The following is a 72,089-nucleotide window of genomic DNA, read 5'->3' as shown; positions in this document are numbered from 1 at the left end:
CCCTGTTTGTAGTCGTTTTAAAAGAAGGGATTTGGAAATCATTTTGCAAACTCCTCAGATATTTTTTTTAACAAATTCTGTATGGTACATAAAACTAGATATCACTAGAATATATCCACCATTAACAAATCCAATATGGTACATAAAACTACATTGGTAGATATGACTAGAATATATCCACCACGACTCTTTAAAACCAGATGCATACCCCAATTAAAACTGACAACATAAAATCCCTGAATGAAATGAGTTCTTTAGTTTCCAAAAGGCATGCATTCTTTATTTGTGACTAAATTTTAGCCACAAAATGGAAATCCCCGTTTTTGTTGTTTTTTTTTTTTTTTTTTTTTTTTGCAATAAGGGAATACAATTGGAATTTTTATCATACAAAGCAGAGGGGAACAATTTTTAAGTTTTAAGAAATTGTGTAATTGTATGTTTTGAGAAATCATGTCATTTCCTGACTTTTCTGTTTTAAGTGTTATTTTACTATTTTTAAAAAATGGGGTCATAATTCCAAAGTGGGGAAGATAAAATGGTTACTTTCTATATAGCTTTTGACTGTTTAAGGATTTCTAACTACTTTATGCTGAAATCTAATAACATATCTCCAGTTCTATCTGAAATATTATTAGCATAATATTCTCTTAGCAGAGCTCTACCAGCTTTTAACCTACCTGACACTTTTCCTGTATTTGTGCTCTGTTTAACACAAGCAAGCCCGCAGCTTCCTGTGTGATGGTGATAACATATGCCTGACTTTGTTGTTGGTTGCTGGAGTGAAAGGGAAGACAATGCCCTTTAACCTGTGTCAAGTAGAATAAAGCTTATCAGATCCTCCCCAGATATCATTAAAGGAAATGGGCTGAGAAGGCTGCCTCTGGTAGGAAACATATATTTTAGAAAACTGTCACTGCTAATCTTTTTTGTTATGGCACTAGAAAATCACCTCTAGAAATTTCAGCCCTTCTAGACAATGAAATCCTACCAAGGTAAACTGAAGAAAGTAACAAGAAAAATGTAACAGGCAATAAATTATCTTCTTGCAACCACTATGACAAATGCCCTTCACCAAAAGAATTACCTCACTATGATTATTGGAAATTGAATCTGAAATCCATTAAGTGTTCAAAAGATAAGAAGTAATACAGAATTTTATTAAGCTTGCTTATAAAATACAAATGTATAAAATATTACTTACATTTAAGTTGCAAAACGTTTATTACCAACTAAGTTTATTCAGTCTCTTGGGAAATTCTATCAGGCATAATACCGATAGTCGCACACTCAAATCTCCTTGCCCCCTCCCCGTCTCCACTTTCACATACACAAGAAAACTGTTAGACCTAATAAACAAATGCAGTAAAGTTTCAGGATACAAAACCAAAAGACAAAAATCATTATTTTCTACACACTAACAATAAGCAATCTGAAAGAAAATTAAGAAAACAATTCTGTTTATAATAGTATCAAAAGGAATAAAATGTTTAGGAATAAACTTAACCAAGGAGGTAAAAGACTTGTATACTGAAAACTACAAAACATTGCTGAAAGAAATTAAAGGAAACATAAATAAATAGAGATCCATGTTCATGGATGGAAAACATAACATTGTTAAAATTACTATACTACCCAAAGCAATCTACAGAATCAGTGCAATTCCTTTCAAAACTCCAATGGCATTTTAACAGAAATAGAAAACACAATCCTAAAATCATATGGAACCACAAAGAACTGTGAAAAACAAGAATCTTGAGAAAGAATAAAGCTGGAGACCTCATACTTCCTGATTTCAAAACATAAATACTACAAAGCTACAATAATCAAAAGAGCATGGTACTGATATAGAGACCAATGGAACAACAACAAAAAAGCCTAGAAATCAATTCATGCATCAACTGATCTTCAACAAGGGTGAGAAGAGTACACAATGGGAAAAAGATAGAGTCTTCAACAAATGGTGCTGGGAAAACTGGGTATCCACATACAAAAGAATGAAACTGAACTCTTTATCGTATTCCATCCACAAAAATCAACTCCAAATGGATTAAAGACTTAAACAACTTAAACATGAGACATGAAATGGTAAAACCCAGAAAACAGAAAGTAACAGATGTTGATAAGGATGTGGAGAGTGAATCCCTTGTGTACCTGTGGTGGGAATGTAAAATGGTGCAGCCATTATGCAGGGCAATATGGAAGTCCCTCAAAAAGTTAAAAATGGAATTACCATATGATTCAGATATCCTACTTCTGTGTATTTATCCAAAAAATTGAAATCAATATCAGAAAGATGCATCTGTACTTCCATTGTTCATTACAGCTATGTTCACAATAGCTAAGAGGTAGAAGCAATCTAAGTGCCTGTCAACAGATGAATGGATAAATAAAATATGGTTTATACACAATATGGAATATTATTCACCCATAAAAAATTCTATGACATGCTACAACATGGATGAACCTTGAGGAAACTATGCTAAGTGAAATAAACCAATCATTGAAGAAAAAATACTGTATCATTCCACTTATATGAAGTATCAAAAATAGTCAAACTCGGGGTGCCTGGGTGGCTCAGTAGGTTAAGTGACTGACTCTTGATTTCAGCTCAGGTCATGATCTCATGGTTCGTGAGTTTGAACCCCACATTGGGCTCTGCACAGTGCAGAGCCTGCTTGGGATTCTCTCTTTGCCCCTCACCTGCTCATGCTCATTCTCGCTCTCTCACTCTCTCTCAAATAAATAAACTTTTAAAAATAGTAAAAAATAAAATAAAATAGTCAAAATCATCAAAGCAGGAAGCAGGATGATGGTTGTCAGGAGCTGAGGGAAAGGAGAAATGTGGAGTTGTTATTTAATGGGTATAAAGTTACAATCACTCAAGATAAAAGAGTTCTAGAGACCTTTTGTTATAACATTGTGCTTATACTTAGCAATACTATACTGTATACTTAAAATTTTTTTAAAGTACAAAAAGTATTATACTTGCACAACACACAAATCACTTCACTTGATATGGTTGCAATCTAAAGATGTAATTCAAAGAATAATCATTATAGTATTTACCAATATGTCCATTTTTTCTTAAGAATTATCCAGGTTTTGACCACCTTACATGTGTCAAATACTAGTGCAGCTCTTACTAAAAATCCCATACAATGGACACATCAGTCCACTCCCATCTCTTAGATTGCAAAACAGTTTAAATTGTGAGCCCAAATCTATCCCACATCCATTCTAAGAAATTCTACATTTTCAACATTATCAGGTTATTTATGGATCCTCATTCTTCCTATCGTGGCACTGTTTCTGTAATCTATACCTCTTACCTCCAGGTAGAGATGGCTTTGCTAAGATACTACCTTGTCTGCTATTTTGCATGCTGTGTAAATAGCTCCAGTACCCTGTTGGTAAACTTCTCTGCAGTCTCTACTCACAGCTCCTAATTTCCCAACAACTAGTAAAACCTTGTTATTTTGTTTAACGAGCAAATAGCTTATGTAAAAAGGTGGAGAAGGAGGTATAAAATGAATATCACAGAATCACAAAGCACAAAGAAAAGCAGACCTAGAAACCAGAAAGTTGTTAATATCAGGTTGCTCTCCATATCTCTGCTTCTCTCACTGCTTGGGACTGTGGGCCCTGAGTCAGACTGCCTAAGTCTAAAATCTTGTTCCACCATTTGCTAGCTGTATCACTCTGATTAAACCATTTACTATGTCTAAGCCTCATTTTCTCCATCTGAAAAATTGTTACAAAAAAAGTACCTTTCTAATAAAGATATGGTGACATTAGAGAGTAAAGTTCTTATGCAGTATGTAGTAAGTGCTCCATACATGTAAGCTGTCAAATTATTCTCTTTACTTCTTCGTCTACACTGAATCACTCAGACTCAACATGGCTGCTGCCCAAACTCTGGGCATCATCCTATCTGAGAATGCAACACAGTGATATGGCTAATATTGGGTCAACTGTCCTCTGTGGTTTAAATAATTGTTGCCCACAGCCAGGATTTTGAGACATGAAGGGTAGCACTGTCTAAGAGACCTGAACATGCTAAATTTACACAAGCAATAGAATCTATCTTGGACATTGTATCCTGAATCTATAAATTATATACTCTTGGTTAAGTTACTATTTATAGGTACAGTCATTTTTCTGCTGCTGTTTCCAAAAAAATTGGTGGCACATATAGGGCTAGGTCCAAAGAGGACAAATTCCTGCTGAAGAACTTTTCGCTCTTATGCCTCCAAATAGCTATTTTATGCTAAGCAATTTATTTCACCTCTCTGATCACTCAGTTGAGATCACAGTTGTCTCAACTGTAATAATGTAAGTTATATTTGTCAACTGTAATAATGTAAATTATATAGAACAGTGTTTCTCAAAATCTATCCACATGCAGCTCACAAGCTAACACTCTCCTATGGACTACCACAAATGAGATGGATAGTAGAGTATATGAGAAATTCCTAGAACTTTCTCTGTAACTTCACCTCTTTTCCTCCAAATCAAAAAACATATGTATGTATCAGTGACTAAATCAGGGTACTTGAAACAGCCTAAATAGATGATCTCTAAAACCTCTTAAGTTCTAAGACTTACAATTCTAAGACAATCTTAAAACTAATTCAAAGAAGATCCTTTAGATAATCTAAAGTAACACAAATTTGCTACATTTCTCCAGTAATTCTGTAGCCTTATTATATGAGATGAACAAAGATTTCAGTATGTTATTCTCAAGAATGAGTGTTTCATATGCATTGGAAAAAAAGCAAAAATGGTTGTCCCGTAGACTAGTTGAAGAGCTTATAAAATTACAAAATCGTTCTTTATCTATTAACATTTGCAGAATGATTTATGAAATATTGATGAAGGCATATGGAGTTTATTATTCAGTTACAAACATAGCCTACTTTCTTATTCTTAGCAATAATTCATGAAATATATAAAAAGAATACTTCATTTCTAACATCTTTCACATTTATTTTGGGTGTGCAGTTAAATATGGGCATTTCCTTCAGTCAAAAATTTTGGCCATATTTGCAAAAGTGTTTGGCATAAAATAGGCTTAAATCTAAAATTATCTTCTAAATTACTAGGATAAAAATATTTTATTAACAACAATATTTCCAAGTTTTACATTATCTTATACCAATATTTCTGCAGGGCCTATTGCCCTCTCAGGTTATTCCCAGTGGTACTTCTCTTCATTAATGGCAGAGAGAACAATTCTTTCAGGATAGGATTTCCCATTCAGTGGCTATAAAATTACAAGGATGTTAGTTTGGAATAACTTTGATCTAAGTACTTAATAGTAAGTAATAACAGCATATATTTGACAGACCCCAAATGAAGATGTGGGCCTACCTACAGAAATAATTTTCGTTCACATTCTATTTTGTTTTAAAGACATCAACTTGTGTTCCATTAATTCCCTAAAGTAAATTATGTATTCTATTTTTTGAAGATTAACCTAATATAATAATGTTTACCATTTGAGCAACTCCCTATCAACTATTATGAGACTACAATAATGGGTAGCATTCCTATCAAAACTCATTAAATTTTCTGGTTAATTCTCTCCTCTTTTTTAGAGAATAATCTGAAAATCATGCTTACATTTTACTCTAGAAGAGTATTGTAATATCGTAATCAATGAACAATATAATTTTCATAATTCTGCAACCATCCAGAAAATATTGGAGCAAGGCTAGTAGTAAGTGGATTCTAAGGTAAATTATAATGGTGTAGAATTGTAATTGTTTAAGTGAATTGATAGGTTGGACTTCTCCAGGAAAATGTTTAGGTGCCAATCTAATTCATGTACAATAGGGAGTTACTATAGAAAGTAGTAGTGGAGATTTACTAACCATAATAGTTAGAATTCTAAAACTGTGAGCCCCAATTCCAACCTGTACCAGCTTCCAGATTGGATGACAGTTTCACAGCAAGGAATGTTATTGACTGGAAACAACATAATAAGATGGCTTAAATAACAAACACATTCAGTCATTATGCGTACTAAGAAATCTGAAGGTGGGCAGTTTAAAGGTTTGTTGGCAAGCTAAAAATGACAGGGTTCTGGGATTTTCTCTTTACAGTTCTTTTGGCCTTTCCTTCATGTTTGCAAAATGGGTTCCACAGTTCTAGACATCATTTGTCTAAAGGCAAGGATCAGGAAGGGGGAAAGCTGTGGGACTAGAGTATGATAAATTTGTGTTCCTTCCTCTTTTTTATAAGTAAGGGTTAAATCTTTCCCAAATGTTCTCTGACAGAGTTCTGACAGTTCTGTCAGATAACCATTCCTGGGTGCACAGGATTATGGGAAAGAGACCACTTGGCCAAGGAAAATGTGATTGCCAGACTACAAATGATTGGTTCAGATCACTTTTGAGTCTGCACAAATAGATTTGTGATTCCATTAGCATTAAAAGGAGACCAATCTCAGAAAAAAAAAAAAAAAAGGAATAAACTACTCATACATGCAATAACATGGAAGAATCTCAAAAATGTTATGCTAAGTGAAAGCATTATGCCAGACTCAAAAGGCTCCATACTGTATGACTCAATTTATGACATTCTAAAAAAAAAAGGCAAACTATAGGGACAGAAAGCAGATCAGTGGTTTCCCAAAGTGGGAAAGGGATTGATTACAAAGAAGCATGAAGGAGATTTTTAGATAATGGAAATCTTTTCTGGCTTGATTGTGGTGTTAAACTACTCTATAAATTTGTCAAAATTCATAGAACTGTACACTTAAAAAAGCATTGCTTTTTATTAAATATTAATTATATGTAAATAAACAAAAAAGTTAGAGATTTCTCTGGCAAAAGGCATTTAGTAGTATATATTACCACTCCCTCTATTACTGTTTCTCTCTGAGACCTTTAGCATATTCTGAAACTCCTCATGGAGATCTAGAATTAAATCAATTCATTTTAAAACTGTAGCCCAAAAGTAGACTAGACCTGGAAAAATCATTTCAGTAGAGACTAGTTAATTAAGAAAAAAACTCCAGGTGTGCCAGAAAGTTCCTGGAATAATCTTAGCATCTGTTTTGGCAAAAATCTGTTTCCCATGGTCAGCAACAACTTGTGGAGCTGGACTTTGCCAGAAAATATTCCTCTGGCTGCTCTCTATTTGCACAGCATTCAGAACTTTGTGTGCCTGCAGAGGATGGCTAATTAACATAAAAGTGTGATCAATTACACAGAACAGCAGTTACATTTCAGTGTTAAAACTTTTAGGAAATGCTAATCTTATAAAAATTTCTTTACATAGAAATTTCTTACATAGAAAACTTTATTTTATCCTCTTTCTACATCTTCACCAATAATCTATTCAAGAGAGTAAAGTACAAAACACTAAATATCTTCTACAATAGTTGAGCCCCAGTTCTTAGTGTTGTTAAAAGGGACACTTTAACTTCTCATTTTTAGTGTAGATAATGCCTCTGAATTAACCAAAATTTTATTGGATGAAATTCTAAACATATTTCTAAATGCATATTAGCCATTGGTCTAATGCTTAAATAAAAACAGTATTGGCACTATGAGAATTGAACAGAACAATCACTAAAACTAGGCAACAGGCCTAAAAAGCTTATTAATGACTTTCCCTACAACATTACCCACATATATGTGGCCTGGTCCACATGGCAGTGTTTTTTTTTTTTTTACATAGTTACTAACATGCTAAGTATACACAATAGCAAGTTTGAATAAAATGTGAGAAATTCAATCATTTCTATGATTTAAAAAATCCAGATGTTTAAAATCACGTAGATCAAACATTCGAACATTTGAATATTCCTTCTTAATTTTATCCAAATGTTTTGACATTTTAGAGGAGGAAAATTAGGAGTAAGAAATAATGGGACTAAAATGAACCAAGCAGAATTTTTATTTTGAGTAGATCTTGAGGAACAGTTGATAAGCATTTGAGTGAATATTTGTGCTTTTGGAAACAATGGACATTCTCCAGTATCTACTCTAAAATTTGAATAGTGATTTCCTACTACCTTGCCTCCAGTCTTCTAATGTGGTTAATCTTGGGAGGTCATTTAGAGATCAAGAGTACTCTGTTAGTTTAGCTGTAAAATGTATCACAACTCCCACCAAATTTCCCAAGCTTGACTTCAGTGGGATATGTGTTTCCTAGTTGCAGAATCAAACATAATACCCTTATAAACACAGCAGTTCTGCTGAGTAACCAAACTTAACCTCTCAAAACAAAGCATTTCTATTAAAATAACTTGTTTGGCACATCATTAGGGTTGTACTATTATTAGTTCCAGGCAAACAGATGTCTTCCTGGATGAAATCCAAGCCAGGCATCTTTTTTTCTTTTTTTTTTTTTTTTTTGGCAAGTGGGTGATAGGCTAAATTATATTTTTTTCCAGCTCAGTAAGCTTTTAGCATTAGAAAGAGATACAATCTTGCAATTCCATTTGACTTCAATTTTTAATTTATTCTTTTACAGTACATTTTACAACAATTTGATTCATTACAAAAGCAAGATAGTAAATTCCATGTTTTCTGAAAATGTAAATATACTAGCCAATGACATAGAAAAGTTCAAGATGAAATTCATAATTTTAGAGCATCATCTCTTAAAAGTAAAAAAATGTGTTAATATTATTTCTAAAATATGCATTGTAATATCAAACATTAAACCATCCTTCAATAGTACTTCCATTTGTAAAGGGCTTCTTTTTTTTTTTTTTTTTTTTTTTTGCATGGAGCCCAACATGGGGCTTGAACTTATGACCCTGAAACCAAGACCTGAGCTGAGATCGAGTCAGATGCTTAACCAACTAAGCCACCCAGGCACCCCCATTTGTAAAGGACTTTAAAATGTACCAAACACTTATCCTGCAACTTTTTCTTTTATTATGAAAGTGAAAATTCTCTTTTCCCTTATGTTTTCCATAGTAAAAGTAGTTTTTAATTTTTCCCCAATATAAGTTTGTACATCTCAAGGTTAAAAGAAGTAACTGTTGCAGAGACAACTACTTTTCCATTTATACATATTCACCTTCTTCTTTTTAGTAATAGAATCCCTGAACACACTGTTACCCAGAAAGATGCCATATTTACTAGATTCCTTTGCCACCACAAATGGTCATTTGACTATGTTTTGGCCAATGGGATATGAGCTGAAGTGATAGGTGCCACTTCTGGATCATTTCCTTAAACAGAAGTTGCTTCCTCTTTTTTTAATTCTTCTATGTCCCCTTTATCCCTTCCTGGGGACTGCTGCCAATGAGCTTGCTTTAGCAATGGGAAACAAAACACAGCAAAATAGAAGGAACTGGAAATTGTAACTGACCTTAAAAGCCACTTTATATTTAATTCTTCCTTACGGATATTTAGCCTATTTGATGCCTCCATTTTTATGATGTGGTTAATTGATACAATATATATGCAAAAAGATTTTAGATGTCATATTATCTTGTCTGGTAACAGTCTGTGGGGATTTTCACTCCATGCAGTTCAGGTAGGGAATACCTCAACACCAATCGTTTCTTTTTATTTATGTTTTTAATTTTTTAATGTTTAATTTTGAGAGAGACAGAGCACGAGTCAGGGAGGGGCAGAAAGAGAGAGAGACGCAGAATCCTAAGCAGGCTCCAGGCTCTGAGCTGTCAGCACAGAGCCTGATGTGGGGCTTGAACTCACCAACCGTGAGATCATAACCTGAGCCGAAGTTGGACACAACCAACTGAGCCACCCAGGTGCCCCATCACCAGTCTTTTCTACAGGGATACAAAGAATCCAGATCTGATCACTCAGAGTATTACATTGTGCTGACCATCATGAATGCTCCATGGCTGGATTCATGACCTATACCAGGCCCATAAAACCTCTCCCAGCTTTCTTTGCTAAAACTGTCAGCAAAAAGACCCATCTTCTCCTTCAGAACTCAAAAGCACTAAGTGCTAAACAAATTTGGATTATTGATGCTCTCTTGGCCACCCAAGTAGGGAAAATCTGCCTAGAAATAAATGCAACACAAAGAAAACAAAGCCAAGGGAGGAAGAAAGAGGGGGATCTTGATTATATTATTTAAGCTCCTGCATCCAGCTGTGCTAAAGCTATATACATTCTGGGCTTCCCACTTTTCTGGGCCAGTAAATTCCCACTTACTGTTGAAACTAATTAAAGTTGGATTTTTATAATTTGCAATTATATAACTCTAGTTATAGCAATTAATTATAGTCATTTTAATTGACAGAAAATATCAAGACTTTTAATCTAAAAATATTCTTAACTTCAAAGTCATCCCCGTGTTCCTAAGAATATCAGTTGGAGATGTTGCTAGTCTTCTTATTTTACACAATCATTCTGGCTTATTAAAAGCTAAATCTGTGACATTTTCAACTCCATAATACCAAGTCTGATATGAAGTTTTAGCCTATTCTCTGCTGTCAGCCAAACATACAAATACTCTTTAACACACGTTGCCATATATGAATAACTTAATTATGGTATATGTAATGTAATTTAATAATATTACCATTTGAATTATACTTTTTTTAGTGATATGTAGCACCTGTATCCCTCATTTTAGGTAATGAAAGAGATATGAGATTTATTTGGAAGAGAATTTTCAAACTGAATCATATAAACACAAATATATAATTGGTACCTATTTTTGTTCCAATCCAAATGGAGTGAACAAATAATATATAAATTAAAATAGGCTCTATTAGAAATTGGTAAATCAAATTAATTCCACTAAGTTAAGACTTGGGAGTCTTGGCTACCTCCAACCACTGACAATTCATTCTACAGAAAATATTTTAGTACCCTATGCCAGGCAGTGTTCTAAGCATTCAGAATATTGTGAAAAAAATAGTCAAGGGGTGCCATTCAGTTAGGCGTCCAACTCTTGATCTTGGCTCAGGTCATGATCTTACAGTTCATGAGTTCCAGCCCTGCCTCAAGTTCCATGTAGAGCCCCCTGTAGGGCTCCACGCTGACAATGCAGATCCTATTTGGGATTCTCTCTCTCCCTGTCTCTCTGCCACTCTCCTGCTCATGCACACACACACACACACACACACACACACACACACTCCCAAAAATAAATAAATAAACTTTAAAAAAAAATAGTCAAGTTCTTATTCCATAAGTGGTGAATTGATTTTTCTTCGGTATATTGAGTCCCCTCATACCATCTGATGGGAGGGTTCTCTTCAGGATCCATCCAATAACAGTCAATGTTGTCTTGAATTTCTAAATCATGAATCCTGAGGAAGAACTAGTGCTTGCTTTGGCAACACATACACTAAAATTGGAACAATACTGAGGAGGAACTAGAGTTAAAGATAGTTGGCCTTGTTAGACCTCATATCACCTGAGGCCTCTGTCAGTCTCTGCTTAGAACCTTCAAACCTGAGAAACTAATCCCATTATGTCACTGTTTTTCCAGTCCAGTATAACATCCATGCCCCTTACTGACCTTTCCTTTCATATGATACCACTCAACACTTCTTAATTTCTAGCTGCCAATGCTCTTGTCTTCCCAATGCTTTCCTTTATATACCCTGGAATTCTTTGTTATTGTTTCGTTTTGTTTTTTAATTAGTTTAAACAACAACACATATTATTTATGGTGGAAGGCAGTGTTAAACATGGATTTAATTCTTTGTTGTTGTTTTTATAAATACTGAGCAAAATTGTTCACATAACAATGTGGTATTGGACAGATGGAATGGAAGTTTTGGTATTAGCAATATAACTCAACTATTTGCCCTCCTTTCAAGTTTATGCCAAAAATTACATGGTGATCTATTATAAAAAAGTATATTTTAATGATCTATTAGTTTCTTCATTTGTTTTGAAAGCAAAGAATTAGAAATGCCTTGACTTTCAAAAGGATTTGTTTCTGAGCCATTAGAGACATTCACTTTCTTATCATCAATACAAATTTTCCTTTTGTTTGGTATACCAAGGACTTTCACATGCTGGGGTGATGAATACCAGATTGGGTGTGAGATATGATTTTGTTTTCTAAAATGAGAAAAGTATGGTTACAAAAGCAAAGTGGGGGAAAAAGACAAGCATGATGTTTTAAGTGAAGGTCTCCTGCCAATTAATATTAGGAAACAGTAAGCATGGGAGTTGAGTATCTGGACACTGAATTTCTTAAAATTCGAAGCCCCATGAACTTTGTAAAAGTCTTTGTGGACTTCAAGAAGTTTGAAAATTGCCAATCCACTGCCCCATAAAGTACCACTTTTACATCAAATGGCTTTAGGAAACACCAAGTGACATGTTCTCTTGCTCCTTTTTTTTTTTTTTTTTTTTTTGCATATCCAAAGTCCATCACAATATAGTCTACAGTCTATATTCACTATCTTCACTTTCTTACCTCCCTCTTACCCTCAGTCATACCATAAGTTTAGACAGTAAATTCATTCACATAACTCCACTGAACTAGCTCCTGTAAGAGTCATCAATAATTTCCTAACTTACAAATCCATACACTTCCTTTATTGCTCAAATGGCTGGACTTATTTGCAGTTTCTGACCCTGGTGACCACTCTGTTTTTCTTGAAATTCACTATTCTCTGAGCCTGTTGATTTATTCCTGCTTTTCCAGCCTGCTTTCTAAGACCTCGTTGCACTGTCATCCTAAAATGTTGTTCTGCAAGGTTTCTGCTTTTTCTCTCCTCATTGAGCCACTCCACCCAGATGATCTAATCCACCTCTCTGACCCTTCCTACATCATAACTTCTGTATCTCCAGCTCCAACTTCTCCACCAAATGCATGTGTTTTATAGCCAATGCTTTGTCAGACAGCTTTCACTTTGCTGTCTGCTACACTGCCTCAAAATGGCAAATTTTGAACTTTCCTGCCAAATTTGTGTCTCTTCCTAGAGTCTCAAATTTTAATGAATGCTACCACCAAGCCTTCTAAAACCTTAGAAAACACCAAGACTCCTTCTCAATTCTTCACACTCTGCTTCCATAGAGACCAAGTCTTACTAATCAAATCTTTTACACATGCATCTTCTCTGGTCACATTTCTTAATTTATCCTCCTAACAAATATTTATTACATACCTATTATGTTCCAGGTACTGTTCGAAACATAACGAACAGAATGTAGAGACAGACATATTCCTTGTATTTTTACATGTGTGTATGCATATACATGAGTGGGGAATAAGTTTAAGAATTCTGTACACTTGCACCAATGGGTTAACAAGGCTTAGGGAGGGAAGCCACCACAGGGTGAAAGCGCCCAAGGCCAGTCATTAAGTAAGACAAAGCATAGAGCCAGAAAACCACCACCACTGGAGGAAAGTGCCCAGGGCTAGTCACTAAGTAAAACAAGCCTCATGTCCAAAAGCTGCCTCCACGGGAAAGAAAGCATCAGAGAACAGTTAGAGGTGGAAAGCCACACAGGGCAAACACACCCAAGGTTAGCTAGTGAAAAGGGTGCCTTGTTGGCCTTGAGGCAGCATGCTCCAGCAATCTTAAACTTTGAGATAGCAGCTACTTGGCTGTATCACCTACAGAGAAACACTGTCCATCTGGCGTCTGGCACACCGGTATATCATTGTGCTTTAATCACAACTTCAAACACCACTTGCCCCCCCAATTCTTTGCTTCTTACACATACAAGTTAATGGTCACCATCTTATTGTTTTCTTCTGTATGTTCACCACATACGTAAAATCTTGACAGCTCGATAAATACATCAACAATAAATACATCGACAAAACATCCAGGGCTCTTGTCTCCTCCTGGACATTAGCCTCTCTCGTTTTCATTTCTGCGTCAGCTCTCTTGCTGGACAAGAGAGAACTCCAGACTCATAGTCTGCAACAAAAGCATACACATAATATATATGTGCATATATATGTACATATCCTCTACTTGAGATTTGTACCATTTGGGGCACCAAGGTGGCTCAGTCGTTAAAGCGTCTGACTTCTGATCGGTCATGATCTCACAGTTCATGAGTTTGGGCCCCACATCTGGCTCTCTGCTCTCAGCACAGAACCCACATGGGATCTTCTGTCCCCATCTCTCTCTGCACCTCCCCAGCTCATTCTCTGTCTCAAAATAAATAAATAAACTTATACATATATATGTGTGAGTATATGTATATGTGTGTGTGTGTGTATAAGATTTGTATCATTTGAAATTTTTTCAATCTAAATTTTTAAAAGATTATTTTGCCAAAAAAATAATAGAACAGATCAATGAAACCAGGAGCAGATTCTTTGAAAAAATTAATAAAATTGATAAGCTCCTAGCCAGACTTATCAAAAAGAAAAGAGAAAGGACTCAAACAAATAACATCATAAATGATAGAGGAGAAATAACAATGAACACCACAGAAATAACAACAATTATAAGAGAATATTATGAAAAAGTATACACCAACAAATTGGACAACCTAGAAGAAATAGGTAAATTCCTAGAAACGTTTTAACTACCAAAACTGAAACAGGAAGAAATAGAAAACTTGAACAGACTGATAACCAGCAAAGAAACTGAATTAATAATCAAAATCTCCCAATAAACAAAAATCCAGGACCAGATGGCTTCACAGGGGAATTCTACCAAACATTTTTTTTTTTGAGAGAGAGAGAGAGAGAGAGAGACAGCCCATGCTGGGGAGGGGGAGAGAGAGAGGGAGAGAAAGGATCCCAAGCAGGCTCTGCACTGGCAGCAGAGCCGGACTCGGGGCTTGACTCACAAAACCATGAGATCATGACCTGAGCTGAAACCGAGAGGCAGAGGCTTAGCCACCTGAGCCACCCAGGCACCCTCTACCAAACATTTAAAGAAGAGTTATACCTATTCTTCTCAAACTATTCCAAAAAACAGAAATGGAAGGAAAACTTCCAAATTCATTCTGTGGGGCCAGCATTACCCTGATATCAAAACCAAAGACTCCACTAAAAAAGAGAGCTACAGACAAATTTCCCTGATGAACATGGATACAAAAATTCTCGATAAAATACTACCAAACTGAACCCAACAGTACATCAAACGAATCATTCACCATGATCAAGTGGGATTTATTCCTGGGTTGCAAGGGTGGTTCAGTATTTGCAAATCAATCAACATGATACATCACATTAATAAAAGAAAGGATAAGAATCATATAATCCTCTCAATAGATGCAGAAAAGGCATTTGACAAAGTATAATATTCATTCATGATAAAAACTCTCAACAATGTAGAGTTATAGGGAATACACCTCAACAGAGAAAACGTCACATGCAAAAAACCCACAGTTAATATTATCCTCAATGGGGAAAGATAGCTTTTCCTCTATGGTCAGGGACAAGACAGTATGTCCACTCTCACTACTGTTATTTAACATAGTACTAGATAGAAGTCCTAGCCCCAGCAATCAGACAACAAAAAGAAATAAAAGGCATCAAATCAGCAAGGAAGAAGTTAATCATTCCCTATTTGCAGATGACATGATACTCTATATAAAAAACCCAAAAGACTCCATCAAAAAATTACTAGAACTGATACGTGAATTTAGTAAAGTAACAGAATACAAAATCAATGTACCAAAGTTTGTTACATTTCTCTACACAAATAATGAAGCAGCAGAAAAAGAAATCAAGGAATGGATTGCATTTACATTTGCACTAAAACCATAAGATACCTAGAAATAAATCTAACCAAAGAGATAAAAGATCTGCACTCTAAAAACTATAAAACACTGATGAAAGAAATTGAAGATGACACAAAGAAATTGAAAGACATTTCATGCTCATGGACTGGAAAAACAAATATTGTTAAAAAGTATATATTACCCAAAACAATCTACACATTTAATGCAATCCCTATCAAAATACCAAAAGCATTTTTCACAGAGCTAAAACAATCCTAAACTTTGTATAGAACCACAAAAGACTCCAAATAGCCAAAGCAATCTTGAAAAAGCAAAGCAAAACTGGAGGCATCACAATTTTGGACTTTAAGCTATATTATAAAACTGTAGTGAGCAAGACAGTAGGGTAACTGGCACAAAAACAGGCACATAGATCAATAGAACAGAATAGAAAACCCAGAAATGAACCTACAACTATATGGTCAATTAATCTTTGACAAAGCAGGAAAGAATATCCAATGGAAAAAAAAAGACAGTCTTTTCAACAAATGGTGTTGGGAAAACTGGACAGCAACATGCAAAAGAATGAAACTGGATCACTTTCTTACACCATACACAAAAAATGAATTCTAAATGGTTGAAAGACTGAAATGTGAGATGGGAAACCATCAAAATCCTAGAGGAGAACACAGGCAGCAACTTCTTTGACCTCAGCCATAACAACTTCTTACTAGATATGTTTCCTGAGGCAAGGGAAACAAAAGCAAAAATGAACTATTGGGACTTCATCAAGATAAAAAGCTTCTGCACAGCAAAGGAAACAACCAACAAAACTAAAAGGCAACCTACAGATTAGAAGTTATTTGCAAATGATAATTTGTTAGTGTCCAAAATCTATGAAGAATTTATCAAACTCAACACCCAAAAAACAAATAACCCAGTTTAAAAATGGGCAGAAGACATAAATAGACATTTTTCCAAAGAGGACATCCGGCTGGCTAATAGACACATGAAAAAATGTTCAACATCACTCATCATCAGAGAAATACAAATCAAAACCACAATGAGATATCACCAGTCAGCATGTCTAAAATTAACAACACAGGAAACAACAGGTGTTGGTGAGGATGAGGAGAAAGGGGAACACTCTTACACTGCTGGTGAGAATGCAAATTGGTGCAGCCACTCTGGAAAACAGTATGGAGATTCTTTAAAAAGTTAAAAATAGAATTACCCTATGACCCAGCAATTGCACTACTTGGTATTTACTGATTTGAAGGCACACATACCTTCCAATGTTTACAGCAGCTTTATCAACAATACTAAATTATGGATAGAGCCCAAATATCCATCGATTGATGAATGGATAAAGAAGATATGTGTGTCTCGTGTGTGTGTGTGTGTGTGTGTGTGTGTGTGAATATATAATAAAATATTACTCAGCTATAAAAAAGAATGATATCTGCCCATTTGCAATGATATGGATGGAACTAGAGAGTATTATGCTAAGCAAAATAAGTCAGCCAAAGAAAGAAAAATACCTTATGATTGATCTCACTCTTAAGCGTAATTTAAGAAAAAACGAATATGGAGGGAGGAAGAGAGGCTAACCAAGAAATAGACTCTTTACTATAGAGTATTCGTTATGGAGGGGCGATGGGCAGGGAGTTGGGTTAAATGGGTGATAAGGATTAAGGAGGCACTTGTGATGAGGACTAGATGTTGTACGTAAATGAGGAATCACTAAATTCTACACCTGAAACTAATATTACACTGTATGTTAACTAAATGGGATTTAAATAAAAATTTGGAAAAAAAATACTTCTATTTTGCAAAAAAAAAAAAAAAAAAAAAAAAAAAGAAGAAGGCCTTTAGAGATATCAGTGTACCTAACATTTCTCTGGTCTCTTTCCCTTACAGTATGGAATAATTTAATATCCCTAAATTTCTATATTTTGTAGTGTTGAGTATTAACTTTTTATTATGTAATTAATATTGTGAGTAAATTGACACTGAAAAGAAATCTTTTACTATGAGAAAATAGCATGAAGAAGTGGAACTTCCTGTGAATTCTGAGGAAAAATTTTAAAGAAAAATTTCGAGAGTATAACTGAAAATTATAATTAGTGAGAGACTGATAATACTTCATTCAAATCAGAATACATCGGCACTGAGTATCCCCCTTTCCTCTGTGGCTAAAAACTTATTACAATGTTGACCACATTAAAACTACTACTAAAAATGGCAAATGTTAATGCATTTTTATATACTGTTATTTGAAAAATACTTCAACATGTCATTTTTTCCTTTAAAATGCTAACAGTTGTCTAAACAAAAAGACAAAAATTTTGCCTACTAAGGAAAACAGAACTCAGTATGAAATAACTCTCAACAATTATTCAGCTATTTCTGGCCTATGAACATCTAACCTAAGACATGTTTTCATTATTTAATATAATAAGTTGAAGCTGATGTTCAAATGAATCAAGGTCAAGCCAACACAAAGCCAAAGCCTCTGATGCCACATTGTGTAGTCAGAGAGGGAAAAATAAGTTAAAAATATCTAACTTATGAATTACCCAACACGTTCTTTTAGCAAGAAAACTTATCAGTCAACATGATATTAAGCTAGTCAAGTATTGCTCATATCCTTTAAAGCATATTTATAAACTAGATAACACAAGGGGGAAATGTTATACTTTTGATCTCTCTATTGGCCAAATGTCTTTCATAACCTATTGAAGAAAAAAAGCCACTGGCTGAAAACCCAAAATAGAGTGCAGGAAACAAAGTCATTGCTGTCATTCCTGTTTGTGATTGTTTTCTTTCTCTATTCTGTTAACGTAGATTAGCACGAAAGCTTAACTAATTTAAGCAGCTGACATTAATGTGAATAGGTGCAATAAAAATGAACATTTGAGTAGACAATAATTATTTTAATACATAAGAGATTACATTATTAGATCTAAATTTCACATCATCATCCTTGGAATGATAAATAAAAATATGTTTGTGAACAAGCAAGGATTTAATAATTGTTCTCCCAACAGCGTTCAGATTCACGAACTTATACTGACACCTAGTGGAATGAAAACAAGATGCATTGCAGCCAAGATCTTCACTCTCAGGCTTTTTGCACTTAGCCTATATGATAAATAATACATATACATACACACTATATACATTTTCTGAATATATGCCCAAAGAAAATATAGCTTTGGAGTCAATTTGGTAAGAGATGACTTGAAAGCAATTGAAAATGGATGCTATTAGATCTCAAGTAATAATACCTCACCAAAATCTATGAAAATTAAATTACTTAAAACTAGCCATGAAATTTATTTTTATTTTAATCAAAGTTTTTTTCACACCAACCACATTTTAAACTTTTTATTTGCATATTTAAAAATTGTGCATTCCGATAATGAAAATCATTTGAAGGGAAAAAATGGCACTCTGATTAAACTCCATTTTACAGTCTGCCTAACACCTGGACCAACTTACTTTCTACTGGTGGTTCCCACCCGCTTCCTCCTTCACCAGCCTTCAAGTTCTTTTCTTTCCCTGCCAGCCAGACAGGCAGACAGGAGAGGAGGCCCAGTGTTCATGGTCAGTAGTTCAGATTCTTTGATGAGAAAGGGACAGAAGTCATTTAAACTCGATCTAACCTCCTTCCAGCTTACAAAGTTAAACAGCTCAAACAAGTAAAATAAGAAGGGAATGCTTGTGGAATATACAGCCCATATTGGCAGCTCAGGCCTCATTACGATTCGCCTGCTTGCTCCTCCAGTTCAATCGTTTCCTAGGACGGCAGTGGATTTTTTTTCTTGCATCTTTGTCTTCTGTAGTTTCTACGTATCGAATTTCTCAATCTCAGCCATATCATGTTTGTCAGACATGGTTGCAGAGGAAGCAGAACCAGGCGGCCAGCAAACCATGTATGCGCCATGGCCGCTGCCGAGTCTTAATCAGGGTGCCTGAGTGGCTCAGCAAGTAAAGCCTCCAACTCTGGATTTTGGCTCAGGTCATGATCTCACACTTAGTGATTTCAAGCCCCTTGTGGGGCTCTGCACTGAACACAGAACCTGCTCCTAAGCAGGCAGGCTCTCGCTCTCTCTCTGCCCCTCCCCCGCTCGCTATGCTAAGTAAGTAAGCAAATAAATAAATAAGTATATTTTTTTTTTACTTTTAAATGAACATAGTTTAAAGAATTAATGCTTGATAAGACAGAAGAGGTGCCTGGCCCCTCTATACCTGTTCTTCTTCCACAGCAGCTTTGTTTTTTGGGTTTTTTTTTTGTTTTTTGTTTTTTTTTGTCTATTTACTTATTTTTTTATCTTCAAACAACTTCTTAATTTTTAATTTCCTTCCCACTACAGAAGTTAAGGGTTTGCCTTTTGCTCACTCCTCTCTCACCACACACCACTCACCCTTCTTTCATTTTCCCAATTTCCATCATGCTTTCAGTTGGGTTACTACAAAATATATTAAAATATCATCAATATGTAAACACTAATCAGAGTAAAGCCACGCGGTAAGCTATGATTAAATTTCAAATATCTGTACAATATTTTTATTCCTAGAACTGATCATTGTTGAGGAAGTATTTGTTTGTCTCTAAGCCTGGGTTCCCTAGAAAACAGTACCTAAGGTAAAACTTGTATACCAGCATTTTACTGGGTGGTGAAACCCTTAGGAACACAGGAATAAAGGAAAGGAATGCGGGGCAGGAAAATAGTGCAAGCAAATATGAGGGAGTGAATAACTGAACCAGTCTCCATTTGGTATCAGGTGCAGCTGATGCTCCATCTTGCAGGACCATCTTCAGAGTCTATTTCAGGAGGCCTGGAGTAGGGGCAGAGGGCAACTTACCCATCAGTTCCCATCTCCCAGGATTTGCAAGCCCTAGTTGTAATGGTTTGCCTGTGGTTTTACTGGGTTTAATAACTGAAAATCCCCCTTGCCAGAACCATCCTCCCACCCCCCACACCCCATCCCCCCACAACAGGATAACTGATTACCTAAAGGCATCTCAAACATAACAGCCAACAAATCAGCCTGAAGAATGGAAGGCTGAGGTGCTGGCAGGTTGGACCCATGTGAGGAAACAAATCCCAATGGCCGCCAAAAGAGTTGTGACCAAGGTAACGTGAGATGGCATATGAAAGGTCTGTTAACAGATTATTTCTTAACTTTCTGTGCCTTAGGACTGATTCAGCTAGAAACTCTGAACATCATGCAAAAAAAAAACAAAACAAAAAACCTTAAACTTTTCATATTCAGTCTGTCAACTTCACTTTCCTAAAGAAACAAATTTGATGGGGTTTTCTGAACTCCAGTTTGGACCGTTTTTCTTCTCCTTATTATTCTGGAGATTCCTTCCACCTGTATCCTCATTAGATTCCCTGTGTCCTGTAGCCTGTGTTTTTCTCTCTATGGGTTTACTTCTGTGTATTACTAGATCACATACTCTAGTAGCTTCCTGAGGAGGGACAAGTTTGATGGGAGGTAAATATTTTAAAAACCTTGCATGTCTGAAAATGTTTTCATTCTTTCTGCATAATACTAACTTCAGCTAGGTGTGGAACTCTAGGATTGAAATCACTTTTCCTCAGAATTTTTAAGGCATTGCTGCATGTTTTATAGCTTCAGTGTTGTTGATGAGAAGTAAAAAGCAATTCTTGTTCCAGATCCTTTCGTTTCTCTCTCCCTCTCTTAAAATTCTCTTGTGTCTTATTTTAAGTTAAGTTCTTTTTTTGTTCTCTTACTATTTCTTTATTGTAGCTTTTTGTTCTTTTTTATTATTTCAGTAGACTTAACTCTCTAAAAAGCTTATGCAAAATTTTTGTTTTCTTCCCCCTGCAGAGTATCTGTTTCTTCCTCAGAGTGTTTTGATTTTGGCTATTTGATATTTATTTTTATGTTAAAGGCCTCCCTTAGGTTTCCTATTTTGTGTTCACATTTACCAGTTCATCATTAAGAGTGGGTGATGGAAAGCCCTAGTTTAAAACTGAGTGTGCAGGTGGGGCTTGTTGACTATAAGTATCACTACAAATGATCTAGCCAGGCCATGTCCTTGTCATCAACGAGCCCTAATTGTATTGTACTGTATTGTATGTATTGTATTGTATTGTATTGTATTGTATTGTATTTAGGTCTTTCATCTAGAGCTGATCAGATTCCCCAGAGACGATTCCCTAGAGAAGAGTCTTTTTTCTTCTCTGAAAGTAAATGCCTGAGGACCAGTGATCTAGCTGTAGAGTAAGGTGCTGGGATTCAGCCTCTAATATGCATATGTTTACTTAATACCACAGTTTTCAGTTTGGTGCAAACATCCTTGATTATGCTCAGGGTTCCCCAGTGTTGAGCCCGCTGTGTCACCACCTCTGCTAATTCACCTAGATGGAGGCAGTTGTCTAAGTGTTCAGAAAGAGGAAGGGGAACTGGGGATATAACCCCCTCCTACATAGGTTTCAATCAATTTTTTCTTATTTTAGAGTATCATCCCACTGCACCTTGCAACTGCCAGAAGTAGCTGAGCCCATAAATCCTTCGTCTCTTTTGCAGTTCTTTAAGGAAACTGGACTGATTCTTACCTTTCACAACACAAGTTCAGTATACAGCTTTTACCGGTTTGCTACAATGCCTACCTACCACTCGTTGGTCATTTCATTTTCCAATATTATGTTGCTGTTGTCTCCACTTTCATCTTTTGCATTTGTGGGTTCCTGCCTTTTAGAATATTTCCTTACTATAGCCATTGGAGTCTGGAAGTTTAATTAGATTTGTATCTTTAATTCACCAAGCAGCAAACTTATATCTCTGTACAGTTAATAGATTTGTTTTAGGGTTTTTTTGTTTTGTTTGTGTGTGTGTGTGTGTGTGTTTTGTTTTTGTTTGTTTTATTTTGTTTTTGTTTTGTTTTGATTTTTTGCCACTTAGGTCACTAAGAAGAAAAGCCAAAATATAATACACATATGTTATAAGTGTTTTAATGCAACAGAACCAAAAAATGATATCTAAAGTCCAACTGTCCACCTCCACACCCAAATTATCTGGGATACATTATAAGTTCATGACAGATTCCTCCAGAAACACAATGTGATTGCTAGCTCATAATTTCTCAGTCCTTTAGCAACTAGCTCATACTAATAAAAAAAATGCACAAAGAACTGCTGCATTAAAAAAGCTTTATAATTTATTGACTTAAAGTAAGAAACATACTATCCATTGAATAAAGTATTCAAACTTTATGAATTGCAATTGTATGATCAAAGTACAAAAGGCCACAATAATAATGAGGTTATTTTAAAATAATTAAACATTAAGTATTAATTATATGATGCTATATTAATTTGAGGTACTCTTACTATGTCAATTTGCCAGTTAAACCATTCTCAAAATTCTTTTCTTTTTAATGTTTATTTACTTTTGAGAGGGGAGTGGGCAGAAAGAGAGAGAGACAGAATCTGAAGCAGGCTCCAGGCTTTGACCTGTCAGCACAGACCCTGACGTGTGGCTTGAGCCCGTGGACCGCGAGTTCATGACCTGAGCCAAAGTCTGACGCTTAACCGACGGAGCCACCAAGGTGCCCCTCAAAATTCTTAATTATAAATAATTCAATATGAAAGAAATTCATGGCAATGAAGGTTTATTGGGGGGAGTCTGGATATTGCATCAAGACAAGTCCAAACTAATATATCTAACTGTTTAGTATGCATCTCCACTGAAAGCCCCACAGGCACCACAATCTTAACACATTTAAACCTAGACTCAACATATTCTTGACCAACCCTGCTCTTTCTTCTGTGTTACCTATCCCAGTGAGTTGAGACTCATCTTGGCCTCTTTCCTCTATCATCCAAATCCTACTGATTTCTAAGACATTCTGATTCTATACCTGAGACCCATTATTTCTTGTATATCTCCTCAGCCATTAAGTTAATGCAGAACCTCATTTTAGTTACTCATCTGTGGTCACAAAAAACAAACAAAAAAAAAAACCAGAATCACTGAGGCTAATTCAAGCAAGAGGATTTATTGTAGTAAGTGTTAAAAGATAAACTGAGGCACATCAAAATTTTCAAGAGTTTACTTGAGCATACATTGATTTGAATCAGGCAGCACCAAACCAAAGATAGTTAGGAGTACTCTGAGTATGGGAGCTAGGAGGAAGGCTTTTATAGAAAGGACAAGGAAGCAAAGCAAGGAAATTATTTGATTGGCTATAACTTAAGTGGTTATTTATTTGGGAAAGCCTACTTAGCTGTGATTGGTTGTTCATATGTTTCATCTTCTCAGACTTGAGTGCATTGACTCTGCTTTAGGTTTTGGTTTGTCTAATGGCCTCCTTGCTTAATTACTTGACATGAGTAAGTGAGGAAATGACAATAATCTGGATGGAGGGACTATAACAGAGATGGTCTGTTAGGGCTAGAGAGTAGTTTAGATTGATGGTAGCTCCGAAGACTTTGGCAGCAGCAACCCACAGAGCTTTACTCTAGTACTCTGTATGACCATGCAGCACCTTAAAGATCTGCTTATTACTATCTTCTCCAGAAATTTCCCTTTGAGTATTAGCTCAGTTTCCAAAGAAGGGAACCTAGATCATCTTCATGAGCCAGGCTCCTAAGTTAGACTTGCCTGTGAACCTTTGTTGAATGTAGTGTCCACTCTTGGTCCAAATAGCTATAATGAGATAGTATTCACATGACCATTTGCCCTAGGACATCATCTCACTTTGAGATTTTCCAGAGGTTAGGTCGAAGTACGATTTTTTTTTTCCTGACTCTGAAAACACACACACACACACACACACACACACACACACACACACACACATTTCCATTTCCATTCATTTTGCTTAGGGAATGTAATATTTTTCTATTTGTAATATTCTTATGGGCTTTACCCTGAGAATGTCAGGTGTTGTCATTTGTTACAAAGGCAATTTCCAATAATATATTCATATAGATCAGCTGAATTCAGTTCCTGTTCTACAGTTAAGAATAGTGCCAAATTATATCAGAAAAATTACCATCTGGAGGATATAAAGAGAAGAGATAGACTGAATGTATTTTCCAAGTCAACAAATAATTGAGATAAAAGAAGACACTTTTTAAATATTGATTTAATTTTTGATTTACATAGGCCAAAATGTCAAATATTTAGTCTTGTGATATTACACCCCACAAGGTCCACAAGAAATATTCTCCAATGAATAAGATACTTATATTTACATATCAAATATTCAAAGTCAACTATATGTTTAGAGAACTTTCAAAATGTTTTCGTGTTGATTTTCTTTCAGTATGACAACTAAAGTAATATTTCCATATCTCATATTTATAGGAAATAGTCATGAATGGTACTTAAAATTGTATAATAAATCTTAAATTAGACATGGTTTCTATAGCAAGTGAATAGTGAGAGGCAACTATTTCAGGTAAGCTTGGGTGGTTTAGTTGGTTAAGTGTAAGACTCTTGATTTTGTTCAAGTCATGATCTCAGTCATGATATTGAGCCCCAATTCAGGCTCTGGGCTGGGCATGGAGCCTGTTTGAAATTCTCTCTCTCCCTCTCGCTATGCCCCTCCCCCATTTGCACACACAATCTCTCTCAAAACAAAACACCCCACAACGTTAATCTATATAACTATAGACCCTAAGAAAGCTAAAATATTTCTTATATGATATTTAGGATAATCTTTCATTTCTGCAAGAAAACCCTCTGCAGTATTCCTAGAATATGCCAATTCAGTATGCCTTTAAAAATTTTCTGTGATGGGAATCTTCAAGCAACATAAGAGATCCACTTCATTTTTGGACAGGTGAAATTGTCCAAATATTCCTTCTTATAAGGAGCCAGTCTGACTCTCTAATATATCAAGCCCTCTAGAATGACATAGATCAAAGTGGTACCTTTTCATATGCATGCCTTTTAAAAGTATTCCTTCTTAAATGTTCTAAGAACCTCTCATGAGATGTAATGCCTAGAGACTTCCAGATGCAGTTAGTAACTAAAACAAAGGCATCTGATACTCTTTGACTCCTTTATGGCATAAAGATTAAATAAATGCAAAACAGTAGGAGAAAATCTGGAACACTAATCTGCGCTATTTGCAGAAAATTATACCAGAGGAACCAGGGAGATACACCATGTAGACTACATTGCTAATCAAGGAGCTAGTCTATAGAAATCAATGGCTCTAACCTCAACTATGTGAGCTGCAGCAACAGTCAGGAGAGTAAAATGATTTCAAGAACAGCTGTGTCAGGAGACCAGAAGTAAAGAAAGCACACAAAATAAGTTATTAGTGACATTAGTATAGGAGCTTCTTTTTTTAACATCAATATTCTTTGATGCCGTTGGGAACAAACTTAGAAAGGAGCTTGGACCAATTTTTAGGGTAAAGCCCCTAAAAATTATTTCACAAAACCTGAGAAAAAAAACCTTACAAAGACAAGTACCCCTGGTGTATTGGCCACAGTCTTAGCTTCTTCCTATTCCCGTATCACTGAACTATGAACCACCCCACTAACCTAAAATGTTAACATGAGGATTCTAACAATTCCAAGTAGATGTTGAAACAAAACAAGAAGACTCCATTTGTCCCCTGCTAGAGGAAAATACTAAGACTAGAAGAAATTACCACCATCAAGGATGAATGTAGTAGACTCTGGGTCTGGAGTTCTCTCTTGTCCAGCAAGAGAGCGGACGCAGGATTGAAACGCGAGAGAAGCTAACGTCCAGGAGGAGACAAGAGCCTCGAGTAAGGGTCCTTGCTCCATTTTTATTTGGATCAGAAGGCTTACAAGCATGATGGACTTGCACAAAGAGACAATGAAATCTTGAACATTAACTCATGGGCGTGGGGAACAGGGCAGGGGTGGGGGGTGGTTTTGAAGATACAAGGTGTTAGAGGTTTGAGTCAATACAAAACAAAGTCCTTGTGCCAGGCAGATGGTTGTTTAAGGCAGGCTTGAGGAGCCAAGTCTGTTTACTTAAACTTGTCTAGGGGACAGAGAGCAGGCTACTTCAGGTTCAACAAGGTACCTTTCTTTTGCTAATTAGTTCCACTCCAGGCAACTTGCTGCTGCTGTCTATAGCCCTGTATTCTATAACCCTGTATACCTGTTTACCAATTTTGGTCTTTCCTTCCAATGAAAGCGGCTTTCTGCTATTGTACTAAACTGGGGGGGGGGGGGGGGCGCAGGGGGGTGGAGGGGGGGTGATGCGCTTCCACCCTGAATACCTAATCTTGTTTACCTAATCTTGGATGTTTTCATCCTGAGATTTCCTATTCCTATACCTTTGTCCTATAGTGGGGGCCTTTGCCTTGTTTACCTAATCTGTTTTACCTAATCTTGTATGCGTTCATCCTGTGGCTTTCTATTTCTTTATGCCTTGTTAACCCATTGATGCAAGCTCAGGGAATTCCTAAGCTTATTTTTTCCCCACAGATGAATAAAAAGAAGAAGGCAACTTAGAAAAGATTCTATCAGAATAATAAAAAAGTCACACCTTTCAAGAGGTAGACAAAGGGTGTGCTTTAAAAAAAAAAGTGTAAATCTTCAGCAGCATCTGTTTTAATGCTTGGTAAAATTCACTAAAACATGGTCTCATGGTTTTAGTTTTTTAAAAAGTAATTTTTTTAAAAAGGTGATAAGATGTCTGCAATCAAAGGAGAACTGGCTGAGACAAAAGAACTGTATGAAAAATTGGCAGAAATAGCAATGAACTAGAATTTTCTAAAGCGTTGTGAAATAAACATTCAATGACATGATTTTTAAATGCCTTAGGATGAAGAGCGAAAATATGAAAAACTCTCACAGACCAAAATGGCAACATAGGTTGTTCCTGACTTCACTCCCCCCTCACAAGAAATAAAGCTCACAACTCTTCAAGAACAAGACACCACTGAGAGAATCCTAGAACATGGGGAATGAAGCTGAAGCACCCCCTGCACCCCGGACACCAAGACAGATTGCATTAGAAGGGCAAGTGAAGCAGCTACACGTTGATCACAATGCTCCTTCCTCAGGCCAACATCACACCACATGGAGAGGTCTCCCCTAAGCTTCCATTCCCCTAGTGGTAAAAGAGAACCCGGCAACCCCCAGCATTGTGGGTTGCATTGTGAAAGCTTCTACTCTTATCTCACACCACGAACATTACAGGGGATCTGCTCAACCAATGGGCATATGACTGTGACCGAGAAAGGGGGAGGAGCTTGCAATGGCCAGCACATGGATCTTGGCTGACTGAGTTCACATCTGCAGTGCCCAAGTACTGATCTCAACCAGAGGTTTTACTCATCTGCAGAACAAGCTAGGGGCACACTCTGACCAGAGAACTCAGTGGTGTGCAGATCTGACTGATTCAGAAGAGTTTTGCTAGCCTTAGAGCAGAGTTTGCTCATACCCAGGCAAGAAGCAGAATCATAGTCCCACCCTCAGTGGAGAGTGTCTTCCAGCCCCATCTGACCAGAAAGGTGGTGACAGCTCCTGGGAGCAGTACAGCTCAGCAATGCTTGTGCCAAGAGGCAGGCAGGCAAGCAGAGCTGATCACCCCCAAAGTAAAGCCAGTACTGGGCATGGAGCATTTCCATGCTACACATAGGCAGGGGGATTAACTCATGGCCAAGGCTGAAAGTAGTTCTTGGCCCCTCCACCTGGAGAGCCTGTTTGAGAAATTGAGTAGCCTGGAGCAGCCCTGCCTCCCCCAACCCAAACAAGGGAACTGAGACATAGCCCCACCAGCTCTATAGAGTGCCTTCTATCCTCATCTGATCAGAAAGGCCTGAGACAACTCCTGGAGCTGAGTGGCTGGCAGGCAGAGCCAGTAGTTTGTAGAACAAAGCCAGTGGCCCTGTTCAGTCAGGGGATTCGTGGTGTAGGTCGGCTTGAGTTAAGACAACAAACAAAGAGCCTTACCAGCTTTACAGCTCTTTCTCCCACTATACCTGATCAGGGAGTCAAATTTCTAGCCCCACTCATTAGTGAACACAGTCTTCAGCCTGTTGACCAGAGAACCTACCTGGAGCACACAGGAAGCTGCATAGCCCATCTTGTAAGGGAGAACCTCTGTATACAGTGGCACTCAAACAGAGTGTACAGCCCATGGTTTCCCCTGTCTGCAGAACAAAGCTAGTGGCCTCACCTGACCAGAGAATTCAGTGCACACTCTGGCCTAATTCAGATCCACAAACAATGATCTATACAGGCCTTGGGCCCTGTCCTGCTGCGCTGTCAGGGCAGGGAAGATAATTCACAGCCCTATCTGCTACTGAATATAGTACCTAGTGTGATCATCTATTAAGCCTGACCAGAGAATCTAGGCAACCACAAAGCCAATCCTTCAGCCTCACTTGGGAAAGGAATCAAGCAGCAGTCCTTTCCAACTGTTTTGAGCCAATGACACACCCATCCATCCATGTTCTCAGAGCTCAAACAGCTGCCTCACCCCAAAACAGACCATCATAGCAGGCCCCACCTGCCCAAGGACATTATCAATAAACACACCAGAAACCCAAACTGGGCTGACTAGTAAAGAACTGTCTCTGTCAAAACCTGTAAAGTTTGAAAGAAAAGTCTGATTACTCAAATGTACAGATACTAACATAAGGAATCAAGGATCACAAAAAAAATCAGGTAAGTGTGGCACCACCAAAGGAAACTAATAAAGCTCCAATAACTAACCCTAAAGAAACAGAGATCTATTAACTGTTAGACAAAAAATTCAGAATAATCCTCTTAAGGAAGTTTAGTGAACTACCAAAAAACATAGACAACTAAATGAATTTAGAAAAACAATGCATGAACAAAAGAGAAGCACAAGGAAACAGAAGCCATCTAAAAAAATAAAACAAATCCTATAGTTGAAAAATACAAGAATTGAACTAAAGAATTCAATAGAGAGGTTTAAAAGTAGATTCAATCATAAAGAAGAAACACTCAACTATTTGGAGCATAGGACATTGGAAATTACCTAGACAGAGAAACAAAAAAAAAAAAGAATGAAAAGAATAAAAAAATCCTGTGGAAATTATGGGACACAATGAAAAGAAACAATATTTGCATTATTGGAATTCCAGAAGGAGAAGCAGAAGAGAAAGGGACAGAAACTATATATAAAGCAATAATGGCTAAAAACTTCTTGAACCTGCAGAGAGAAATGAACACCTCAAATAGGTTGAATCCAAATACAGCTAACCTAAGACACATTATAGTTAAATTGCCAAAAGCCCAAGAAAGAATTTTAAGAGCAACAAAAGAAAAGAAAGAAGCTATATACAAGAAAAGCCCTTACAAGACTGCTAGTGGATTTCTCAACAGAGATTTTTCAGGTCAGGAGAAAATGGGATGACATACTCAAAACACTGACAGAAAATAACTGTCAACCAAGAATTCTAAAGCTGGTAAAGCTGTCTTTCAGAAACTGAGGGATAGACTTGCTTGAATAAACAAAAACTGAGGGAGTACTTACAAGAAATGCCATAGAGGTTCTCCCTTACAAGAAATGTTAAAGATGGTTCTTTGAGTGGAAGTAAAAGAATGCTAATTAACATCATAAAAACTTATGGTGCCTGGGTGGCTCAGTGAGTTAAGAGTCAGACTCTTGATTTCAGCTCACGGTTTGTGGGATCGACTCCCCCACTGTCAGTGCGGAGGCTGCTCGGAATTCTCTGTCTCCCTCCCCCCGTTCATGCTCTCTCTCTCTCAAAATAAGTAAAATTACAAAAAAAAAAAAAAAACCTCAAAAAGGTAGCATAAATCTCACTGATAATAGTAAATATAGTCATAGATTCTACAATATGGTAATAGTGATGCATAATTCATTTACAACTCTAGTTTAAAAAGAAAACAAACCATAACTACAATAATCTGTTATTAGTTACACAATAAGAGTAAGTAAATTATAACAGCAATTACCTAAAATGTGAGGGGGGAGGAGAAGTAACATTATAAAGTTTAAAAATTCTGTTAAAGTTAAGTTGTTATCAGTTTAAAATGGGGTGTTATAAACTTAAGATATGTTCTGTAAGCCTTACCAACCACAAGAAACAAACCCGGTAGTAATTACACAAAAGAACACAATAAAGAAGTCAAAGCATACTAATACTAAAAGATATCAAAACACACCAAAAAAGACAGGATAAGAAACACAGAAAAACAGACATACAAAACAACCATAAAGCAATTAACAAAATGATAATAGGAAGTTCTTACCTATCAAAAATCACTTTAAAGATAAACAAATTCTCCAATTAGAAGATATAGAATGACTGAATGAATAAAAAACCAGATCCAACAATATGCTGCCTATAAGACACTCACTTTAGCCTTAAAGACACATAGACTGAGAATGAAGGATGGAAAAAGACACTTCAGGCAAATGGTAAAAAAAAAAAAAAAAAAGTGCAGTTGTACTACATTTATATCAGATAAAATAGACCTCAATTGAAAAATGGTTAAAAAAAAGTCATTATATTATGATAAATGGGTGAATACATCAAAAAGATATAACAATTATAAATATTTATGCACCCAACATCAGAGAACCCAAATGTATAAATCAAAAATTAACAGAGCTGAAAGGAGAAATAAAAAGTAATACAATAACAGTTGAGGACTTTAAATTTTTTTTTAATGTTTATTTTTGAGAAAGAGAGAGAGAGAGTGAGTGGGGAGGGGCAGAGAGAGAAACACAGAATCTGAAGCAGGCTCCAGGCTCTGAGCTGTCAGCACACAGCTCAATGCGAAGCTGAAACTCACAAGCTGTGAGATCATGACCTGAGTTGAAGTCGGACGCTTAACCGACTGAGCCACCCAGGCACCCCAACAGTTGGGGACTTTAATACCCCACTCTCAACAATGAATCTCTCATCCAAAGAATCAGTCAGGAAATGGTGGATTTGAATAACACCAAAGACCAAATGGACCTAAAAGACATATACAGAACATTCACTCCAACAGCCACAGCTGTTGGAAAAGAACAGCATTCTTTTCAAGTGCACATGAAATATATTCTAGATCGACTCTATGTTAGGCCACAAAACAAGTCTCAGCAAATTCAAGAAGACTGAAATCATACCAAGTATCTTTTCTGAACACAATGGCCTGAAACTAGAAATCAGTAAGTGGATAACTGGAAAATTCATGAACACATGGAAATTTATACAATACTCTCCTCTCCTGAACAACCAGTGGATAAAAAAAGAAAGGAAAAATAAAAAGTTTCTTGAGACAAATGAAAAGGAAAACACAACATACTGGAACTTGTGGGATATAGCAAAAGCAGTTCTAAAAGGAGTTCAAGGCAGTAAATGACTATATTAAGAAGCAAGGAAGATCCTAAATAAACAACCTATCTCTTTGCCTTAATGAACTAGAAAAAGGAGAACAATCTGAGTCCAAAGTTAGCAGGAGAAAGGAAATAATAAAAGTTAGAGAAAAAATAAGTTAAATAGGGAACAGAAGATTAGAAAAGACTACCTGACCCAAGAGTTGATTTTTTTGAAAGGGTAAACAAAATGGACAAACACTTAGCTAGACTAAACAAGGCTGACTAAACATGGTAAATGAAAAAGGAGACATTAAAATTGATACCACAGAAATTCAAAGGATCCTAAGAGGCTACCACAAATAACTATACACCAACAAATTATACAACCTAGAAGATATGGAAAAATTACCAAGACTGAATCAGTAATAAATAGAAAATCTGAATAGAACTGATACCATCACTTTAGAAAATCCTCAGTCAGTATGAAGAATCCGCAAAAAATTAAAAGTAGAACTACCATATGACTCACCAATTCACTTCTGGGAATATATCCAAAGATAACAAAAACACTAAATTCAAAAATGCACTTTCACATTCATAGCATTATTTATAATAGCCAAGGCATGGAAACAACCTAAGCATTCACTGATGGATGAACGAAAAAGATGAGGGATATATGTACAATGGACTATTACTCAGCCATAAACAAACAAATAAAAAACCCAAGGAATTCCTACCATTTGTGACAACATGTATGGACCTTGAAGGCATTATGCTAAGTGAAATAAGTCAAACAGAAAAAGAAAAATACTATATGATTTCACTTATATGTGAAATCTAAAACAAAAGAAAACAAACAAAATTAACTCAGAAAAAGACACCAGACTTGTGGGTACCAGAGATGGGGGGAGGAGAATTAGGTGATAGGAGGAAGGTGGTCAAAAGGTACAAACTTCCAGTTACAAATCAGTACTAGGCATGTAATGTACAACATGATGATGATAGCAAACATTGCCATATGACATATAGGAAAATTGTTAAGAGAATAAATCCCAAGAGTTCTCATCACAAAGGGAAAATTTTTTTTCCTTTTTTCTTCCTTTCTTTTCCTTTTATTGTATCTATATGAGAAGACGGATGTTAGCTGAACCTATAGTGGCTATTATTTCACAGTGTATATAAATCAAATCATCATGCCATATGCCTGAAACTTATACAGTCATGTATGTCAGGTTTTCTCAATAAAATTGGAAAAGAAAAGCTCTCCCAGAAAGCAGAAGAAAAGGTTGAGAAAAAAATAATGAAACAGTAAATAATAGATAAGAATAACCAAAAAGAAGCAAATAAAATCAGATACAAAATATAGATAATTTGTATTCTTTTTAATGGAACATAAGCAATTATAACATAGACTAAGACACTATGTTGACCAAGTGTTAAAAAAATTATGAAAAACAACTTATGAAATGATCCTGGTTGAAGTCTTAAGTACAAAGAATTTTTTTTAATGTTACCAATACATAAAGGATAAAAAAATTAGACTAGTCTCAGAGATATACCCTCTATATCATGGATCACCTACAAAATGTATAGCAATATTTTTAGGGTTAGAGGAGAGCAATATTTTTAGGGTTAGAGGTTAGAGGGTTAGAGGATAAAAGCTATAAAATACTTTTATCCAAGTATTTTATAGCCAGCCAAATTGTCATTCACCCGTGAAAGCAATTTTAAGACAATTTACATTATTCAAGACTGCAGAAAATATATATTGCACATTCTCTTCCTGCAAAAAGTATTCAAGAAACTATTCAAACCAATCAAGAAATGAATCAACTAAATAAAGAAAATAGAGAAGCTATGTTATAAAAGGGCAGGTGTTGATTAATAGAAACCATTTAAACATAAAATTAAACAACAACAAAATAATAATAAATAAACATAAAATTAAAATGACCCTGGTTTTACTAGTATATATCCTCTAGTTCTTCACTCATTAATCATATGTAGGAGATAAACTTTCCCTATTTAGCTAGATATAAATGCAAATAAAAAATTTGATGCTAATCAAATTTTTGCCTTTTTATACCTATTTTTTAATTCTCTTTTTTTAAATGTTTATTTATTTTGAGAGAGAGTAAGCATGAGCAGGAGAGGGAAAGAGAAAGAGGGAGAGAGAGAATCCCAAGAAGGATCCAGGCCATCAGCACAGAGCCCAATGTGAGGCTCAATTCCACAACCCTAAGATCATGACCTGAGCCAAAATCAAAAGTCAGACGCTCAACTGACTGAGCCACCCAGACACTCCTATTTTTTTAATTCTGTAAACAGGTTTTTTCAATCTCTTTAACGTTCTGAAATTTGCTAATCACATATCTAGATACGGTAGTAATTATTATTCATTTATCCTAATGCTTGATATCCTAAGCTCTTTCCACTTGAAGGTAAGTTCCCTTTGTGGCGGGATTTTTTTTTTAATTTCACAATCATTTTGAAAACCAAAAAGCTATTTCTGATTCTCTAGTTGTTCACCAAATTATTTTAACCTCTCCCTCTGGCCCATTTTGTTACTGGTCTAATTTCTTAAAACCACCTTTCCATATTTCTCAGATTTTTTTTTCTTTTGGCTTCATATTGTAGTACATTACTAACTTCCACCAAGACCTGAAAGGCAGAAGTGAATGAGAGAGCATGAAGCCCAACTAGCAATTACAGTTATAAAGTCCTTTGGTTTTCTGCAACAATAGTGGAGGTACTGATGTCCAGTCCCTAGCTTCTTGAGTGACTCAGAGGTACTTCTGCTGCAAAAAAAAATCTCATGGTATGAGTAAATAATTTTCCTCAGTGCCTCACTTTAGTATATGATCAAATCTTGATCTCTGTGGCCTTACTAGACATTTTGCAAGCTAGCTCAGATCCTATAATAAATTATTTTGTACCTGGAACCAGTCAGAGTGACTCTCTTGTCCAACCCAATGCTGGCAGGTAAGAAGGAGTAAACTGTTCCACGTTTATGCCTTCACTTATTCCCCCCCGAGACAGTCAGCACCCTCCATTCATATTTGTTCCTCTAGCGGTTACTGAAATTTGCCAATGGCTCCATGTATTTATTTTCTATTGGTTTTTAAAAAAATTACCACAAACAGTGGCTTAAAACAACACCATTATTAGGTCACAGTTCAGTAGGTCAGTAGTTGAAGCAGGCCCAGCTGCATTCTCTGGTCAGAGTATTAGGAGACTGAAATCAAGATGTCAGCCAGTCTGTACTCTTATCTGAAAGCTCTAAGGAAGAATCTGATTTCAACTTTATTTAGGCTGTGGCAAAGTCCAGTTCCTTAGTGTTACAGGTCTGAGTCCCCCATTTCCTTTTTGGCTCTTCTTCCAGAGGCCCCCAGCATTCCTTTAAGGTGGATCCCTCCATCTTCAAGAAAATTATGCTTCATCTCAGACTTCTCTTTCTGCCACCAGCCAGAGAAAACTCTGTGCTTAATTTTATTTTATTTAAAAAAAATTTTTTTTAAGGTTTATTTATTTTTGAGAGAGGGAGAGAGAACGTGAGTGGGGGAAGGGCAGAGAGAGGGTGACACAGAATCTGAAGCAGGCTCCAGGCTCTGAGCTCTCAGCACAGAGCCAGATGTGGGGCTTGAACTCACAGACTGTGAGATCATGACCTGAGCCAAAGTTGGACACTTAACCGACTGAGCCATCCAGGTGCCCCCTGTGCTTAATTTTAAACGAGTTGTATGATTAGATCAGGATAACCCAAATCATCTTCCTTTTAATTAACTCAAAGTCAACTGACAGCAACCTTAATTACATCAGCAAAATCTCTTCGTCATGTAACAGGACATATTCACGGGACAGGGAATTATAGAAAGACAAAGGTCACTGGGGTCATTCTTAGAAGTGTACTACCTCAGTCCTCCCTAGTTTTTTCAGTAGCAGAGGTTGAAACCTTTTTATTTTTAATTTATTATTATTATTTTCAAAGGCTCTTCAGATGGAAGTCTGGCATCTTAAACTAAAAGTCCCAATCACACTCACAGTAAGTTGCAAATTTATTTATATTACACTTGGATGTACAAAAAACTGAAGTATGCTTTCTCTCTAAATGATCCAATCACCTTTGCTAGCTACCACTTCACTTGAGCACAAGAAAAAAAAAAAAACTTTTTAGTCTGATTTAATAGCCTTTTTTAGATTAATGAGTATCTATTGCCAAAGAAAAATTGAACTGGACAGGGTTAAACAGTCAAGGAAGACTTGTTCACAATGATTGCATGGGCACCCGGGTGGCTTGGTCAGTTAAGCATTCAACTCTTAATTTTGGCTCAGGTCATGATCCCAGGATTGTGGGATCAAGCCCCACATGGGGCTCTGAGCTGAGCATGGAGCCTGCTCAAGATTCTCTCTACAAGATTCTCTCTCTCTCTCTCTCTCTTCTCCTCTCCCCTGCTCACACTCATTCTCTGTCTCTCAAAAAAAAAAAAAGCTTGCAGTAGAGGAGAGAGAGATTGAGAACTCAACTGCATTGAAACAAAAGGAGCATTTTGAAGCCTGCAGCAAGCTAGTGGAAAAGTACTAGAGAAGGTTGTTAGGAAGGGGGTTGGTCAATGTAATTAGGCCATCTATGACTGCTAACTGGTGATTACCAAAGTTAGGTTTCATATTGCCACAAAGACCAGGAGATGGGGGCACTATCATTTTTTTTTTCAGTTTAGTTTATTTACTTTGAGAGAGACAGAGACAGTGCAAGTGGGGGAGGAGCAGAGAGAGGGAGAGAGAGAATCTCAAGCAGGCTGTGAACTGCCAGTGCAGAGGCACTAGGCTCAGACTCATGAAACTGAGAGATCATGACTCCAGCCAATACCAAGAGTCTGGTTGGCTCAACCGACTGAGCTACCCAGGCAGGGGGCACTATCATTCTTGATGATTCCATTTCAAAGGGATGGTTCCCAGGTCCTTCAGAAATATACTACTGTGTTGTAAAACTGGCAAGAGGCTGGGAGAAGAGGTACATCACAAAGGTACAAAGAAAAAATTACGATTTAATGTTTCCTAGAATAAATGCTCTAAGAAAAGGGAGGTCAGGGACCTACTGGTAACTGGCCCTATTGAACTTTGATTAAAAAAAAAGAAAGGTATTGTGTTGAAGCACCTGCACTGGAGTCCTCGGTTCTCTTTGCCACTTTCTATTGTCTTGAAATTGCTGAGTTCTGCATCATCTTAGTCAGACACTAGTATACTTCTTCTTGTGCCCATTCTTTATATGTAAACACAGACTCTATATTCAGTGTATGTCTTTAATCCTTGCGGACCAGGACATTACAAGCAGTTCATTTACTCTCTGTCTTCCACTGGCATCTCTGCATATTGCTCACTTTATGTTAGGGGACACTAAGCCAAAAGCTGAAGTTCCCCAGTAATCTGCACCTCTCTGACACTATTCCAAAAGTAAACACACCTTCCATAGGTGTTCTCAGTCTTCCCAAACCAATCTCAATGTTTCAATCCATCCCTTGCCTCACCCTCACATCTCCCACCCTCACCCCAACACAAACACACCCACGTTAAGATTAGCAGCTGACTTCTTCCACTGACTTGTTAGTCTTCTTTTCATCCCCCAATAGCATACTCTTCCACTATTCCAAGTCTAATACTCTATGCCCAGCTTATTCTATCATACCCTATAGAGTTAAGATCCATTTATTTAAAAAATGTATTAGTTCCTGTCTTTTATGGCCAAATTGTATGCTAAAGGGGCTAAAACTTAATTCATGAAACTCAAAGCTTATCAATGACTCATTTCTAGTACCACTTCCCTCATCCTGGGGCAATATGCTTCAAAATGTAACTTGGAAGGGAACATGACAAACTTATGGGAGAAATTTAATTCCCTGATTTAATATTTGCAAATATTACTCATGTCATACTCTCTTAATTGATGAAGGAAACATATGGGATAGTCACCTAGCTATAAGAACGTTTTTAAAGTCTTAACTGACAGATATAAAAACAAATGTCTTACATCTAGACTGAAGTTCTAACAATCTGTGCTTTCTCTTTTTAACTTCCATGAAAGTATGAATACTCCTACTTTTATCACCCCCCAAAATGGAATTTATGAACCCACATTTCGCTTACATAAAGTTTATTGTGTCTTAAACATGTGTCCTTTCTGAAAATTATGTCTATCACTTACACATAAGTATTATCTAATTACAATAAGTAATAACAGTTTTAACAATTATTTACTGTTTATTTTTTAAAGTTCTCTTCAAGATAATTCTTAAATAACTATATAATACTTCATATGTATATTATATAGAGAGATATTATATGGATATACATATATATTGTGTGTGTGTGTGTATATATATATACACACACACACACACACACACACACACACACACACAATATATATATATGGAGAGAGAGAGCAGGAATGGCAATTGAATAAAATGCCTTCACTCTGAAACCCATCTCATCTTGTTAAATAGAAAGTGTAGATTGTCAGTAATTTATATTGAATTTTTAAATTGTGAATATTAATAAATAAACTAATTCCATTTATAATTTCTTTTGGTTTCAATATGAGGTTTTTCCCTAATGTGTGTTTCACTTTAACATCTAGCACCATTAAGTTGACAGTAAAATTGGGATTATGGTCATATGTATGTTAGCTGTTATTAGTCAGAACAGAAAAGTAGTAATAAAATTTAGTAAGTTAAGATCTTAGACCTAGGATTGGTGGTGTTTCTCTGCACATTTAACATGTGCAAGTTACCATTTCCATCATCTTCTCTCATATCGTGGCCTTTGCCATTTTCTCCTCTCTGTTCTTGACATAGTCTAGTTATGGCCTCCTCCCATGATAAAATGGACAACTATCCTTCATCTTCGCTTATGTTACTGAGCCACCAAGTAGCTATTTCCTGATTTCAATTTCTTAAAAAGATTCTAGTGACATAATTCTTTACTTGACTCAACTTTATTACAGCTCTCCCAGTAGAATGCAGTAACAATGTGAATTATTTAATCAACATTGCATACCTCAAAAATATTCCTTACAACAGTGATTGTGGATTTGGAGGACAGAGTCAATGGATTTGGCACCACCCCCCCACACCCATCCCTATCTAAATATTCAATTTAGAAATGCTCCTCTGGCTTTAAAACCAAACCCGCCCACACCCTGCACACGTCCCGATTTAAGGATCTAGCTCCCTAGGGGTTAGATTCCTGTCTTTTCTTTCCCCAGCGACTCGCTCAGATTATGCATATAGTGAGCACTCTGGAAATGGTGGAATATTGTTGAACAAAAAGTTACTCTGGGGTTTCTGATAAAGATGATGAATCATCACAGGAAAATTTGAGCACGCAGAGCCCAAACAGTAACCCGCTCGTGCGACTGTCCTAACACACATAATTTACCAGCCCTGCCTGCAGGGAACCAGCAAAAGGAACACGAGAGATTTGACAGCTGTGTCTTTAGCCGCCACCTTTTAAGTTGGGCAGGTTGGGTATTAGAAACGCTTCCCAGCCAGGAACCTGGCTTCAGGAACGAGCGGAGGCGGCTCTGAGCTGCGAAATCCACTCTCCACCCCTTGCCCTTTGGTTGCCAGCTATAGCTTGGCCGCAAGGCACTCTGGGACATCAGGAAGCTCAACCTTTATCACCAAGGCAACCGGCCGGCACGCGGTTGTCATGGAAACCGGCGGGCACTCGGAGAGTCTCGTAGAGAAGCTGCCTTCGCCCTCACCCAAGCAAGATGCTTCGCCGAGGCTGTAAAGCCTCTGAAAGGCGAAGACACTTGAGCAACCACCTCAGCGGGCAACAGGACTTGGCGCTGAGCGGCAGCATCTACCTCCTACGAGAGATGGGCCCCACCGGCTTCCTGCTGAGGGAGGAGGAGCCGGAAAACAGGGATTTCCGAGTAATTACCACCCCCAACTTGCCTCCACTCCCGCCCGGCCCACGCACCCGGTCCTCCTGGACCTTCCTTACTTCTAGCCACCTTCACAATCCCTGCGGATTCTCCCTGCCACACCCAACCCACCCGCGCGAGATCCAGACTCTAAAGATGTGCAAATTGCAGAGGGAAGTCGTGTTTTCATAGAAAAGTTTAATTTTGGGAAGTCAGGACTCCAAAATGGCATCCAAATCTTGTAAGATGATGGCACCTGCTTGATGTTTAGGCTTGAAAATGTGAGACGTTTTACTTAAATACATGCTTTGCGTTGCGTGCGTTCTTGGATCCGTTGTTGGCAGTCACGAGCCCTGTAAAACGAAATGAAAATCCTACGACCTATTTCATACTGTAAATACTAAATAAATAAAATCTGTTTTTCTTTACTCTTTAGTCACTCTAAACCTCCAAGAAGATCCTTTTAAAGTACCGTTTAGGTGGCGATGCCTTGGAAAGGTCTTAATAAAAACCTGAAAAAAAGATATTTTATATTTGCATATCCCACTCTTGCCACTCAAAAATCAGCCACCATCCCACCTCCCGGGTGTTGATTTGGAAAATTTTAATTTAGTGTCCTGCATTCTAAGTACTGAATACAAATTACTAGCCTGTGCTTATTTAAGACATCTTTTTTTTTTACTTTGTCCCTTAGAACACTTAGTTAAAAAATTATTTTAGCCAATATAAACTTGGTGAATAAAATTCGTCTTCTCAAGTAAAATTATATACCAATTAAGTGTACAAAACAAACAAAAGATCCAAAATAAGCTAATTTACAAAAAGTCTTTAGCTCCACTGCAAAGCAGAATGAACTTTCATTAAGAAATGTATCGATACAGAGATATTTTTTAGCTTTTAAAATTAGATTTCTTTTCACTTGCCTGAGTGTAGGTCACTGAAGAAGTCTTAAGTGATAATACAAGTTGTTGAGCAAGACAATATGACAGTGAAAAATCAGCCTGGAGACTGGTGTCAAGAGTTAAGATGTCTCCATAGACTATATTCAACGTTTGAAGTCACCTAAACTAAATTACTTCTTGAAATCTCTGTTAATCCTATCAGCTATTAAATTATTTTTATTCTAACTCTAAAAATTAACTGGAGGGTTTTTTTTTAAGTATGCATTTTTCTTTTAAAGGTTTTCTTAGGAAATCCTCATGTTTGTAACTGTTCCACATTTCTGAAAGGAGGGGAACTTTGTAAGCATATATGCTGGTAAGTAACTCTGTAATCAAGATCTGCCACAAAGGAACATCTTGGTATATTGCCTTTTTCATGATTTGAATACTGAAGGTAATAGAAATTTGTTGTTGGGAGATATAAGGGTAAAATGGCTGTAGTTTTTCAGTATATTTTGGGGTATTTTATTTCATTCTGAAAATTAAATAAAGTTTAACTTGAGAAACATACTACCACCTCTGCAAGTTTTAAAAGTTCATGTTTATAATTTAAAAAATCACTTTTTAAATTCTTACTATCTAAGAATCTTATGTACAAATGTGAAATCTAACTATAAAACAGAAAAAGAAAAACCTCCCTGATTCATGTCAATAATAATAATTATGTTCTCACTATAGGATTTCTATTTGCTGTCAGTTAAAAATAAATTCCCGAATACATTTTTATTTTTATTCTTTCTACTGGGTGCATTGTTTGTTTTCTTTGTAAATGTAGTACAACAAATCATTTAATAACAAAAAATTCGTTATGTTTTTAAAATTTTTATTATTTTTATTATTTTCTTCAATTTCTTTAATGTTTATTTATTTTTGAGAGAGAGAGACAGAGTGCAAGCTGGGGAGGTACAGCGCAAGAAGGAGATGCAGAATCTGAAGGCTCTGGCTCTGAGCTGTCAGCATAGAGCCAGACATGGGGCTCAAACCCACAAACTGTTAGATCATGACCTGAGCCAAAGTCGGCCACTCAACCGACTGAGTCACCCACGTGCCCCTCATTATTTTTTTAATTATGATATTTTCTAATGTATTATTTTTATTTTCAATAAGCATTTTACTATGAATCTTTTAAGATAGTAATAGTACTACACTGAGAATTACTTCTGTTGAATCTAAAAGTTTTCCTCTAGTGACAGAACCTACTTACAGGGAAATCCCAAAAATGAAAATTTTTTAAAAAATTGTTTTAATTTAGTGTTTGGAGTTAGTCTGGAATTCTTTCCCTTCTTTCCATTTTTTCATTCTTTCAACTCATTTTGTTTTACCTATCTGTATTTATATGAACAAATCATGAATTATATTATTATAGAATATTTGTGACTGAAATTGGAGGGTAAAACAAATCTAACAAAAAATTGAGAGAAGAATATGTATCTCACATTTTGAAAGCTTTTCTTTATAAGTTAAAAAAAAAAAAGTATATACCTTCATTTCCAAAGCTTGCATTACCAAGTTTTTGTTGTTTTGTTTTGATCAGTTTTTATTGAGCATTGCTAACACAATTTACTCTAGTTAGCATAGAAGATATAAAATATGGTCCTTTAAAAACTTGCAGTTTGGTTTTATTATTAAAAATAATAAATTATGTTTATTAAAATAGTTTTTTTTTCATTTTTTTAATGCCAGCTTCCTCAGGGCAAGGGCCTTCTGTTCTGATTTCTATATAATGTTACTTGTTTTTTACAATATATTAACCAAACTAAATGGAAATATAATTCAAGTATTTAATATACTAAAGTATATTTAATATATTTAAGTAAGAATTTTTTATGTATTTCTCAGCTTTTAAAAAAGTCATATTCCATTTCAATTGGCGATATTTGAAGTATTTTTTCTGTCATACATTCAAGTGGTATATGTAGGAAAACAGTATTGGTACTCTCCAGAAAATTACTCCATTTTCAGGACTAAGAAACTTCTAGGGAAGTTTAAAGGAATTACAATGAATATCTCATTCCTTTACTAACCTGTCTCTGTGAATAAATGTATGTTATAAAGAAATACATGGACTCTTTCTGGCAAATCTCTTTATTATAAATGTCTTTTATTTTCATTTATCATACTTTTTTCACATATGCTTACTTTAAAACATTTATTTAACTACTGTTTTTGTATGAATTTTTTATTTTAATTTCAGTACAGTTAACATTTAACTACTTATCATTATAACAGAAAACTGATGAGAGTGTCAAGTATATTTATAACACCATCAGCAATATAAATTCTATAATGCTACTCCTAATATTAAAATATATCATTTTAGGTTATATCATAAATAAATATTTCTTTTGGTTTTCCACCTGTGAATACTAGGGTCTTGTTGAAAAAATTCAAACTTCCAAGGAATCATGAATGTAAGTTGCATTTCTTCTTTTATTATTTTGAAGTTAACATATTTAATAATTTTTTGTTTAGACATATTCTAAATTTAAACAATTATTTTCCTAGACAATCTGACAACTATCTGTAGCTCAGTTTGTTGCAATTAAGACACTTGGAACATTTTTCTTCCTTAATAAAAAAATGTAACTTTATATGTCATTTCAAATTCAGGGGCACTTAATAAAAAACGGGATGAAACAATGGCTAGTTATTCTCAAGGCAAAATTTCCTTCATGTGTGCTAAGCAAAGATTCACAGTGGTTTCTAGGCGTAAAATTATTTTAATTATAAAAAAATCAGAAATGTAATTTTTTAGATCACAGTAATAGTTGACATGGAACATAATTTCATTCAAAAATATCTACTAACTGAAATTTGTATGTAAAAAATATAAATACATGTTTTTAAGAGTAAAATAGTTTTTATGACAGTACTTAAATTGAGTTTAGAGTCAAGCATATAGGTATGTAACTTTAAGTTCTAGAGTCCTCAAAATTAAAAGAGAAAGAAATTAATTTTGTTATAGGTCATTTGGATTTATAGATTTTATAAAAAAGGTATTGTCATTATGGTAATCACAGTAAACATTTAAAAGTTGTACTAGATAATAAATTAATATTAGTGTTTCACAGACACTTTTTTTTGTACTCTTCTCTCATTTTACACATTCTCTTATCAACAGAGCACTATTTTCAGTTGCCTTCGGGGCAGCTCAGATTTGGAGGTCCCACAGGCATTTTAAATACCAAATTTCCCCCCCTATTTGTGCTCCCCTCTTGTATACCCTACCTCATATATTGGCTTTCCTTTTTCTTTAGTCTCCAAAACTAGAAGCCATAGGATTCTCCTTGATTTTTCCTCTCCCAATTTCCTCTCTCCTGTCTAAGGAGTCATTTCATAAATCCCGTTCATGTTACATCCTACCTCCTTCTCAACGGTGTTTTCATCTCTCCATTCTCATTCTCACCTTTGTCCAACCTTCATCAGCCCTTCATAGTGTTCTAGAGCCTGTTTCTTTTCGGTGCCTGCACTTGGTTTCTTCCTTCTCCACATTGTAGACAAAAGGTTCTTTCTGGAATGTCACTTAGTTCTCTACTTCATCCTCTCTTCCAATCCCTTCATACACAATGATTGGGTTGTTTGATATTGTATACACTGTTTATTTCTCTATTTCTTCATTTTATCCACCTGAAGTTAAGTGCTCACGTCCTCTCCAAATCTTACTTGTTCTCTGCACTGTTTTACATACCATTTTCACAAGCTTCCATACTAGTGCTGTCCAATAGAAATATAATGCAAGCCACATATGTAATTTTCTAGTAGCCATATTACAAAGAGTAAAAAGAAACAGGGAAAGTTAATTTTAATAATATATTTTAATTTAATCTAATACATTAAAATATTACCATATCAACATGTAAGCAATATAAAAATATGCAATATTTTTGATACTGTCTTCAAAGTCTTAGTATTTTATACTTACAGAGCATCTCATCTAGACACTATATTTTCAGTGGAAATATTTGATCTGCATTTAGATTTTATAAAATACTCAGTTGAAAAATAGATTCATGTAATAGCTAAATTGTTACATATACATACTTACAAACTTTTCAGTAACTATATATTATGAGTTTTCAATTTAAATTTAAGTGAAACAAAATTAGAAATTTAGTTTTTTAGTCACATGAACCATATTTCAAGTGCTCAGTAGTCACATGTGGCTAATGGCTACTCTTATTACAGTGCAGCTCTATACAACCAAATTCAACAAACATCTATTGTACTATGTATTAGCCAGGAGCCTCTGTTAGATACTTCTTTATGAATTGAAAAATGAATACTAACATTTGTGGAGTTTTTCATTTCCAAAAGTAGCAATTTCATATGGATTAACCTAATAGTTAATATTCTGTTATCCTTTTTATTTCTTAAAGGCAGAAACTGTGTCTTGTTCTTTTTATAAATATCAGCCTATGGTTGGGAATTTTTTTAAATGTTTTTTAATGTTTAATCCTAAATGTTAATTTTGAAAAATATATACTTCCTACAAAAATAAAAGATCTTTCATATCTCTATATTTAAAAGAAGTTTTGGTCAACATTGAGAGAATCCTATTTGCACAAATATTCAAAAAAGTAGAAGTCTTAATCATCTTAAAATTTATCATGTAAATGAAAGCTAGAATGGGGGTGCCTGGCTGGCTTAGTCCGTTGAGTAACCGACTTTGCCTCAGGTCATGCTCTCACGGTCCATTGGTTCAAGCTCTGTGTAGGGCTCTGTGCTGACAGCTCAGAGCCTGGAGCCTGCTTTGGATTCTTTGCCTCTCTCTCTTTCTCTGCCCCTCCCCTGCTTGCGCTCTCTCTCTCTCTCTCTCTCTCTCAGAAATAAATAAGCATAAGAAAAAATTTTTTAATGAAAGCTGGAACAAACATAGATGATTTAAATTGATTTAAAGAAAGCTATAAATGATTATTCATTTGGATTATGAGAGTGTTTTGAATATCATTCCTAGATCCTTCTAAAACAAATATTTGCGCTCTAGTGTTGCATATCAAAAACAATTGACTTTTATTTTTGAACATTTACAAAGATGATTACAAAGGAATTTTATTATAAAGACATCAGTTTTTGAACATGGAGCATTATTTTTCCCATCACCCAATAAATGTTTTCCAGCAAAACCTACATTTATCACCTAATAGTTTCTTCTAAAGATAATGTCTATTTTTTTTATAGTTTACTTTTTAATAGAGAGCTGAGGGACAAAATAGCTAAGAGTCAAAAACATATCCTTCTCTTTGTTTTATAAACGTTGGCATTAGAGAAACTTTTAGTTTATCCAACTCCCCTCTCTTCTTTTATAAGGGAGATTCTAAAAGTTCCAATGCTAACAGTAGTCAAAACCCAAAGTATAAACTAGATTTTTTTCCCTCTTCTCCTCCATTTTCTCTTTTTCTTTTTGTCTAGTAAATGCCATCCGTTCCTTTTTTTAATTAAATATTTACAAATAAATTAAGAACCATGTTTAAGAAAAAAATTTTTTAATTCCCACTACAAAGATACAATAAACTTTTTTGCTCCCATTTTCCTTTATTACTTTATATTTATGTATGTCTAATAGTGCATGGGAATTTTGTCCTCTGCTTTTGTCACACATTGTTACTTTATACCCATTTTCAATGCTGTGTAATCTCTGTAATTAAAGTCATCAGTGGCTAAATATGGTATATCATAATTTAGTTAACATTATTCTATTGTTAGGCATTTAATTTATTTCTGTTTGTCATATTCTTTGTACATGAAGCTTTCTCTTCTTTCAATCATTTGTTTAGCCTAATGTCTCATTAATCAGATTTTGGAGTAAAAGTATTAAAATTTTTATGTCTGCCAACCAGATGTATTGCCAAATTGGTCTTAAAATACTTTTGCTGATTTGCAGTTTCAGCTACCTGTCAATTTTCTGCTAGGTTTGGTTTGAGATTCGTGTTTTAGGTACATATTATTACTTAAGCACATAATGAAAGACATGAACAGAATACTTAAGTCCCCAAAGAAAATAATTTAAAAATATGAAGAAATATTTTCAAATGTTAATAATATTTCTATAGCGTAGGGGGAAAAAAGGCTGTCCTACAGAACACAAAAAAATGCCAGCTATAAGGTTCACTGTAATCTGTTCGTTCCTGGCAAATTAAATAAATTTCCATTCTTCCATACATCTAACATACCCTTAGAAGGTCTAAAGTATCTTCATATAACTTTTTTAAATGCAAAAAGAAATGACATAAGGCAAACAAACATAACATTTCATTGATTTACTATTGCTTATTCAATAGGTTTTATTCTGTGTCTGTGTATCATTCTTATTTTAACTAATTTTCTTTTATGTTAATGAAGTTGAACATCTTCCATTGCCCTCTGATAAGATTAGCTGTCTTGCTCTTCTCTATAAAAGAATATTCTTTCATAGTCTCATACATTAATTTTTTAAATTAATTTCAGAAGAGTTTGTTTCTGCCTTTCATTTTCCAATTCATGTTATACCACATAAGACATTTATGGCCAGCTCCTCTTATGAACTTTTATGTTTCAATAATTCTGCTGCCCTAGGAAATCTTTATTCCCAAAAGCACAGTTTTTGTTCTTCATTTTCCTCCCTGTCTTTTTTAGAGAGCAGATGTTGCTCTGTCTCTGTGACAAATAGCTCTCATCCTCCAAAGTAATGGTTAATTAAATTATGTTACCCTCTTACATTCCACCTGCCACCCCACCTCATGCAAGGAACAGAGATTTCTATATTGTTCTATGATGTTTTCAGTATTCTTAGTGTTTAATTTTGAAGTCTTTCCAGAAAAAATGAAGGTTTTATTATCTTGCAAGTATTTTAAAATTTATTAAATAATGTATTAAATGTATTAAAGAATGTATAAAATGAATAGAATTCAAGAGGACCAATAACAGATGGCATTTAAATTATGGCATGTTAAGGAGAGAGAAAAGGAAAGGAGCCTGGGATGGAGAAAGGAATAAAGAATCTAGGATTCCCTGATCAAAACTAAATGTATTAGGAACAATTTCTTATAAGGACAGTAGGATGGAGAAAATTCATAATTCAAAGAATGCACATCCCAAGATTATAAGCAACATAGTTCCAAACAGATTATTCAGAAGAATACTAACCAAATCTGTGAAAGATGCGGCTACCAAGACACTCTTGTAGAAACTGAAAACCAAGACAGGAGAGTAGTTACAATTGAGTCTTGCTCTCCTGTTATCTATTCATTCATTATTCACCTAACAAAGACTAATTTCACTAACTACTCAAATATCCCTGTTTCCCCTTTATGTATTTGTGTCCATTTCTTTTGGTGGTATGTTGATAAAATATTATTTATGGACAAATTGAACAGATTAAAATCTAAGACATGATTATAACACCAATCCAAGGACGAACACTGTCATATAATTAATGCAAAACCTTTACAATGCAACATTTGCACTGACTCTTTTCAATTATAAGAAAAAAAATATAATTTCCATTCATTTATTTTTATGTTTATTTATGTTTTAGGGAGAGAGAACAAGTCAGGGAGGGGCAGAGAGAGAGGGAGACACAGAATGTGAAGCAGCCTCCAGGCTCTGAGCTATCAGCACGGAGCCTGGCATGGGGCTCAAACCCATGAACTGTGAGGTCATGACCTGATTTGAAGTCAGATGCTTAACCAACTGAGCCACCCAGCACCTCCCATTCTTTTTATCAATGACTCTTTTTTGACCTTCTGGTTCTGAAAAAAAATACAAGAAGTGGTAAATCTCAGTGTAACAATTCAATCAAGACTGTCTTTCTGATATTTGAAAGAAAATTCTTTCAGCATAAGTTATTTACATTTCTGTATATCTAGTTTTGCCACTGAATTTTAATACTTTGGGATTCTTCATAGGTGCTTTGCAGTTAGGTCTTGTGGAAAGAGAAATCAGTGACTTGCTTCGAGGGATACATCGAGTTCAAACTCCACAACAAGGAACAAATGATGAAACTGTGCATATTGAAGAAGATGGGTACATTAAACAGAAGGAAATTGGTTCAGATGATATCTGCTCTATTTGTCAAGAAGTACTTTTAGATAAAAAACTTCCTGTCACATTTTGCAGGTGACATGTTTTTTCTTTATCTTTGTTATTGAAGTACAACTAAAATACATTATATTAGTTTCAGGTATGCAGTATAATGATTCAGCCGTTCTGAGGAATATTTAGTACTCCTCAAGATAAGTGTACTCTTAATCTGCGTTATCTATTTCACCCATTCCCCTACTCACCTTCCCTCCAACAACCACCAGTATCTTTTCTGTATTTAAGAGTCTGGTATTTTGCTGATCTTTTTATTGTTGTTGTTCATTTGTTTTGTTTCTTAAATTTCACATATGAGTGAAATCATATGGTATTTGTCTTTCTTTGGCTGATTTATTTCACTTAGGATTATACCATCTAGGTTAATCCATGTTGTTGCAAATGACAAGGTCTTATTCTTTTCTGTGGTTGAGTAATATTCCATTCTGTGTGTGTATGACACCTTCTTTATCCATTCATTTGTTGATGGACACTTGGGTTGCTTTCACATCTTGGCTATTGTAAATATGCTGCAATAAGCATAGGGGTACATATATCTTTTGAATCCATGTTTTTGTTTTCCTTCAGCAAATTACCTTTAGTGAAATTACTAAATCATGGTAATTCTATTTTTAATTTTTTGAAGAACCACCATACTGCTTTCCATAGTGGTTGCACCAGTTTGCATTTCCACCAACAGTGCATGAAGGTTCCTTTTTCTCCACATCCTTGCCAACACTTGTTATTTTTTGTGTTTTTTGTGTCAGCCATTCTGACAGGTTTAAGGTGATATCTCTTTGTGGTTTTATATGCATTTCTCTGACGGTTTGTGATGCTGAGCATCTTTTCATGTGTATATCAACCATCTGTATGTCTGCCTTGGAAAATGTCAGTTCAAATCCTCTGCCCATTTTTTGATCAGATTATTTGGGGGTTTTTGGTGTTGAGTTATATAAGTTCTTTATATATTTTGGATATACCAAAATCAGATATATCACTTGAAAATATCTTCCCCCATTCAGTAGGTTGCCTTTTGGTTTTGTTGATGGTTTCCATTGCTGTGCAAAAGCTTTTAATTTTGATTAGTCCCAAATAGTTTAATTTTGATTTTGTTTTCCCTGACTGAGGAGACATATCTAGAAACATGATTCTATGGCTGCAGTCAAAGAAATTATTGCCTGTATTTTCTTTGGGGATTTTTATGGTTTTGGATCTCACTTTTCTTTAATATTTTAGAGTGAGAAAGGGAGAGCATGAGCGGGAGGAGTGGGAGAGAGGAAGAGAGAGAATCCCAAGCAGGCTCCACATTTAGTACCGTGCCAAACACAGGGCTCGATCCCACAACCCTGAGATCATTATCTGAACCAAAATCAAGAATTGGATGCTCAACTGACTGAGCCACCCAAGCACCCCCAGGTCTTACATTTATATCTTTAATCCATTTTGAGCTGATTTTTGTGTGTGGTGTAAGAAAGTGGTCCAATTTTATTCTTTTTGCCTATAGCTATCTAGTTTTCCCAGAACCATTCATTGAAGAAACTGTCTTCTCCTCATTGTAAATTCTTGCCTTCTTTGTTGTAGATTAATTGACCATACAAGTGTGTGTTAATTTTGGGCCCTCTATTCTGTTCTGTTGATCTGTGTGTCTATTTTTGTGCCAGTATTATACTGTTTTCAATTACTACAGCTTTATATATATCTTAAAACTTGGAATTTGAAGTGCCAGCTTTATTTTTCTTTCTCAAGCTGTCTTTGGCTATCTTTGAGGTTCCATACATATTTTAGGATTATTGGTTCTAGTTCTGCCAAAACTGTTGTTTGTCTTCTGATAGAAATTACATTGACTCTGTAGATTGCTTTGGGTAGTGTGGACATTTTCATAGTATTAATTCTTTCAGTCCTAGGGCATGGAATATCTTTCCATTTGTTGTCTCATCTTCAATTTCTTTCATCAATGTTTTATAGTTAGGTTTATTCCTAAGTATTTTGTTCATTTTGATGCAATTATAAATGGGATTTTTTTTCTTTGTTTCTCTTTTTGCTACTTCATTATTAGTGTACAGAAATATAATAGATTTCTGTAAATTGATTTTGTATCCTGTGACCTTACTGAATTCATTTATTAGTTCTAGTGTTTTTTGGTGGTGTTTTAAAGGTTTACTATATATAGTATTCTGTGATTTGCAAATACTGAATGTTTTACTTCTTACTTACTAATTTGGATGCCATTTATTTATTTTAGCCTGGTTGCTGTGGCTAGGACTCTCAGTATTATATTTAATAAAAACAGTGAGAGCAGACACCCTTATCTTATTATGATCTTAAAGGAAAAGCTCTCAGTACTTCACTGCTGAGTATGATTTTAGTGTGGGTTTTTTATATATAGTCTTTATTATGTTGAGAAATGTTCCCTCTAAATCTACTTTGCTGAGAGTTTTTATCATGAATGGATGTTGTACTTTCTCAATGCTTTTTCTGCATCTATTGAGATGATCATATGGTTTTTGTCCTTTCTCTTACTAATATATCATGTTGATTGATTTTTGAAATTTTTCTAGGGATAGAGAGAGAGACAGAGGATGAGCAGGGGAGGGGCAGAGAGAGAGGGAGACACAGAATTCGAAGCAGGCTCCAGGCTCTGAGCTGTCAGCACAGAGCCCGACACGGGGCTCAAACCCACAAACCACAAGATCATGACCCAAGCCAAAGTCAGACGCTTAACCAACTTAGCCACCTAGGTGCCCCTGTTTTATTTACTTTTTAGAGACAGACAGAGACAGAGAATGAGCAGGGGAGGGGCAGAGAGAGGGAGACACAGAATCCAAAACAGGCTCCAGGCTCTGTGCTATCAGCACAGAGCCCAACACAGGGCTCGAACTCGTGAACGGCGAGATCATGACCTGAGTCGAAGTCAGAAACCTAACTGATTGAGCCACCCAGGCACCCCTCCTTCTTCATTTCTGATTTTATTTGAGTCCTCTCTCATTTTCTCTTGATGAGTCTGATAAAAGGTTTATCAATTTTATTGATTTTTTCAAAGAACCAACTACTGGTTTCATTGATCTCTTCTATTGTTGGGGGGCAGGAGTTGTCTCTATTTCATTCATTTCTACTTTAATTTTTATTATTTCCTTCCTTCTACTGGCTTTGGGCTATGTTCCTTTTCTACCTCCTTTAGGTATAAGGTTAGGTTGTTTATTAGAGATCTTTCTTGCTTCTTGAGGTATATCTGTATTGCTATAAATTTCTCTCTTTGATCAGCTTTTGCTGCATCCCAAAGATTTGGACCATTGTGTTTTCTTTTTTAGTTGTCTCCATGTATTTTGATTTCCTCTTATTTTTTTGATTAACCCATTCATTGTTTAGTAGCATGTTATTTAGCCTCCATATATTTGCATTCTGTTTGATTTCTAATTTCATAATGTCATGATCAGTAAATGTGCATGATAAGATTTCATTCTTTTTAAATTTATCGATATTTGTTAGTGACCTAATATGCAATTTATTCTGGAGAATGTTCCATGTGCACTTGAAAAGACTGTGTAGTCTGCTGTTTTGGGATATAATGTTCTGAATATCTGTTAGGTCCATCTGGCCAGTCCTGTCATTCAAAGCTACTCCTTCCTTGTTTATTTTCCGTCTGGCAGATGTATCCATTGATGTAAGTGGGGTGTTAAAGTCCCCTGCTGTTATCGTATCATTGTCAGTTTATTCCTTTATGCCTATTAATAGGTCCTTTCTGGCTTTAGGTGCTTCCATGTTGAGTGCATAAATATTTACAGTTGTTATATCCTTTTGTTGGATTGTTCCCTTTATCATTATTAGTGTCCTTCCTTTTCTCTTGTCACAGTCTTTGTTTTCAAGTCTATTTTGTCCAGTATAAGCATTGCTACTTCAGCTTTCTTTTCACTTTCATTTGCATGGTAAGTGGTTTTCTAGCTCTTCATTTTCAATCTGCATATGTCTTTAGGTCTGAAGTGAGTCTCTTGAAGGTGACATATAGATGAGTCTTTTTTTTTGAAAAATATTTGCTAACATTTATTTTGTACGAGATAAAAATGGGTCCCAGAAAGGCTAAATGAATAGACCACAATCATACACGTTGTTAATAAAAGAACTATAACACATAACTCTCTCATAATAACGTAATTAAAAATTCTTCAAAAAACCCATTAGCTCTATCTGAGAAAAAGACTAAAGCTAATTTTTCTTTTTTTTTTTTAATATGAAATTTATTGTCAAATTGGTTTCCATACAACACCCAGTGCTCATCCCAACGGGTACCCTCCTCAATGCCCATCACCCACTTTCCCCTCCCTCTCACCCTGCCCCTCCCCCCGTCAACCCTCGGTTTGTTCTCAGTTTTTAAGAGTCTCTTATAGTTTGCCTCCTTCCCTCTCTGTAACTTTTTCCCCCTTCCCCTCCCCCATGGTCTTCCATTAAGTTTCATAGGATCCACATAAGTGTGAAAACATATGGTATCTGTCTTTCTCTGTATGACTTATTTCACTTAGCATAACACTCTCCAGTTCCATCCATGTTGCTACAAAAGGCCATATTTCATTCTTTCTCACTGCCAAGTAGTATTCCATTGTATATATAAACCACAACTTCTTTATCCATTCATCAGTTGATGGACATTTAGGCCCTTTCCATAATTTGGCTATTGGTGAAAGTGCTGCTATAAACATTGAGGTACGAGTGCCCCTATGCACCAGCACTCCTGTATCCCTTGGGTAAAATCCTACCAGTACTATTGCTGGGTCATAGGGTAGATCTATTTTTAATTTTGTGAGGAACCTCTACACTGTTTTCCAGAGTTTGCAATCCCACCAACAGTGCAAGAGGGTTTCAGTTTCTCCACATCCTTGCCAGCATCTATAGTCTCCTGATTTGTTCATTTTAGCCACTCTGACTGGTGTGAGGTGATTTCTCAGTGTGGTTTTGATTTGTATTGCCCTGATGAGGAGTGATGTTGAGCATCTTTTCATGTGCCTGTTGGCCATCTGGATGTCTTCTTTAGAGAAGTGTCTATTCACGTCTTCTGCCTATTTCTTCACTGGATTATTTGTTTTTCGGGTGTGGAGTTTGGTGAGTACTTTATACCTTTTGGATACTAGCCCTTTGTCTGATATGTCATTTGCAAATATCTTTTCCCATTCTGTCGGTTCCCTTTTAGTTTTGTTGATTGTTTCCTTTGCAGTGCAGAATCTTTTTATCTTCATGAGGTCCCCATAGTTCATTTTTGCTTTTAACTCCCTTGCCTTTGGAGATGTGTCAAGTAAGAAATTGCTGCGGCTGAGGTCAGAGAGGTTTTTTCCTGCTTTCTCCTCTAGGGTTTTGATGGTTTCCTGTCACATTCAGGTCCTTCATCCATTTTGAGTTTGTTTTGTGTTTGGTGTAAGAAAGTGGTCTAGTTTCATTCTTCTGCATGTTGCTGTCCAGTTCTCCCAGCACCATTTGGTAAAGAGACTGTCTTTTTTCCATTGGATATTCTTTCCTGCTTTGTCAAAGATTAGTTGGCCATACTTTTGTGGGTCCAATTCTGGAGTCTCTATTCTATTCCATTGATCTATGTGTCTGTTTTTGTGCCAATACCATGCTGTCTTGATGATTACAGCTTTGTAGTAAAGGCTAAAGTCAGGGATTGTGATACCTCCCGCTTTGGTCTTCTTCAATATTACTTTGGCTATTTGGAGTCTTTTGTGGTTCCATACAAATTTTAGGATTGTTTGTTCTAGCTTCGCAAAAAAAAAGAGAACTACAGGCCAATATCCCTGATGAATATGGATGCAAAAATTCTCAACAAGATACTAGCAAATCGAATTCAACAGCATATAAAAAGAATTATTCACAATGATCAAGTGGGATTCATTCCTGAGCTTCAGGGCTGGTTCAATATAGGCAAATAAATCAATGTGATACATCACATTAATAAAAGAAAAGATAAGAACCATATGATCCTGTCAATAGATACAGGAAACGCATTTGACAAAATTCAGCAACCTTTCTTAATAAAAACCCTCAAGAATGTCAGAATAGAAGGAACATACGTAAACATCATAAAAGCCATTTATGAAAAGCCCACAGCTAATATCATCCTCAATGGGGAAAAACTGAGAGCTTTCCCCCTGAGATCAGGAACACGACAGGGATGTCCACTCTCACCGCTGTTGTTTAACCTAGAGTTGGAAGTTCTAGCATCAGCAATCAGACAACAAAAGGAAATCAAAGGCATCAAAATTGGCAAAGATGAAGTCAAGCTTTCACTTTTTGCAGATGACATGATATTATACATGGAAAACCCAATAGACTCCACCAAAAGTCTGCTAGAACTGATAAATGAATTCAGCAAAGTCACAGGATATAAAATTAATGTACCGAAATCAGTTGCATTCTTATAAACTAATAATGAAGCAACAGAAAGACATAAAGAAACTGATCCCATTCACATTTGCACCAAGAAGCATAAAATACCTAGGAATAAACCTAACCAAAGATGTAAAAGATCTGTATTCTGAAAACTATAGAGAGCTTATGAAAGAAATTGAGGAAGATACAAAGAAATGGAGAAACAGTCCATGCTTATGGATTGGAAGAATAAATATTGTTAAAATGTCAATACTACCCAAAGCAATCTACACATTCAATACAATCCCAATCAAAATTGCACCAGCATTCTTCTCAAAGCGAGATGAGTCATATATATATATATATATATATATATATATATATATATATATATATATATTTACTCACCCTGTGTCCTTTGATTGGAACATTTAATTCATTTATATTTAAAAGTATTTATTGGTATATATGTACTTATTGCCATTTTGTTACTTGTTTTATGGTTGTTTTTGTAGTTCTCTGTTCCTTTCTTCTTTCTTGCTCTCTTCTCTTGTGGTTTGATGGCTTCCTTTTGTGTTGTGCTTGGATTCCTTTCTCTTTACTTTTTCTATATCAATTATAAGGTTGTTTTTATATGGTTGTCATTTTTATGTGTGGTTGCCATTAGGTTCATATATAACATCCTATGAATATAATAGTCTATATACGTTAAATGTTGCTTTAATTTGTTACTTTAATCTAAAGTACTAGGCTTGTAGTTGGGCAGCATTAGTAGTCACACCAGATGTCTGCCCTCAGCCTGTCTGTTGGAGCTGCAGTCATGCTGAAGTGCAGAGTGCTCTCCTGTGTTGTCACCTGAGAGGGCTTCATTGGTAAATGGAGCCAGATGTCAGACTAGATGCCTACCTCCAGTCCATCTGTTGGGGCTGTTGTCACACCTGTCTGCAGGGTACTCTCTCTGCCTTGTCTCCTGAGAGGCTTTCGTGGGTGGATGGGTCCAGAAGTCAGACCCCATGCCTGCCCCCATTCTGTGTGCCCATGCTACAGTTGCACTGATTGACAGGGCAGTCTCTGAGCTTCCAACTGTAAGATTTGGCTTCTGGGACTGTGGGTGCACTGGTGTGTGTAGTTACCTTCTCCTCTCCCGAGAGCAGGAGTCGCTTTAGAGTGGTGCTGGTCCTTGCCAGGGCTGCCTACGGAGCATGTTAGGGCAAGAGCTGCTATGGGGGGACACCTACTGAGTGGGGCAAGTTGGTTGTCATGGATCCACATGATAATGTGAGGGCCAGAAGCACTGCAATAGCAAGATAGGTGGAAAGTGTTTAGCTGATTGCTACAAACATCCAGGTATCTAGCCTATGGGGCTGGGAAGAGGATAGAAATGGCACCCACCAGCTCTTTTGTTCTTGAAGTCTCTTAATGATCCTTGCCCTTCTAGGGCATGTTCTGAAATTAGTAAATAATCTCCTTCATGTGTACCCGCTGGTGCTTTTCAAACTGCTGCTTTTATTACTATATCTGGGCTGGGTTATTTGTTATGCTGGCTCTTTAACGGCAGGGACTCAGTTTCCTATCACCCTCTGGCTCTCCTGGAGCTAGGCCCTGCTGGCAGTGTTAAGCCCCATTGGTTTTCAAAGCCAAATGTTATGGGGACTTGTCTTCCCAGTGCAGGTTCTCTGTGCCTGAGGTGCCTGGTGTGGGGTCTGATTCTCTCACTTCTCCATGCTTGTGTTGCCCTTCCCATTGTGGTTAACCTCCACATGGGTTTAGTTCTTGACCACGTCTCTGCTCCCCCTACACTTTTGAATGTTACATTCTCTCTACGATGAACTGTGAAAAATATGTTTTGCCAGTCTTTGGTTGTTTCTGAGTTAATTGCACTGATGTAGCTGTTATCTCAGTGTGTCCATAGGACAACGTGACCTCAGGATTCTCCTACTTTGCCATCTTCCCAGTGTTCTACGTGTTTTTTTCCTTTGGTGATTTAAAGCTTATGAAAAAATTCTAATTTAATATGTTTGTAATTTCTTGTTAGGAGACATGTTGATAGAAAAACAATAAAAAGCTTTATGTATTGCTTAATTTATATTTAAATGGCCTTCTTTTGTTTCCTAACATATATGTTGTAACAGGTCCTGTTCTTATTCTAAATATTTCTAGGCTACAACATAAAGGGTGAAAATTAAAATCTAACTCCACTTTATTCCCTTCTCCCTTCTCCACTTTAAGCTATTAAGGTAGGATAATTTTCACATTTTTGTTTTATACCCATTGGCTCAGAGAAGTTACAAAGAATTTTCTGAGTAAAGATAGTACTTTAATATTCTAAAAATTCCTTTCAGTTTCAAATTCTATCTTTCAACCTAAGTAATTCAAATTTTTACCTATACACAAACATTTATTGAGAGTGTCATATTCATACTATTCTTCAAGGCACTGTAAAGTTGGACTTGGATATTTGGGCAACCATTTGCTATTGAATTTTTCATTTTCTTACTCCTGATTATTTGCCAAAATTTTCATCCATGTAGTTTTTCATGTAGCAGCTTCTTTTTTTTATTTTTTTAATGTTTATTTATTATTGAGAGAAACAGAGACAGAATGCGAGTGGGTTGGGGCAGAGAGAGAGGGAAGCACAGAATCTGAAGCAGGCTCCAGTCTCTGAGCTGTCAGCACAGAGCCTGACACGGGGCTCAAACTCACAGGCTGTGAGATCATGACCGGAGCCGAAGGCGGACACTCAACCGACTGAGCCACCCAGGCACCCCTCATATGGCAGCTTCTGTTGCATGTTTTTAAATTATTAACTGTTTCCCAAAATATTATTTCTCTCAGTAGATATTTTTCAGGTACTATCAAGTATTGTGATTTCTAGAAAAATGAGGTGATACCCCTGCTCTCAGTGATGTCTTTCATTTAAAAATAATTACTATTGTTACAATTTTCTTTTTGGTCAAGATTATATTTATCCTGACTTTAAAAATGAAAAATACTGGAGTGCCTGAGTGGCTCTCTTCATCTCAGGGTTGTGGGTTTGAGCCCTAGGTTGGGTGTAGAGATTACTCAAAAATAAAATCTTTAAAAAAAAGAAAATGATGCAAAATTGTTTGCCACCATTTCATTGGAATGGGGGAGAATTTGTTAGGAATTCTGGTGTATAGATTAAAGATGATAGATTAGGTAGGTGAATAAGATAGTGTTTATGTGTATAATCAAGCCATATCTGGAAAACTGGTTCAGAATCTGTTTTTATAGGAAACAAAGATGGTAGCACAGAAAGTTTTATTTATATAAATACATATAACTTTGATGGATACAAATGGTAAACTCATTTTATTTCTAACAGGTTTGGCTGTGGCAATAGCCTTCATATAAAATGCATGAAGATCCTAGCTAATTATCAGGATATGATATCAAATGCTTCCATGTTGAAATGTCCTCTATGTAGGAAAGAGTTTGCACCAATAAAACTTATTTTAGAGGAATTCAAAAACTCTAGCAAACTTGTAACTGCAGCTGAAAAAGAGCGACTGGACAAACACCTTGGAATTCCCTGTAATAACTGTAAACAATTGCCAATTGAGGGGAGATGTTATAAGTAAGTGTCATCAGTAAAATGATAAACATGTTTTCTAACTCTTTTTAACATTAGAAGACTTGAAGCATTAGAGTACTAGTCATTTAGTCTGGGTTCTTCCTTCTGTATGTAGTATGTTTGAGTAAGTGATGGTTGCTTATTTAGGATTTCCAGACTGGTGATCTATGTCAGCCTAGTACCTCAAAAACTCATTGTTTTATTCCTTCACTTACAGAAATGTATTGGCTTTGCACTCCAGTCTAGATTGAGAGTCTGAAGTAGCATTCTGTCCTGGAAGCTCTGGACACAGGCTTGTTGCTTTGGCCTAAATGAGTTTCCAAATTCAGAACCCTCCACTTCTAGACCTCTCAGCTTCTGTAACTTTCTTTGAACCATCATTGATACTGCCAAAAACTTCTATAATTGAGCTAGAGGGATATTGACTAGATTGACTGAATATTTAATTGAGTTTCCTGAACTCCACATTTCAACAAGTACATGTGTTTTTTGTTTCAATCCTATGCTTCAATGGCAATAAGATAATTATTAGAGAAAACAGTTTTTGTTACTTTTGTACTTAATCCCCAAACTTTCCCGCAATTGCCACACTAAAACATCAATTAATTGCTATGCTTAGGAATTGTGTTTTAATTAAAATTTTAGCTTAACTCTATGTGAAGAAAATATTTTTTTCCAGTCTTCCTAGAAATACATTATGATGAGCCCAATTCATACATTTTTTTAGAACCCTCTCATAAAATCATAAAACTGTTTTTAATCACTCCTGTTAGCAAATGGTAACTTTTCTGGTTTATAGTGTTTTAGTTCTTTGTTTTCCTTATGTGTCACATAGAAGAAAATCAACTGGATCACTGTAAGTAAGAGTCTTTACTGGAAAATGACTGGCCTGAGAAGACTCCAAAGGAACATTTAACTTGAGAAAGGTCAGAATTTTTGTGAAGGTTTAGCAGGTATTCAGCTAGCATCAGGAATGTTAGTTAAATAGGCTCCAGAAAAAGGAAGGACTTGATCTTCGGTATTAGCAACCATTGTTTTCAAGAGGTACAGATCCAAACAGTAAGAAGCTAAGATAACATGTGAAAGAGGGGGTTGGGAGGAACAGCTGTGAGAGATGAGGACATGAAGCAGACATGGTGTAAAATTCTCAGTCCTCATTGTTACCTGTTCCTCAAATTATTAGAGTGTGGCTTTTGTAGATAATTTCAAATCTTTCTTTTAAGTATTTTGTTAATGGTAGTGCACTCTTTTCCTCTGAGTTTTCTGACTGCTCTCTCTGTCTTTGTGGATGATTCTTCACACTACCCCTTGTACAGGAGGAAAAAATTTTCTATACCTTTCTAGGTTCTTTCATCTGGTCTATTAATTAAACTGACGTAAGACAGATTAATAGCAGAAAAAGCAAATTTAAATTTGTTCATGCAGGAGCCTCACACTGACATGAAAGTTTCAAAGACAAGCATTTAAGGCTTAGAAGCCATCCTGGGCTAAGGAGAAAGGGGGTAGGAGTTCGTGTCTTCAAAGGGAAAGAGGACAATTTATGGGAAGATGGGAAAAACAAATGTCAAGCCATGGTGAGACAATAGGACACAGAGAGGAATTTGAACAAAGAGGTCCTGCTGAGCTCCCTCCAGTTTACCATACCTAGTACATACTCTTTGCAGTTATCTCTGGTGATAGCTCTCTTCCTGGACTGGGCCTCTATCTAAATTCCTTTAGGTAGTTGAGGGGGAGATAAAAAGCTCTTCCTGACTCTTTTTGGGCCTTGATTGACTTGAGCTCAAAGTAATCCACATGCCAAAGTGGCACATTCTGGGGAGACTTGTTCCAAATACAGGCATTCTCCACTGTTTTGCTCCCTGCTTACTGCCCTACACTAGGAGAATAATTTCTCCACTCTAGGTTTGGCTTACAATTACTTACCTCTATATCAGTCCTCTCTTACAAATTAAAGAATTTATTTCAATATTTGTGACTTCACCTTCATTTCATTCCCTCAGATACTGACATTTTAGTCATTAGCCTGAAAAACTATTCCCAGTAGTTTTAGTAATGTATTGAGTAGGAGACAAACTAGAAAGCTTTTCAGTTCCTTCTTCATTAGAGTTTTACAACAGAGCTACTTCTTTTAAGAAGTTAATTCTAAATACATATATATATGTGTGTGTGTGTGTGTGTGTGTGTGTGTGTGTGTGTGTATATATATATGTGTATATATGTATATGTATATACATATGTATATATGTATACATATGTATATGTATACACACACACACACATATATATGTTGAAATATAGAGATACTTAATTTTTTCTTGCCTAGCAAAATTTGGTGTATCAAATAAAATGCTCCATTGCTATGATTGGTTAATGTTAAAATAATAACAATAATAAATTAGTGCATGTGCTTCTAAATGTTTAAAGGACATATTTTCCCAGATTTCTCATGGAAATAGTTTTCTAAAACTTTAATAACTTGCGTAAGAAAATAAGTTTGTTTGATTACTGCCCAGAATATTATTTGTTTGGTAAATATTGCTGCAAGTAAATTAAAATTATGTACTTATTGCAAATTTTTTTATAAATGATGTAAGTTTGAGATTAAAGCTTTTGTGGAAAGTGAAGTTTCTGTTTATTTAATAACTTTTTATACATATAACTTTTTACATATTGTGAAAAAAAAGGGAATATAATTTTTATTTTTAAGAAGTATTCTGCTAAGCACAACTCTCGCATTCTTGAAACAATTGGAAAACACTGGCTAATCAAACAATAGACTATCTAATAGGCTATAAATCCTATAGGAATTTAGATAAAGAAAGAAATGAAAATTAAGGTACTGTGGAAAGAAATCATGGAAGGATTGTGTGGTAGACAAAATAATGCCTTCCCAAATATGTCCACATTCTTATGCCCAGAACTTACCTAACATAGGGGAATTAAGGTTGCAGATGTAATTAAGATTGCTAAACACCTGACCTTGAAGTAAGAAGATTATTCTTGATTGCCTGGGCCAAATGTAATCACAAGTGTTCTTAAAAGTGGAAAGGGAGGCAAAAAAAGAGTCAGAGGGAGATGTGACTTTAGAAGAAAAGCCCAGAGAGACAAAGCATTGCTTGCTTTGAAGATAAAGGAAAGGACAACAAGCTAAGCCAAGGAAGGTAGACAGCTTCTAGAAAATGGAAAGACCAAGGAAAGGGGTCCCCTTTAGAACCTCCAGAAACAAATGCAACCCTGTTGACCCTTTGATTTTGGTCCCTTGAGACCTATGTCAGCCTTCTATCCTACAAAACTATAAGATAATTAAGTTGTGTTGTTAAGCTGCTAAATTTGCTGTAATTTGTTACAGTAGTGGTAGGAGGATAATAACAGGTGAGAAAAGATGGGCCTTGTCCTATCTGCCTAGTTCCGAGGAAATTTTAGCTGGAATTTTTCACCTAAACCATCAAAATAATTGGTTTTTTTCTTGTATGTCTTAATATTTTGCCTTTTTAGGTGTACCAAATGCATAGAATATCACTTATGCGAGGAATGTTTTGATAGTTGCTGCCATCTTTCTCATCCCTTTACATTTCGTGAGGTACAGTTTCCATCTTGAATTATATGGTGTTTGTATTTATCCTGTTGTAAATCTAAATAAAGTAAATCTAAGAATAATAATACATAACACTTTGGAATAGAGATGATTGTTTTTTAATAAAAACCTAAGACTATATTTTTAGGAGAATTCTTTTTCATAGAGATGTACAGTGCAACTAACTCTCACATTGGTAGTTTATAAAATCTAACAATAACAAACATCTGATGACATTACACATAAATCTTAAGTATAGGAATTACAGCCACTAAACTTGAAAATTCATTTTAAAAAAAGCTCAGCATTTCTAATTGGCATAACTTATTGACAACAACTTATGGTTTTAAATTTTCTTACATCAACAATAATGAAATTTTATTTCAATCCTTTATACTGTATACTTAGAAGTAAATGCCTCCTGATGTTGTATAATAATTCTACCTTCTACCTATTAGACAAGATAAAACATCCACAAAAAAATTACTATTATTCATTAATATTCTTACCTTAAAAAGTAATGTTATTATAGTAGCTTTACAGTAGTATATTAGACTCACTAATAATTTATAAATTTTTAATGTTAAAATTTTTTAAATGAATATTATTCACATTATGTTGTTAATATGTGGCTGATTTTAATCCACAAAATTAAAAATTTCCATGATTTGCAAAGTAACATTTATTTTTACCTATTACAGAAGAGAAATCAAAGATGGAGATCACTAGAAAACAGATCAGATGAAACTGTAAAATATGTAGATATTAAAAATGAGACAGAAGAAAAGATGCCACATTTTCAAGGAAAGCAAGGGTAAGATTCTCAGTGAAGCTTACATTTCTTTTGTGACTTGGGACATTTAAATAATTTTTCAGTTTGAATAAGTTTTATTCATTCCTTTATTCAGTAAATATTAATTATATCCTAGTACCATTATTATGCAAGTAAAAAGGAAGGCTTTAGAGTCAGACTGCTTGAATCTAATCCTTGTACAACTATAAGTTGGCAGTGTGACTTTTGGGCTAGTTAACTACTTTGCTTCTCTTCCACATTTTTTTCATCTTTAAAATGTGGATGGGGTGCCTGGGTGGCTCAATCAGTTGAATGTCTGACTTCAACTCAGGTCATGATCTTGTGGCTCGTGAGTTCGAGTCCCACATTAGGCTCTGTGCTGACAACTCAGAGCCTACTAGCCTGCTTCAGATTCTGTGTCTCCCTCTCTCTCTGCTCCTGCTCTGCTCGTGCTCTGTCTCTCTCTCTCTCTCAAACATTAAAAAATAAATAAATAAATAAATAAATAAATAAATAAATAAATAAAATGTGGATAATTATAAAACCAGCCTCATAGGAATTTTGTGAATATAAAATGGTTCAGACACACAGCAAATACTCAAATAATGTCTGTTATTATTAATACTACCAGAGATTCTACTAGGCATTAGGGATATAGTAGTTTCCTCAGTAAATAATTGATCATCTAAGTAAATGTAAAATTAAAAATGACATAAGTTATTAAAAAAATACAGGGGGATTTGATACTTGTTTTGAAGCGATTGATCTCTAGGGGAAGGAAGTCTTTTCTGCCTCCCCCACTGTTTCTCCCTCATGGAGGAAGAATGCTGAGTGGATTGGTTGTATTTCACAACCTTGATTGAGCTGTTTATTAGTGGACAGGCCTTCAAATTTTTTGTCATATTCCTTATTAAAGAAAATTAAATATACTGTGTATTATTAACACATTAGCTATAAAAATATACAAAAGAAATAATTTTGAAAGGATATGGGATAAAATTAGTTTTTAAAAATAACTTCAGGGGCACCTGGGTGACTCAGTCAGTTAAGTGTCTGACTCGATTTCGGCTCAGGTCATGATCTCACAGTCATGAGATGGATCCCCATGTTGGGCTCTGCACTTAATGTGGGGCCTGCTTAAGATTCTCTCCCTTCCTCTCCCTCTGCAGCTCCTCCACTTGCACTCTCTCTCTGAGTAAATAAATAAATAAATAAATAAATAAATAAATAAAGTCCCTTTATTAGTAATAATAATAATTTTAGTGAATTATCCAAATAAAAATTGTCCTTACTCTCATTAACACAAAAACACACATACATTTCTGTCCAATCCAGTGGATATTTACCCATGTCCTGTGGGTGCTTCAGACACTTTGTAGACCACAGGTCTTATGAAGCATAAAATAACTTGTGGGTATGTAATAAGCCTATACTAAGGCTCTCCATCTCCATTTCCTCTGGCTCTGGCTAGGTTCCTAGGCTCTGGCTGTTACACTTCAACCTATTTGGATAATAAATTGTATAACTAAATGTGTTGAAGATATTGTAGGTAGAGACAAGAGAACATTAAGGTAGAGAAACATTCTAGGCAGAGAAAGTGGATTAAATAAAAGGAGAGAGTTTCAAGATAAGGAATACTCACCACATTAAATAATAAAAATACACAGGTATTTTTTTTTAGTTGACAATCACAGGTATTTTTTTTAGTTGACAATTAGATGATCTTGGTAAAAGCAGTTTCTGCAATATTATGGAAATATATCTGTAGAGTGATAAGAAACACAATAGAACATAGCATGCAACCCATGAATCAATGAGTAATTTTGACTTTCAAGTCTTATTATTTAAGAAATACATTTCTAAATTTTAATTCCAGTATAATTGACATACAGTGTTATATTAGTTTCAGGTACACAATAGAGTGATTCAACAATTCTACATATAACTCAGTTCTCATCCTGATAACTGTACTCAATCCTCTTCACATACTTCATGCATCCCCTACCCACCTCCCCTTTGGTAACCACCAATTTGTTCTCTATAGTTAAGAGTTTTTTGAGGTGCCAGGGTGCCTCAGTTAGTTTAGTGCCCAACTCTTGATTTTGGCTCAGGTCATTATCTCATGGTTCATAAGTTCAAGCCCCATGCTGGGGGAGCCTGCTTGGAACTCTCTCTCTCTCTCCCTGTCTCTCTGCCCTTCCCCTACTCTCATTCTGTCTCTCTCTTTCTCCCTCTCTCTCTCTGTCTCTGTCTCTGTCTCTATCTCTCTCTCTCAAAATAAGTAAATACTTAAAAAAAAAAGAGAGTTTTTTGGCTTGTCTCTTTTTTTCTTTTTTTGTTTCTTAAATTCCACATATGAGTGAAATCATATGGTATTTGTCTTTTTCTGACTGACTTATTTCACTTAACATTATACCCTCTACATCCCATGTTGTCATAAATGGCAAGATTTCATTCGTTTTTATGGCTGAGTAATATTCCATTGTGTGTGTGTATACTTCTTTTTTGTCCATTCATCTACCTTCTTTGTCCACTCATCTATTAGTGGACATTTGGGTTGTTTCCATAATTTGGCTATTGTGTATAATGCTGCAATAAACATAGGGGCACATATATTCTCTCAAATTAGTGTTTTCATATTCTTTGTGTAATACCCAGTAGTGTGATTACTGGATCATAGAATACTTCTATTTTTAATTTTTTGAGGAACCTCCATATTGTCTTCAATAATGGGGCCATACCAGTTTGCATTCCCACCAATAGTACAAGAGGGTTCCTTTTTTGTCCACATTCTCACCAACACATGTTGTTACTTGTATTTTTTATTTTAGCCATTCTGGAAGGTGTGAGGTGATATCTTATTGTGATTCCCTGATGATTAGTGATGTTGAGCATCTTTCCATGTGTCTGTTGACCATCTGTAAGTCTTCACTGAGGAAATGTCTGTTCACGTCCTCTGCCCACTTTTAATTAGATTATTTGATTCGTGTTGAGTTTTGTAAGTTCTTTATACATTTTAGATGCTAACCACTTGTCAGATAAGTCATTTGTAAATATCTTCTCCCATTCAGTAGGTTGGCTTTTAGTTTTGTTTGTTGTTTACTTTGCTGTGCAGAAGTTTTTTTTATTCTTATTTTGATGTAGTCCTAATGGGTTTTTTGTCTTTTTTGCTTTTTTTTTTTTTGCTTTTGCTTCTCTTTCCTCAAGAGACATAGCTAGAAAGATGTTCTTATGGCTGATATTTGAAGAGTTACTGCCTGTGCTCTCTTCTATGATTTTTATGGTTTCAGGTCTCACATTTAGGTCTGCAATCCATTTTGAGTTGATATTTGTATATGATGTAAGAGAGTGGTCCAGTTTCATTCTTTTGCATATAACTGTGCAGCTGTCCACAAACCATTTATTGAAGATACTTTTCTTCCATTGCATATTCTTGCCTCCTTTGTTGACGATTAATTGGCCATATAATTGTGGGTTTATTTTTGGACTTTCTGTTCTGCTCCATTGATCCACATGTCTGTTTTTCTGCCAGTACCATACTGTTTTGATTACTACAGCTTTGTAATACAACTTGAAATCTGGAATTGTGATACCTCCAGCTTTGTTTTTCTTTTTCAAGATGTCTTTGACTATTCAGGGTCTTTTGTGATTCCATACAAATTTTAGGGTTGTTCTAGTTCTGTGAAAAATGCTGTTGGTAGTTTTTTTTTTAAGTTTATTTATTTATTTTGAGAGAGAGAGAGAGAGAGAGCGCCTGCATGAAAGTGGGGGAAGGGCAGAAAGAGAGACAGAGGATCTGAAGCAGGCTCTGTGCTGACAGCAGAGAGCCCAGTGTGGGGCTCAAACCTACGAACCATGAGATCATGACCTTAGCTAAAGTCAGATGCCTAACTGACTGAGCCACCCAGGTGCCCCTGTTAGTATTTTTATAGAGATTGCATTAAAGCTGTAGATTGCTTTGGGTAGTATGGACATTTTAACAATATTTTTTTTCAATTCATGAGCATGGGATGTTTTCCCATTTGAGTGTTGGCACTGCACTTGTTCCCACACATGTCTGTGTATCTAGACTGGGGGCTAGGGGAGGGAAATGGTGCCCACCAGCTATTTGGTTCTTGGAATTATCTCCCAAAGATTGCTTCCTCTCCAGCACATACTCTGAGATTTGCAAATACATCTCCTTCCTGTATATCCCAGGCGTTTTTTAAACTGCTATTTCTATGCTGATCTCAGTGGGGCTGTTTGTTTTGCTCTTTTAGGGTGGAGACTCAGTTTCTTATCCCTCTGGCTCTCCCAGAGCCAACCCTTTTGATTTTTAAAGTTCCAGTTGTTAAGCCCCACTGATTATAAGAACTCACAAAGTTAGGCCCCTCTAGTTTTCATAGCTAAATGTTATGGGGATTTGTCTTCTCTGTGCAGATTCCCCATGCCTGAAGTGCCTGGTTTGGGGTCTGGTCCTCCCCCCTTTCCACACTAATGGCATCTCTCCCCATTCTGGATGGTACCACAGGTCAGTTTGGCTCCCAACTGCATCTCCACCCTCCTTACCTTCTTTGATGTAGACTCTTCCCTACATTTAGCTGTGAACAGTCTGTTCTTCCAGTCTTCATGTCATTTTTTGGGTTATTTAACCTGATGTGAGTGTTATGTAGGTGTACAAATGGGACAAGGTGATCCTAAGATACTCCTACTCTGCCATCTTCCCCAGAAGTGTGGAAATACATTTTGTAAGGCTATAGTTGTCATACTGACTCCTCTGATGGATCTGGCAAAGTAAATTGAAAACCTTCTGGAAAAAAATTCACCATTCTAGATGCCATTAAGAACATTATTCATGGGGAGAGGTCATAATATTAACATTAACAAGAGTTTGGAAGAAGTTGATTCCAACCCTCATGGATGATTTTGAGGGGTTCACTATTTCAGTGGAGGAAGTAACTGCAGATATGGTGGAAATAGCAAGGGAAATAGAATTAGAAGTGGAGCCTGAATATGTGACTGAATTGCTGCAATCTCATGATAAAACTTAAATAGGTGAGGGGTTGCTTCCTATGGATGAGCAAAGAAAGTGGTTTCTTGAGAGAGAATCTATTCCTGGTGAAGATGCTGTAAAGATTGTTGGAATGACAACAAAGGATTTAGAATATTATATCAACTTAGTTAATAAAGCAGCTGTAGGGTTTAAGAGTATTGATTAATTTTGAAATAAGTTCTTCTGTGGGTAAACTGCAATCAAGCATCATCACATGCTACAGAAAAATCATCCATGGAAGGAAGTGTCAGTTGATGAGGCAAACTTCATTGTTATCTTGTTTTAAAAAATTGTCTCAGCCATTCCAACCTTCAGCAACCAGCACCCTGATCAGTCAGCAGTCTTTAACATTGAGACAAGACCAGCAAAATATTATAATGCACTGACAGCTCAAATAATGTTAGCATTTTTAACAGTAAGGCATTTTTTAGTTCAAGTATGTACATTGCTTTCTCAAACATAGTATTGTCGCACACTTAATAGATTACAGTATAATGTAAACATAACTTTTATGTGTACTGAAAACCAAAAAATTCATTTGACTTGCTTTACTGTGGTACTCACTTTATTGTGGTGGTCTGGAACCAAACCCACAATATCTCCAAGGTATGCCTGTATTTGAACTATGTTCTGAATAACTTTTGAATAATAGGAATGTGTCTAACCTTTAGCTAAGTTGTGTTTTTAAATGTTTATCTGTGTCATCAGTTGGTAATGGCATCAAATAGCAGTTAATTTACATTGATCTGAGTTATGTTGGTTCGTACTTCTGGTACAAAAATGGGTTTGGTACTTTTAGAGTCACATTAACATAGTCTAACAATACTAAAGTAGTAAACATATCCCAAGGGAAAATGAGTTTCCTCCTAGATTCATATCTACCAATTTATCATAGTAGCCTGAAATATTTAATGTGGCTTACTGTGCCCCTTACTTCCTACCAGATGGCAGAGTGAATTGGATTGTATTTTTCTAAACACAAGGTGTATGTGTTGGCTCAGACTGAAATAATTTGAGTATATGTTTCTTATTAAAATTTTGTTCTTGTTTCATATACATTAAAAAGTGCAAATCAAAAAATTTCAGGTTAGGGTTTTTATTTGAAATGACTAAATTAAATTTTGTTATTTATGAAGTTGATGTTGAGGTTGGATCTATCTTGTTCAGCATCAATATAGATTTTTTAACTTTATAGTGTATGAGATTTATTACCTTCAGTTCAAGAAAATATTGGAATCGTTTACATTATTTATATGGAGGTAATTTACCTGTGCTATTGACTACTTCCTGATCTATAATCACATATAAACATTAATATCTTTCTGCTCATTCTCATTCAGCCAAGTTTACACACCAAAACAAGTGGTAAAGTCACTGCCTCTCTTACTGATTACAAAAACTAGTAAGCTGCTTGCTCCAGGTTACCAGTGTCGACTTTGTTTGAAGGCATTTTGTCTTGGTCAACATACAAGATTGCTACCATGTGCTCACAAGGTAGAAGTCACATCATTTTAGTTTGTCTTTCCTTGTAGGGCCAGTGTTTATAAATGAATTGACAGTTTAAGTTTCTCCTGCCACTTTTTAGTTATATCATGTGCAGAGATGTTCATATTGAACAGTGTATGGTAGAAGAGCCCTAGCAGAGACCATTGAGAAGGCAGCTCTGTCCCCTGTGGATGGATTTTTGTTGATTAGGACTCATTTCTATATATGCTATCCAGAAAAGATAAATGGCTCTTCAAGTTAGATTATTTTACCTTACTTCAGTTACTTGCAGAAAGAAAAAGCTTATAGAATATTAACCTAACGTGTTTTGTGATTCTTTGGCTGAAACAGACGCTTAATTTGACATAGTTTTTATTTCAAATGAATTCACTAGAATTAAAGTCTAATGTTGTTTGATCATTATATATTTGGTAACCAGGTTTTTTTCTGAAATAAAGTTACTGTAAATATTTATAGCTTTAGAGTCACCTTTATTTAAAATGTCTGATAGGTTGTTTTCTTCCCAAGAATGTGATTTATTTTTATATCTTTTTATATCTTATATTTTACCATTTTATATCTTACCATTACCAGATCTATTTCCAAGTCTAGTTGGTTATGACTATTTTTATTATTTAATACATGTCATTCATTAGAAAGCAACAGTGAAATTGATGACTTAAGTAGTAAGATTTCATGAGATTACAAAAAAAATCCATAGAAGGATTTCCATTTTAATGTTGAAAATAGACATCAGTCCATAACCAATTCAGTTTTACTCTTCAAAATATTTCCATAAAACTTGATAAATTATAGTTATCTTCCATTTTGCTAGTTTTAATAATAACATAATAATGAAACCTGGAGAAATTTGCATAGATAATGTACATTATAAACAAGACAATTATATCTCTGATTAATTCGTAATTTTTTTTTTTAGTTTCATAGGAAATGTATTGACAGTTGGTTATTATACAAGTGCAATTCATGCCCTATTGATGGACAAGTTATATATAACCCTTTAATCTGGAAAGATACAGCAGTAAATGGACACACACATCAGTCCATTTCAAACACAAACATCACTCATCTGTCAAAACAGGAAGAACCAGAACTTTTCATTCCTGGTACTGGATTAGTCTTAAAACAAAATAGACTTGAAATTTTACCTAGCATACCTCAACATGATTCTGAAAAGTTGAATACACCTGAAAGTCCAACAGATACCTATCAGAATATAACAATAGATGATCTATTCTCCATCAAGTTAGATGATTCAAACTCAAGAAGATTAATCTATGAATATAAAATTAGCCAACATTTCCCCAAGTATCTTCAAGATTCACTCACTGAACACATTGGAAAAATGTCATCTCAAGCATTTCTTCCTTCCATTACTAACAAGAATATTATATGTCTCACTGCAATGGAAAGCCCATGTATCAGTGAAAAATGGCACACTAGTCAAAGCCAGAAGATGGCCAAGGACTGTAAACGTATTAACCACAATCCAAAGAAGACTCTTGGTACTAGAATAAAAGACAAGAAGAGATCAAATACTTCACTACAAGAAGATTTAAATCTTATTGTCAGTTGGGGTACAAGTAAACTTAGTTTGTCTAAAAGATATAGTAATTATATGAGAAAAGTTAGACAAAAATGTAATCTGTCAAGAAGGCCTGTATCTCACCATTTAAATACAAAAAGTACTGAGCTATCTTTAATATTGGAAGGAGTTCAGTTATGAAAATGCATGTTTTATTAACATCAGAAAATGTTTGAATATTGAACATAAAAATGTTTCATTTGTAGAACATAAACATCGTATACTCTTGACAAATGTGTATAGAATTCTTTGTTGTCATTTTGCCTATTTGTCTGAATGACTAGGTACACTTAAATGACCCCATTCCTTATAAGACTTAAATCATTAGGTGCTTTGATCAATATGTTCAGGATATTAATTATGAATAAGTTTTAAAATTTTTATTTCATACTGATTAAAATAACTATTTTTACTTAAATTAAGGAAATAGATTTTCCTTGCATGGAGTCACTGTTTTTAAACATTGAACTTGATACATGTAACATGGAAGGATTCTTTCTAGGTCTTTGTGTATTTTTTGCATTTTAATATTCATACAAACCTATAGGAATATTCACACAAACCTATAAGAAAATCCAGATGGTAGTTGTCTCTTTCACTTTATATCCATAAAGGTATTTTTTATACATTAAAGTAAAATAAAATATAGTGCTGTAAGTTATGCCACATTTACAATGGTTTCACTTATTTCAAGAAACTTATAAGTACTACCAAATTTCTTGATACAATCAGTATTAAAGGATCTGTTTTTTTTAAACCAGCCCCATTTCCAAAATAATGAACTATTGTTTCAAAATATTCACTTGAAAAATATAACCCTTAGATTCTTATTTTGCTTATTTTT

At 35.5% G+C, this 72,089-nt stretch overlaps 1 protein-coding gene and 1 pseudogene across 3 annotated transcripts; one reads left to right on the top strand and one right to left on the bottom strand.

Annotated features, from left to right (window-relative positions):
• Positions 1-19,365: 19,365 nt before the first annotated feature.
• LOC106976529 (thymosin beta-4-like) lies at positions 19,366-19,501 on the bottom strand (annotated as a pseudogene).
• A 20,068-nt stretch (positions 19,502-39,569) lies between these two features.
• ZSWIM2 (zinc finger SWIM-type containing 2) lies at positions 39,570-71,479 on the top strand. Of its 3 annotated transcripts, none has more exons than XM_027055073.2 (9): positions 39,571-39,825; positions 40,997-41,073; positions 43,128-43,168; positions 48,641-48,851; positions 58,507-58,758; positions 62,251-62,335; positions 63,031-63,143; positions 69,495-69,648; positions 70,580-71,479. In XM_027055073.2, the coding sequence occupies exons 1-9, from the start codon at positions 39,661-39,663 to the stop codon at positions 71,384-71,386; spliced, it is 1,905 nt and encodes a 634-aa protein (XP_026910874.1). In that variant the 5' UTR covers positions 39,571-39,660; the 3' UTR covers positions 71,387-71,479. The 3 variants fall into 3 exon arrangements, with proteins under 3 accessions (XP_026910881.1, XP_026910874.1, XP_026910878.1); XM_027055077.2 differs by lacking the exon at positions 39,571-39,825 and adding an exon at positions 39,878-40,097; XM_027055080.2 differs by lacking the exon at positions 58,507-58,758 and having other exon boundaries at positions 39,570-39,825.
• The last annotated feature ends 610 nt before the right edge of the window (positions 71,480-72,089 follow it).

This window comes from Acinonyx jubatus, chromosome C1 (genome assembly GCF_027475565.1).
Source record: "Acinonyx jubatus isolate Ajub_Pintada_27869175 chromosome C1, VMU_Ajub_asm_v1.0, whole genome shotgun sequence".
NCBI lineage: Eukaryota > Metazoa > Chordata > Mammalia > Carnivora > Felidae > Acinonyx > Acinonyx jubatus.
The sequence above is the reverse complement of the archived record's forward strand: the minus strand, read 5'-3'. Positions and strand labels throughout refer to the sequence as shown.

Bases quoted from the DNA above. Each gene is read 5' to 3' on its own strand.
- ZSWIM2 (XM_027055073.2), top strand. From the start codon at position 39,661: ATGCTTCGCCGAGGCTGTAAAGCCTCTGAAAGGCGAAGACACTTGAGC. The intron at 58,759-62,250 runs GTAAGTGTCATC...TTGCCTTTTTAG, and splicing joins ATTGAGGGGAGATGTTATAA to GTGTACCAAATGCATAGAAT. The intron at 69,649-70,579 runs GTAGAAGTCACA...TTTTTTTTTTAG, and splicing joins TGCTACCATGTGCTCACAAG to TTTCATAGGAAATGTATTGA.